Source organism: Symphodus melops (assembly GCF_947650265.1).
Source record: "Symphodus melops genome assembly, chromosome: 15".
Taxonomy (NCBI): domain Eukaryota; kingdom Metazoa; phylum Chordata; class Actinopteri; order Labriformes; family Labridae; genus Symphodus; species Symphodus melops.
In genome coordinates, this window is record NC_136705.1 from 8,246,873 (window position 1) to 8,306,220 (window position 59,348).

The 59,348-nt window shown below is 39.6% G+C and overlaps 1 protein-coding gene across 1 annotated transcript; it reads right to left on the bottom strand.

The window, feature by feature from the left end:
* Positions 1–1,571: 1,571 nt before the first annotated feature.
* On the bottom strand, positions 1,572–52,518 carry LOC306836082 (uncharacterized protein). The gene is made up of 5 exons (XM_079362986.1): positions 51,404–52,518; positions 15,255–15,359; positions 9,849–9,985; positions 8,075–8,199; positions 1,572–6,168 (listed from the first exon to the last, which is right to left on the bottom strand). The coding sequence occupies exons 1-5, from the start codon at positions 51,512–51,514 to the stop codon at positions 1,745–1,747; spliced, it is 4,902 nt and encodes a 1,633-aa protein (XP_079219112.1). The 5' UTR covers positions 51,515–52,518; the 3' UTR covers positions 1,572–1,744.
* Between the last annotated feature and the right edge of the window lie 6,830 nt (positions 52,519–59,348).

A 59,348-nucleotide genomic window follows, 5' to 3' on the forward strand; every position in this document is an offset into this window, starting at 1 on the left:
AAGAGGGACAGACCTCCGGAGAGATCCAGTTCATACACTAATGACAGCATCAGAAGTCGTGAATGCTGAGATGCTGAGAGACTATTTTTTTTCCCATTTCAACTTACTTGTAGGGAGGTTACATAATAGAAAGATCAAAAGGGTCGTGGTAGCATGGCGATGGTCTATGGATGCATCAAGTGGGCTTTAGCCTCGAAGGCTAAAAGGCAAGCTAATGAGTAGAAGTGCCTTAATTGTACATTAATTTTAGAGTTAAGCAGGGCAGACTCCACTGGTTGATGAAATGATGGTAGTTCTTGATTCTTCTGAAGCCAATGCAGAAGTGCAAAAAAGCTACAGTTCAAGTGTCCACTTGAGGTTGGCTGCAAAAGACTCAGAAGTCCCAAACACATCTCATATTAAAATGACAGCAGAAATAGTTTAGTTTAGAGCCCTGTACCAGAAAAAAAATATTTTTGGTCTGAATAGCCAATGTCTTTATTAACACCAATGTAAGAACTATTCATAATACGTGGCGGGGCAGACTGACTGATGGGCTTGTCTTAGCTGTTTGTCAGGAGGCTTCAGAAATCAATAGAAGAACTTCACTGAGAATAGGTCCATGTTTGATACAGTCTTTGGAGGTAAAGTAAGATACTTGTGAATAAGACTGAATTTACAGTTTTTATCACACTAGATATGTTTTCAATCATTAAAGTATAGTCAGTCAATGTTTGTGTGTGGGAGGCATGAGCTTTATAGTTATGTACTTCTGGAGCACAGAAAAAATGTTTTTTTTCCAATGCACTCTCACTCACAACTTTTCAAACTTGTTATTCTTCAGGACGATAATGCACATAGCTCTATAGAGCGACTTTGTCACAGGTAGTGCTTCACTATGAAGTTTGCAGTACAACAATGAATGGAGTTGATTGATACAGGCTAACTTTTGTTGACCTTCATAATGCGAGTCAGGTTTACCCCGTCATAGAAAACATCATAATATGATATGATGTTAACTTTGTGAAATGGTTTTTATTTATTGATGGACATTTTTATTCTAATTTATTCTTGATGGTCTTACTGATCTTACACTTCTTAAAAACTGCTCTTGTTTGTTGTCTACTGTGTGTTGTATGTCTGTCCAGCAAATATAATGGATGAAAATGTTTTTTTGGAAAGCAAAACAGAAGCTAGTTTAAATGCAGGTCGTCAGCTCTTGGTAACTTTCTGAAGAGAGCAACACGTCTCTGTTGAAAGTCATTCACAGGAAAAGGAGGAAATCACCAACTGAAGTAGGAGCTCTTAGATAGAAAAACTGAATATCTTATCATAGATAGAAGATATCTGAGCATGTATGATGATTGATTTGTCCTTTAAAGTCACAGACCACGGATTAGATTTCCAAAAAGGTTTAAATCGAGCATGGCGCTTGTTGAAAATGCAAAGCAGAAGCAGTGACTGATTTGTTCCGAATGAAACGAGCCCAGCTGTGTGTCCCCACCCTGATTCCTCTGGCTGCACACCTGAGGCTCATTTGAGCAGGATTGCAACTGATGAAGATAATTAGCCATCGTTTTTCCTGATGACAGGTGATGAAGTTACTCTGGGTTAGGCCTTTCGAAAAATATGGTGTTATTTAACTCAGCTCTAAGGAAATTATTTGCCTTGCCTTTCAGACGAGCAGATGTGCAGATAAAAACTGCTTTCACCAGATGACAGTGAACTCCTTTCATTTCTACATTTCTTTGCTGATCTTATTTGTTTAGAACAACATCTGTAAGGGCATGACTGCAGGATGGGGCGGGGGGTATAAAGATGGGTGGTGACTTTGCAATGGGTGAAACGCTGTTGCTAATGGATACGGATGAGGGGCATCCAAGAGAGGGATAGGGGATGAAGTGTAGAAAGAAGGAAGAGGTGGCGGAGGTGGTGGTGCAGGAGCAGGGGTTGGATTAAGAGCGAGAGGCGAGAGATGCGGGGAGAAAGAAGGAAGAAAATGGGGGTAGGATGGGACAGTTGGATGCGAAGAAGGAGGAAGGAGGGAGAGGTGATGCTGGATGATCGTTTGATGGAGGGAGTAAGAGGAGGAGGAGGAGGAGAGGGCAGGCTGGAGGAGGAGAGGACTATAGAATGGTATGCAGTGTGGAGGGAGGCTGTGAGGAAAACGTGGCCTCTTTTCTGCATAAAGATGCTCAAACTCCATCTCCTTTCTTCTCTCCCTATCTTCTCTTTCTTTCTCCTTTCTCCTCACCCACTCTTTCTCCCACTCTTCCTGCTTCTCCTTCACCTTTTTTATCTCCATCTGTTTCATGTCCTTCTCCTTTTTCACCTTTTCAAGATCTATTACTTCCTGTTTCTGCTCCTGAAGTGTGCTCATAAGTGCTGGAGTGTTACTCGCATTTCTTGTAAAACTCACACCAACACCGTTATTCCCACAATGATTACTGTCAACAACATGATTATTATTGAAATGATTACACTGACCATTGTCAATATCATCACAGTGATTTACAATGCCATGATCAATACTCCTTTTGTGATCAGTTTTTGAATCAGAGAGGTTGTGACTCAGATTGGTTGTATCCACTTCAATGGAGCCATTTTTGGAATCTGTTTTGTCGGAATGATTACTGGCATTAGAGTCAATGGACATGTTTCTGTTTTGACGATCGTCAGTATGTGTGTCATCAGTGCTACAGGTTAACAGGTCTTTTGGTAGTAAATCCATAGGTGCTTTCATGATGAGTTTGTCTCTTTTTTGGGCTGATTGAAGTTGGTTCAGAGGAGGGCTTGAATGATCCTTGTAATTCTTCTCCGTACCTTTACAGGGGGAGTCTTGTGCGCCATTTTTGTGGCAAAGATTGTCATAAGTAGCTCTAAACATGTCAGAATCTCCTACGTTTTTATCCCTGTTGTTGTTTTCCTCACACTGCTCGTGGTCATTCGGCATGTCACAAGGGGTAAAATCACTGATCGGTTCCTTATCCCAGCCCTTCCTCTTTGCCTCGGCTCCGGAGGAGACAAGGCTTAATTGTCTGTGGTTATCATCATTGCAGTTGCCATCTTTACTGTCATCACAGTGGCAGGAAGTACTCCGTATGTCAGTGGGGTCACAACTAAACGTCCCCTCTCCATTATTTGTTTTATGACAACCAAAGTGTTTTGTCCCATACAGTAAGTGGGAGTCAGTTTTTTTCTCAGTACTGTTGCCCTCTTGACTGCACACAATTGTGCAACTACTGACGCAGTTGTCCAAAAGTATTCCTGCCTGCCTACAATAGGCCTGATCGACACCGGACTCAGAAGTCAAAGAATTACAAGCTCTTCCCTGTCTCTCGGCACATGTCCTCAACGTACATGTGAGTGTCCTTGGTTGTCTCCTCGCCCTTTTTCGTTTCTTCATCGGTGCTTCCCCAGCCTCCGGTTCGTCTATCTTCCTCTTGCCAGCTGTTACCGTGCTCTGCGACATCACTTCCTTTAAATTGGGATCACTTGGGAGCATTGTGTCTGCATTGGCTGGTCCAATTCTCAATTGTGTTTCTTTCTGCTGTGTAGAGCAGCTTTGGGCTGGGTCTAACACAGGATTGCTGTGTCCTGCAGGTATTGTTTGCCTTGGACTACATGCTGTTTCTCTAAAGGCAGCAGGAACAAGGCTAATCGCTGTATCGCATGCTGGTTCCTTGTGAGGTGTATGAACAAGACAAATTTCAGGCTTGCATGCTGCTTCATGACAGGGAAAAGAAACACGGCTAATCACTAGGTTACACACATTTTCTTTTGCATCCACAACAGTTCTTATCTCATCCTTCACTGGATTCCTTTGCTCCTCATCTCTCTGCCATCCCTCCTTCCCCAATTCTGTATTTCTGTTCATCTCCCCCGTCTCTCTGTCATTCTGAACAGGGTTGGGTGTAATTGCATGACTGCGTGGCATCTCTATAACAGATCCAGGGATGGGGTTAATCACTGAGTTACATGCTGCACCCCTGCTGAGGAGCTTTCTGAGCCCCTGGTCCCACCCCAAGGTTGATTGCTGGGATTGATGCTGGCTGGCCTCCCTTTTCACCTGTAGACACAGCTGGTTACACCGATTACACCGATTCGCAGGAAGATTACTTAATAGCTCTCCTCTCTCTTCGTCATTTCTACCTGCCCTCTCCTGCTCTGTCTGATCTCCTCTTATCCTACTCTCATCTGCCCTCATCTTCTTTTCTCTCCCTCCTACCAGCCGATGCGCTGCAAGATTACTTAATAGCCCTTTTTCTCTTCTCTCATCTTTGTCTACACCATCTCTTTTCAACCTCTCTTCTGCTCTCCCCTCTAACATTTGATTCTCAGAAAGACTAGTTATTGTCCTTTTCACTCTTTCTGAGTCCTTTCTATCTTTCCCATCTCCTCTTTTCCTTCTCCCCCTTTTTCTTATACCTCTCCTCGTCCCTCCTCTTCTTCTCCTCCTCCTCCTTCTCAATGTTTTTTGAAGGCCTAGTGCGAGGTGGCATTCTGAGGACATGGGAACAAGTTTTAAAGCATTTTCATCACGGTAGTGGATGTTGTCAGGAACTGCGCCGACACTGTTATAACCAGCACCAAGTTTCACAGGATTTCCTGCCTGCCCTCCTTCATCCTCGTCTTCTCTTTCATCTATCTTCCCTTCTCTTTCTCCCTCCATTACTTCCTGACTTTGTTGGCAGTTGTCTGGTTTGATCCCAGGTGACTTTCTTCTCTCCCTTCTTTCCTCCAGTACTGCTCTCTTTTCCTCGCTTCCTTCCTTGGTTCTGTTAAGTGTCCTAAAGTCATACAATAGAGGGTTGATGCTGTAGGAGATGGAGGGTGAAGTCTTGGTGTAACTGACCATCTCTGACGGCCAGAGAAGAACCCTGGTACCATCTCGGCTTAGCACAGGACAAAATGGCTCTTTGGGGCGACTTGGAGTCAAAGAAGCTGATTCTTTGTCGCAGTTTGACGTAGATTCATTTGATTCTTTGGGCTGTGTTTGGATTGAAGACTCTTTGGTCTCGTTCAAAAGAGAAATTTGTTTTTGAGACTGAGTAGTTGAAGGACAAAGCAAATCCTGTAGTCCATGTGTGGGGTTCATCTCAGTCCTATTCTTCACATTGTGATCCGTTTTTTTCTTAATGCCTCTGGATACTGAATTTTCATTCACAACTGTGCTCACAATATCAGAAACCTGTCCTGATATCCCACTGTTTAAATAAAGATGAGCTCCTGTCCTACTTTCAAGGCCGACTTGGACTCCAGTCCCATTGTCATTACATAAGGAAAACTGGGCTCTGTTTCCACTCCTAACAGAGTCTTCAACTCTTATCACACTGGAATTACATAAAGAAACCTGGGCTCTAGTCCGAGAGACTGCTTCAGTTCCACTCTCTGTAGATATACTGGCTCCAGTTTCAGAGTGTTGGACTGCCATTTCACTGTCCACACTGCAATGGTTTCCAGTGTCCCAGTGATTCACACCTAAATTGGCAACATTTGCAGGTACAGGAGATTTGAGCCGCTGATGATCAACTTTCTTCTCCAAATCTTTGGCTTGTTCTTGTGCCTTAAACCCCCCCTGCTTCCCTGACAAGTCAGAGCCTCGTCCAGCTTGGATGAAGACGGCAGCTGATTGATGGAGCAGGACACAGCTCCTTTTGGGGAGTGAGAAGGATACAGGGCGAACTCTGCTAAGGACAGACTTGATGCCTCCTTCTGGTCCACACACTGCTTTGCTACTGGTAAAATGAATATCGGTAGAGTTTGTAATGTCAGCGGTGGTGGATTGGACTTTGTTGCTGAAGCTGGTAACATTGGCTGTGTTTAAAATGGAGCCATTAATGGCTGCCTTAGTGGCAGTTGAACAGATGTTATTGGGAGTAATGGGGTTTCTTAAATAAGTATGAGCCCAAGGGATCTTGTTAAACTGGTGGCTTTTGTTAGAAGTATAGAAGTTTGTTGTCTTATCAGTGTTCATGATGTTGTCACTGTTGGTATTGGAAGTAATAGATGCTGCTGTCAGTTCATTGTAGTCCATTTTGGTCTTTTTGAGGATGCAAGATTCTGCAGCAGCAGTAGCAGTGTTGTTGGCATCCATTTGGCCATACCCCCATTGTGTGTTGCTCAGAAGTCTGGTTTCCAGTGAAGGGTCCAAAGGAAGGAAAGGCTGGATCCGTGGAGTTTGAGAGTCTAAAGGAGAAGAGAGCAACGAAAGGATTACACCAGATGACACTGGTTACATTTATATGCAAAACTTAACAGGATTATGTGCCTAACCTGACTCTAAAGCAAGGAGTATGAAAGGATACATGTTAAAGAATAGCTCTCATCTTCCAGACTCTCCATATACTAAGCTTCTTATATATTTGTTCAACTTCCTTGCTCTTTACCATTAATCTTTTGTCCTTTAAATGCATCCAAATATGATTTATGGGTGTAGGATGTACTTAAGTAACACATAAGCACTGAGATGATTGTGTGGTACACTTACAAAGAATGACGCTTAGATTAAGAAAATGTACTTTTTTAACAGTATTTCTAGATCCATCTTAAGCAAGAATATGCTGCCAGACATAAATCTGTCTGTACATCAGCGAGGCCGATGATTCAGACAATTATTCCTTGAGTGGAGTATTTAGGATGACTCATAACTTAAAACATGTTCATTATGTGTCTTCTGTCACACCAGAAACTCCCTTTTGTTTAATATGTGAGTTCGAGAGGGACACTTGGAAATGAATTCTCACTCTTCCAGCACTAAATGTGAAAATATAGTTAGCACTTGGGGATTGTTGATTTTAAATTCAGCTGACATACTTTTTCTTTCTTTTCAACTTTGAAATGAGAAGAGAAACCCTCAGTGAATAGTGAACGATATATTTTCAGAAAGCCGGTTGATGGTTTCTTTAAAACCCACATAATTGCTGCTGCCAAATTTCTTGTTAAAAATAAATGCATTGTGCAACCTAAAATTCTCTTGAGATGAACTGGATGGAGCTGTTTTCACCTCCTAGATTTAAACGAATCCAAACTGAAAGAGAAATGTAACTGTGGAAGTAAACTCTGAACTAAACTAAACTTGCATGAAGTATCCTGTGGCCGAGCACATCTCTCCTGTGTGTGCCAAAGCCAAGGTCGCACTGGTCAAAAGAGCTGGACTTTAAGTTTGAAGCGTGCTTAGGCACGTTACGGATTGCCAGTGTGACCGTGCCCTAAAAGAGTAACATTGAGAGGGAACCTGAGAGATCTTTGTTGTTTTAATGATAAAATGGTAATCATGTGTGGTAAAGGAGGTTGCATGAATCTCATATTGCCACTCCACCAGCTTCCTTTATTTTTGTACAACAGGTGGAAAGACGCGTTTACCATCTTTACATACAGTCAATGGATGCTGTAAAGATTTTTATTTCAATTCAAATCAATTCAAATTCAATTCAAAAAACTTTTTTTGTCAGCTATACAGGCCCAGTATCTCTAAGGCTATTGGCTGGTGCAGTGTCAGGAAAGATTCATGTACGATTAACTCATGCTTCTCTTTTGTGGAGCACTTAACATAGATCTGGGTTATCCACCTCCACTCTCTTTATCCTGGAATCTACAGCCTCAAAGGTCAGTCCTGTCAAGATTGTTTCCTATTTGGCTACAGCAGGAATTTGTGGAAGAAAGTTCACCCAAGTTGAACTATGCACCGATTTATTACAAATCCACTATTGCTGCTCTGCTATTGAAATCATCGGGTTTTGGTCCAAAATTCTGCCTGTAACCGAGGCCCTAGAGCCATTTTTCGTTTAGCGTATAATTGCCTTGTACATGATCGTGTTGTTAAGTTGTGTACCACTTCTTCCCCAAACCATAACCTCTCATCCCCATGGATTTTATCTCATTTAGACAAATCTTATGCAAAGATTTCAGAGCTGTTCATTTCGTCTCTTAAGTCTGCTGTGTGATAAAAATGTTCCAGCATTACTGCAGCAGACCACACTCTGTTTAATCCCTCAACATCAAGAGTGATATCTCCATCAGCAAAACCAAACACACGCTCATTAACTATTTAAGCAGCTCACTGCTTGCCTTTTTAGGCTGAAATCATTCTTACTTGATCCCAGTGTGGAGCTGCTTGTATGGATGTCTGCCCAGTTCTGCATGAAGGCTGGTCTCATCTGGTTTGTAGGTTCGACCGCCACTGTGGTGGACCTGAACATGGGACCAGAACCTGGAGCACTGTGGAGAGGAAAAGGAAGAGGAAAATTAAAGCGAGGAACGTAGGAAGTAAAAAGGGAAAAGACAGAAAGGGTTAAAGAAAGGAGTAAAGGATAGGTTTAAATAAGGCAAAAGTGGAAGTAAGAATCAATGGATATGAAGTGGGCATAGGAAGAGGAATAAAAGGTCAGAAAAGTGGGGATAAGGCTCATTGGTTGAAGCAAAGGAGGAGGTAAAGGATAATTAGGAGAGGAGGAAACATGTAGACAAGTAATGAGACACAGAAGTAAAGAAAGGTTAGAACATGGAGAGGAGAGAGAAACAACAAAAAAAGGATGAAAAAAACAACAACCAGGAATGGGTGGGGTAAGGAGAGGACAAAGGGAAGGAGGAGAGTTTAAAGCAAATGGATTAAGAGAAAAAGAAAGGGTGAAAGGAAACATATGAGGAAGGGGAGCATAGGAAACAAGGAGACAGGCAGTTAGAGGAGAGCAGAGCAGGGCTGAAATCAATTTGTTCATGCTTTTCTCTCTCTCTTTGTGCCAGGAGCCAAACTGCATTGTTGCAAATCTGAAAATGGCGGTGACTGCCGACACAATACACAAATCTGTGTGTGTGTGTTTAGCGAGTGGGTTCAGACACTCATCGTGATTGGTCAGAAACACGTCATGGCCTCGCTGATTATCCACATTAAACACAGCAGGAAGCTTTTGATTGTTTGCCATGCTAACGCTCATTGTAATCTAGGCGCTTGTCTGTGATTTTCTTCTGGGTTATTTTCTCTCATGTTCAATTCTGTGACACGAACATGTCAGCCAGCACATTAAGTGTTTTTTTTAAACATAGGTTGGACCAAAGTTTGCAGACAGACCTACATTTAGATTCAAAGTTTCATGCACAAATTTTAAAGTCATAGATGTTTGATCACGTCTTCAGGGACTATTTTCTTGGCGGAGACTTGCGTTCTTTTTTCTTTTTGCGTGGGCGTCTGCAGGTTTTGACTCGCAGCTCTGAGCTCAAATCTTGCATTCATGTGGTATTGTATATTTTGGGAAAGCGAATTTTGTTTGGGAGGTCGCCAGATGAACTCTCTAGATAGAAAATGAACTCCATAAAAAGAAGAAACCAAATCCATCAACATCATCTAATTCAAGATCTTTGTTTGTTTATTGTTTGTCTAAAAGGTTTTTTTGATCTTCTTTCTAATTTTTTTTCTTTTCCTTGTTTCCCTATTGTTTAAAGGCAAACAACATGTGAGTGCAGCACAGTTTAGAAGCCCAATATATGAAAACAGAGAGAATTTTTTTTTAGATACGCTTCGTCAAGAAGTAAAGCCTCTGTATGTCGTGTGCATGTTATAACCACTAGGCTGCGAATGCTCCTTCTCTTACTAACTTTAATGTAAGCGGCTCCGCCTTGTAATGTTGTTTTTATGTTTAATGTTAAATCACCATATATTATTTAAAGTACTGCTATTGTTATTGTAATATCAGGGAAGAAACCTTATTTACCCTGATATATGGTATGTCAACATGTTAAGCTGTTAGGCATCTTGAGTAAACAAAAGTATTTGCTCTGGGTTGAGTAAAATATCAACAAAAATGTATGACGTTGTTATGTTCCTTTGTAGTTTCTACGGTACTTTCAGTTGCAATGTGTGGGTAACTCACCACTCTCCTGTTCCCCTCTCCTCATCCTTGTGAAGCCTCCTAAGTGCTCTCTCCTCCCTCTTCTCCTCCCTGCGTCTCCTCTGCCTCCTGCAGGCCAACGCTCTGTAAAACTCCCGTTGTTTCAGCTCCTTGAGGCGCTGAAAAACAGTTCACATGGATTATGATAGTCATTGGTATGGAAATTAAAGGTTTCTGGAAAATAGTAGAAGCAGCAGTAGTGGTATCAGTAGATTTGTTTTATTTTGACAGAGAGAATAAAAAGGTCAAAAGGTTAAGAATGTAAAAAATGAGTGTCTAGATATGCTGATCAGGCAGAATTTAGTCTGTGATAGTGTGAAAGTGTATCTGTCAGCAATTCTTTATCTGCACTCTGAGTAAGTTATCTGGTGTGTGTATGTGTGTTTGCGTGTGTGCATGTGTGTTCTTCTCTCTGTATTTATTTGTGCTTACTAAGTCAGCCCGTGTCAGCTTTAGTACAGTCCAGACCCGCTTAATTCAGTTACTTAGCTCTGTCTGCAAGCTCAAGATACTGATAGTGTGTGGGTGTGGATGTGTGTGTTTGTGTAGGTGTGTGTTTAAAAAAACAAAAACATACCAGTGGGTGCCTATCACACAAGGACACCAATGAATAGACATACTAAAAAAGATGGACGGATAAAAGGCAGACAGATAAACACAGAGGAAGAGGCAAGAAGACGGAGGATAGCATCAGCTTTTTAAACATGTGGTGTGGGTGGAGTTGCAAAGAAAACCATATAAAAAACACAAATAGGGACATTGACAATAACCACACATTTAAATCAAACCTTCGTGAAACTGTCAGAGAAAACAGTGAGCACAGAAGCTTCAAAACATAGTTACTCCTTTAGCAGTAACTACACAATTTGAATTGAACTGCATCAAAATGAAAAATATAAAGGAGCAGAGAAATCATATTCGATTTGTTTTTGTGCAAGTTGTTGTGTACGTTAGGTCAAAGACAAACCAAAACCTTGTTCCAGGAAACAGCTTTTTATACGGCTATAGCTGTGTGACCTTTCCGCAGCATCTTTAAAATGTCATTGCATGTGTTCCTATAATGTTACTCACAGCCAATGAAAAGAAGGGTTTGCTCGTATGACTCGGACATCATAGCGTATCAGAGCACATCACAACTTGAGATTGCATGCTATGTAACCCCCCTTTGCACAGTGCAAACGTCAATCTCTGCATCAGAAAATACAGGCTTTCAATTTACCACAAGTTAACCAATCAGAAGCAATATTTATCGCTCAAAACAACCTCTTTTGCTTACCACGGTGTAGACTAATGATTTAGGAAAAATACTATTTTTTTTTCAGTTTCATACTGTTTTATGCAGCTTTGGCACTTTGTTTACAATGTAAGTATTCATTGAAGTTTTGAAATGAGTGCTTCACGAGTTCACTCTACAAATGCTATCTTTAGAATTTATTGACTAAAGTTTGAACATTTTTCCATTTCTGTTACACACTTTTATTAAATGGATAGTTCTGTTTTTTTTAAATAGGTCTTGCTTTAGGTCCTCGTCAAAAATACGTTCATGAGTCACAGGAGATGCCTGGCAACTCGGATCCCTTCAAGAGAAGCAGGTTCGAAGGCCCCTTATGTTGCAGTGGATTGCCTTATCTCCGTGCTGGCACATTTGTTCGGTGGCGAAATAGTCCAGCAGATAAGTGAAATATATGAAAGAATTGTGCTTTTGATGATAAAAGCACGAAACTTGGCAGACTGTTTGAGCATCCCTTAAGGAAGATTTTTGGCTAAAGGTCAATTTTGTCCTATGGCGCCAATGGCAGCCATTTTCACAATGGCCGCTTCGTTATAATATTTACCAGTATCTTCGGTTCTAGATCATCTAGGATCTTGATTTCAGTGGCTAATCCTACATTTTCAAGGAAGAGAAATGCAGTGGTACTATTTACAACAGGATAGCAGCTACCTAACTACTATATCTTGCAACAGTTAAAGTTATTAATGTTTTTATGTTTTCATTCACATATCTGCAAGACTAAAATCACTTATTGACATGTAACTCATACAAACCCACTTCAAAAATATCAAACAATGTCTTTGATGAGGTTAGATTGAAATCAGGCCAGCAGAAGTAGCATAGTTGACTTGGATACATGTCTGCCTGCGCTGAAACATTTGAATTCCATACTTCATTGATCCCTGAGGGAAATTCTGGTTTTACACTGTTATTTATTCTGAATTACACACATGCACAAACAGTATCTGTGAACATGCATTAATGGAAAGGAAGTGGGGCTGCTACACAGGTAGTGCACCAGAGTGGTTGGGGTTTTGGTGCCTTGCTCATAGGGAGCATCACAGTACCCGGGAAGTGCCTTAGCACCTCTCCAGCTACCAGACCAACGACTAAGCTGCCGCTCATTTCAACTTGAGTGAAAGAGTGCCGAGCAGTATTGAGATTCCTATGATGGTACCAAAATAACTTTCTTGCTTTTCCTCAAGGCAAAGCTCATTTGCTTATTTGATCTAAACTAATCTCCGAAGTGAGGAGGTTTATTTGCACTTTTGTTGCTAATGGGTGCAACTGCTGAAAAACCGTACCATGACAATACCCTACACAATGATAAACCCAACAAGCCTTTTAGTCTTAGGCTGGTCACATTTGGTATTTTTGATGCCAGAGTTTGAAATTAACAATGTTTTTTTCTTTTTTTTAAAGAATAAACAGCAAAGAAAAGAGAACTCTGTATACAAATACTAAAAGCAACTCATTAATTTGGATGTGGATACAAACACTCTAAATGAAGCTGAGAGGCGGCAATTGAACATAATGGTCATTGTTTTCTTTTGGATCAGAAAGAGCCAAATTAAATGAACGGAATATGACACAACAATGAGGTGTCACCATCCCGTTTCGTACAGATCTCAATGTATAAATTATATATTCAATTAGGAACACATTTTGCCTCTTGCAGCAGTAATAAAGGATAAACTGTGCACACATTTTTTTCCCCAGTGTGAATCGTTGCATCCATCATAAGCAGCAGCACATAAACTGCCATTGAGGGAGCCACTCTGCAAACCGCTTATTTTTTTTTTTTTTTAAGATGATGGACCGTGACTGACCATGAACTAAAAGACGGGCAGCTTTGCTTGCTGTGTTTGCAGGCTCAAAAATATTACTGCAAGGAAATCCATTTTCTGCAAGTGTTGCAGTCTCGACACAATATGCCCTAAATGCTCTGCATCCTCAAGTAAACCTAATAACTCTGGCGCACAGCTAACTGTGAAAATATTATGCCTCTCTCGTCGCTCGCAAGTGAACAAATGATAATTGCAGTAAATACATTCCTCCCAGCACCTATAATTTTGTATACAGCTGCAAGTTCTCAGAGTCGCTTTCTCATCCCATTACATATCAACAAACTCTTTTTAATTTAAACTGAAAAGAAAAGTATGATGTGCAAAAACGGAAAGAATATCATAAAGATGTGACAAGTCTTTTTTAATCTTTAAGATGATCAAAGAACATTATTAATAGTCTGTATGTTATTATTTAATATGTACTATTGACTTGAACCTAGAACAATGCCAAGTAACCACTAGATAACCAATGCCCTGGATAACCAGTCTACTTATTTTAGGATTATATTGAGTGAGAAATCATCAAAGAAAAACATACATTCTTTGCAAAGCCATCAAACTAAATAGCTGAAGAATCACATTTCTTCATCATATTGATGCAAAAATCCTTTACAAATCCAATTTAACAATGTTGCAGTTCTGTCATTGATTTGCAGTGTTTCCCACAATAGCAGTTGATAGCACACCCAGAATTGTTAAAAAAAAAAGCTGATATTAATACAAATCTGAGCCTCTCCCCAAAGTGAAACATGGCAAAGGATTATATTAACTGTTTAATGGTTTTAATCTGTTGTCATTTTGCCTCATGTCTCCCCATGCACAGTAAATTACAGAGATTTATGAAAGTGGTGCCTTAGGTAATGTTTTTAGTTTTTGTTAAAACTCAGCTATGATTGTTTTAATTACAAAGTCATTAATTACTTTATTCCTTTTGGGTGTGTTTGTGTGATTCGGGTGTAGGTTCAGATGGGGTTGAGTGTGGGAGCGATTGTTTTAAAGCACTTAATACTAGAGTGCATCAAATCTAGAGTCTTATTGACTGAAAGTATAGGCTTACTCCTTTCCTTATTCTGTTTTACTGTTATTTAGCAGATAATCATAGCTCACATTTTAGCACAGTTTTATTTTTTTTAAATACGTTATTAATCCCCGATTCAATAAATCATACAGTATAAACCAGTCTGTCTGTAGGGATTTAGGTTGGTAATTGGAGGGCCCACTGGTTGCTGAGATACCCTTGAGCAAGGCACCAAACTCATGTCCATATGGGTTTGTGGAGTGTGTTCAAAAACAGAATGAAAAACTACATTTCCCATGGGATCATTTAAGTATATTTAGTAGCATAAATGTTTTTATATTTAGAAGACCAAGCGCGTTAACAACTTAATGAATTTGCTGTTGTTTCCCAAGAACGAGACAGGTTAAAGGCAATAAGAATCTTTGATATGAAAGAAAAATGTAGAACATTTTCACTCTCAGGCAAATTCATAAGTTACAAGTTGTTTTATTTTCTTTGGGTTTTTTTTCAATTCTAAGTTATTGCAAGCACAGTGGACTAGAGAGTTAAGGTGCCCATGGAAATTTGCACTAAATCTAAAAATACGAGTAAGCTCTTCAGTTGTGAGTTCTGATATTAATGATGCAAATTGAAGTAGGCTGTTAAGATTTTTAAGTACAAGATGATCCGGTGTTCCAAGGGTTCTTTGTTCCTGTCGAGGGTTCGATCCCCCAGTTCCTACGAGCAACATGGGCAAGAAACGTAACCCCCAAATGCCCCCCACCAACCCCCACCCCTGCGTATGTGTGGGATTACTTACCTCTGATGGTCAACAAACATAGCAACCACTGCCATCAGTGTGTGAATCGGTGTGACATGCAGTGTAAAATTGCTTTGAGTAGTCAGAAGACTCGAAAAGAGCAACATAAGCTCAAGTCCACTTACCATTAGGATTTTAAGCTGTTTACAAGGGCCATCTTTGCTGGTCCAATCCAAAATGTCTTTGGAATGAATTTGTCAAATGAAGTTTGAAAAATATAAATTGTACTCTGTTGATGAAATATTCAATGAAAGTTTGTCTATCGTGGCCATAAGAGCTGACATTGTTGTGTGTTCCTGTGATTTTGTCTACCACACTCAGAAACCAAAGCAGGGTGCTGGTTGTGGCCCTGGGATGTAATAAATCCATGACCTTGGTGTGGAGGGTTTCATGTGTTGTTTGGCAGGATAAAGCAGACCCCTGGGTGCCTTGTTAGGGTGGTGTGACTCACCTGCTTGTGGTGGTGGTCGTAGGAGTTGATGTGGTTGTCGTACTGTTGGTGTCTCAAGTACTGCTTATCGCACAGTTCACAGTACAAACTGGAGGCTCCCTCCTCCTGTAGATGGAAAGATGGATAGAAAAAAAGGACAAAATAATTGTTAGGGTCGGAAAAGAACAGCTCACTGTTGTGTTGAGTGTCTTTGTAATGATCTTGAAAATGATTATATCATTAACACGATAAATGGCTCTTCATTTTCACCCAGAATGTATTTAACAAGAATCTCAATTTTTATTCTTCCCTTATGTCCTCAAGCACTCAGTTGGTTTGGTTATGAGCTGGAAAAGGGTGCTGCAGAAAAACTGCAGGGTTGAAATGAAATGAAAAGAATCTCTCTGATGACATTTTCATATACAGTATATGCTATTACCAAATTGAAAACCTGTTGTTCCGAGAATCTGCTCAATCTGTATTTGCTAGACTATAATAATAGAGTAAACAAATGTCTCTGTCGAAACCAAAATCTTCTTGTCAATGTCACCACCAGTCTCATTCAGCGGTAAACACACATGAAATTTACTGCTATCATCAGACTAGAATGCTTGTTTCGTGACAATATCTGACGCAAGACAACAATCATATTTTATCAATCAATTCTCTGAGTGAGAAAATGAGAAAAATACTGTTTATGTCACTTTACTTTTTTATACATTGAGTAAACAAAGTAGGACACAGTGCATCCTATGAAGATATATAGCCTTATATACAGTACATAGGCTGCAATTTGAAATGATAATGGTTGCAGATGTATTAATTACTGTAAATGTTGGTAGCAATTATGTCTGGTGTTCCCAACTGTAAACACTGAAAAGTGAGTTTTAAAGTTCCTCGAGTCATGTGTAAGTAGGAGTGGGTGATTACAGTCAGAGTCATGGGTCATAAAATGCACTAAAGAGAATTGGGTTTTTATCACAAGTTCTTAATTTGTTACCTGTCATGTTTGTTTGTGTGTGTAGGCGTGTGTGCGTGTGCTCTTATAGTGGTTGTCATGTGGAGTGATGCTGTCTCTATAGCTTCCAATGGCTAATGGGCCTTTCAATCACAACTATTGATCAGGAATCTGAGTGTCTGAGCCACCACCACACACACACACACACACACACACACACACACACACACACACACACACACACACACACACATAACACTGATACACTCACAAATACACAAATCTTTCTGAGCCCATGGCTTTTAATAGAGCAGTGTGATGGACATTCACAGACGTAAAATGCAGGAATTTGCGCTCAGGCCTCTGCAACACATGCACAAATGGTCTCACACACACACACACACACACACACACACACACACACACACACACACACACACATACACACACACACACACACACAAACACACACACACACTCCATTAATGAAAGATTTATTTATCTTTAAAAGTAGAGAACATTCAATCTCTGACATGACCTTCACTGAAGTTCTGGGCACTGTGTGTGTGTGTGTGTGTGTGTGTGTGTGTGTGTGTGTGTGTGTTTCATAGTTTACATAAGTGTTTTTAAACTTATTGTGTTTCCAAAAATGGGAGTGCTGAAGATTTCCTGAGCTCTGCGGCTGTTAGAAGACAGTCTGAATGAAGGGAGAGCAACAGAGAGACAAGCAGTGAGCAAGTCAGGCGTACAATGTGACATAGAACAGATGGAGACAAACAGACTGACAGTGACATAAGCGGAGGGGAAATGCACACAACCTTGTTTAATCCCTTACGGTCCCAGAGCAGCCGCCATCCTCGACCATTACCGCCAGGATCTCCTGCTTCAGTCAGCATTAGCTCAGCACACAAGTGATTACTGCAGCTACCGTAATTCCATTAAGTAACAAATCTATGTTGCATTATTCTATTACAGAACAAAACATCACATTTGCATTATTTAATCAAAGACGGCATTGGTTTGCATTATGTCATTAAAGACATCGTTGGGCTGCATTAGCTCGCTGAAGATGGCTTTTGGTGTCCATTAAACATGGTGCCTGGATGGCTTGGAAATTGCTGCTCAGTAAACTAAAAAATTAAAACATATTGCACTTTGGGGGTTTTTGGTACACTGCATCACAGCCCCCAAAAAAAGGATCTCTTGTTGCCATGGGGAAAAAGTCATTCATGTTATTTTTGTATTTAAACTGAGGGGGAATTTTTCTTGGAAGAGAAGAAATTTTCTGATCCACAGGGAGAATTCATTTTTCAAAAACCCACTGGACAAGCTCTTAGTTACCTCCCAAAGCTGATCCAGATGTGTGTGGCATACAGATTTTTGGACTTGTAATGTGAGATTTGTGTGAAAGCAGACGCAACCACCTAGTGCTGGTCTAACTAGACTTTTTACATGATAAGCAGAGACGCCAGAATGGAGTACGAGAAATTAGAGGAGTGGCGAGAAAATGTAAGCATGTAATGGACATCCTTTTTTTTTTTTTTTTACTTCAATCAGTCATTAGGCTTTTTGTACACACAGAGAGCAACACAAGTGTTTGTGTTAATGACTGATTCGCTCAAAGGTCAACAGTCACCTCTCTCCACACCGTCTTCACCACTTAACTCTATCTTCACCAGCTCCTGAGAAAATTCCCGTCTCTCCAGCGTTGTGAAACTTTTTGCACCACTTTCGACTTGCCTACTTCACATGTCTCATGTTTGATGCAGTTCAGCGCAAATGTGTCTGATTTGTTAGTGGAAACTACAGCTCTTGTTCAGTTTGAAAAACAAGACAGTGATTTGTAAGGGGCTAAAATGTGCTTAGAGCTGCAGAGCTGGTTGTTAACACCCAATTAGCAAAAGTTGGTGCCTCGTTTTGACTTTGTGTTTTATATTTCTAGAGACGGAGGGAGAAAAACATGATAAAAGCTGAGGGGGAAAGCGTCAAATAATCTACTTTTTTAATACGTCTGGCTCAGCTCAGTATCTTGAAATGTATTACTTTAGCTGAAACAAAGCTGTCGGCTGTAACTAATTTGATTTTGGATGTCTCGCAAATGGCTTGATAAGTCTGAAGTGTGAAGACTTGAGAAGTGAAGCTCCTCCTCGGCTTTTTTTTTTTTTTTTCCCCAGCCTTGCACGCTTGCCGAGCAGCTCCTGTAAATGACTTCTCTTACTGACAGATCTCCTTTCCTCCATCTCCCTCAGGGTTATGTTCTTTCTCCAAGCCTGTACTTTCTTAACACTAATGACTAACTGCATCCAGTGTGTAGAAAGATGTTTTTTTTATCAAGTGCAGAGGTCATGTCTGGCCATTTTTAATCATTCGACAAAAGTTCAAAAACAGACATGGCCTATGTGTTGATCATGTTTGTGATGCTGCAGTTTGGCAGATTGATCACAGGGTTGCTTCAAAAGCTAATGACAAGGTCAAAACCTTTTCTGAAATCTGCTGTGATAAAAGGGGATACAGGGAAATTATTAGATATCTGCAAATATCTGTTGTTGACTGCAAAATGTGTGTTCAGAAAAACACATTTAGAGATAAAATCTGTAGGAAGGCACTGCAGCATTTGTCCCTCCTACGATGCGGGATAAACTCTAAAAATGTTTTTTTAATCTAAAATGTCTTGCATATTTTTGAGCAAATACACATTACAGCTTGGCTCAGCAGCCTTCAGCAGTAAAATCAGATGAGTGATGATGGTGAGAAGTAGCCGGAAGAATCACTGGGAGAAACTGACCCACCCTTTGGGAAGCATATGGCGAGAAAAGCTGAGTGCACGGGTTAGCCCCTTCGAGGGTGCTGCAAGCCCTCTGGCTGACATCTCAGAGTGCCAATATCTAAGATTAAAATAATATGGGACTGCTTTATCCCAGCTGCATTGTAACTGCTTCATTTGCAGACAAAACGATGGAGCTTTTTATCTACTTGAGAGCGTCATATTTTCCACTGACAATCAACTTTTATAGGGCTATATGGAGCTATAACCTCTCTAGCTATTACTTGTTTTTGTTTTTTTTATTCCATGCTGTTTAATTTTCTGTGTGTGTTTCATTGTTTTATTTAATTGTTTTTATTATAGGATGTTTTTCATTGTAAATCCTGCCCGGAAACAAACAACAAAAATCCTTCTGGGACAATAAGGGTTTAAATTAAAAGAGGACTGAAGTGAAATGAAATGTGTGTGTGTGTGTGTGCGTGTGTGTGTACATGCACAAATATGTTATGTGCCCAGTTGTGTTTGATGCCAGCCTCCACAAAACAATCAGAATAAGTGCATTTCTCTAACTGAAAGGAAATAAAACAAGTAGCTCACCTTCCTGCCACTGTCACTCAACCCGAATAGAAGGCACTTTGATATGGTATTATTTTATGCTAAATATTAGCTTCATAGACACTATCGGTAGCCTAGGTAGTAGGGCGTGGTGAAAATGTATTGTCATGGCAACCTGTCAACCAGGTCAGAGACTCATAGGGATGTTTCATCCTCTCATGGAAAAAAGAAAACTGTTTCAGAGGAAATTAACTTGTTATTCATGAATTTTCTCTCTGTGGGTGACTAGTTAGTGCTCAGCAGCGTCTGTTAGTCAGGCAAATGTTTGTTTAAAGGCTGTGAACAATGAGACAGTTCATCCTCTCTGATCCACCTGGAAACTTAACAATGTTGCGATAGACGAAAAGAATATTTGTTAGTTTGTTCACAATCCATCTGGATCATGGAAAATTGAATGAGCTTTCGAGAAAGACCAGAGTAAACACTGACTCAGCAGCAGACAAAACATCGTTTGGTTTGTTTCAGAAGGATGCACGCCCGATGTTTAATGTGACAGACGTCTGGATCTTGTTCTTCTGCAGTTTAAAGGCAATTACAGAAGTTTCTTTGAGAATAGCATGACTTATTTTTGAAATGTAACACAAAAACAAGAAAAAGTGAGAGAACACACTACAAAATATCAGTCTATAAAATGGCAGCTGTACAGTATAAATTGGCTCCCAGTTCCTCGTTCCCTTGTCAAAAAGGAAAGGCATTTCTACTAAATGTAATAATCATAGAAACGTTTTAGTATTTATTGAAGATTGTAATGATTAAATGGAAATGTAACTACTCTTCGATGCTGAGGTAAGAATATGGCCTTGAGAAGCAAGAAAACATTTTCAATTTAAAACTACTTTGGGAATTTTTAGTGCTGACTTTGGGGACCCCTTTTGTCAGAGCTATGAGTTTGATGTGTTTGCTGATCTTGTCCTGTCTGCATACACCTTGTTTACTACCTCTTCCTTTTCAGACATTTGCATAATGCTAATCACTTCATTTGACACCAACCTGAAGCAGGGGGAACAAGCATTCACAGTAAAAAAAAATAGATAATGTCAATCTTGTCAGTAATGCTATTGTTTGCTATAAGGTCATATGGAGGCATCACAATTCATTTCAGTCTGTTTCATAACCTGCTGAAAACCCCTGACAGTATTTTATTCACAAGCTTTGTAATTATAGAATATATAGGGCATCAGCAGAAGATTTGAATGTCCAATATGCAAATGTTTTGACGTTTACATTGAAATATCTTAATTAACAAAGAATTGACTATACCCATGTTATTTATTTATTTATTTATTTATTTATTTATTCTGGTACTTACAGTACATGACCTCAAATATTTCCAACATTTAACAAAGTTAGAGGAATCCTTAATTTTATATTTGTAACAGGATGAGGCTGCAGCCATTATTAGCCACCATGACTGACAGAATGTTTAACGTTGCCGTGGAAACACTAGATGTTGCATCAAAGGCCGCTACATAAGGAAGTGGGAATTGCTACTGAAAGCTGCCGTACTGTTGCTGTGTGCTGGTTTGATTAATAACGTAATGTTAATTGCACTTGGATACATGTTTGGGTTAACATATTTTCTTCCTCGGCTCTGTTTCACCCGTTCGTCTTCACTAAGTCAACGCGGAGGATGATAGGTTAGAGAACTCCCGTCGTTCCCCGCTAGCCTCGTCATCATCCTTTGTTAGTGTAGTATTGATTAAGCCTCCTGGCGGCAGAATCTTTATGTTATATCTTTAAAAGATAAGTCATCTTTCTCTCATGATCATCTGTTTATAGCTATAATACAAGAAAGACAGTTTAACTTCACTTGCTCATAGGCTATCGTTGTATTCTCACTAACTTTTATTAAAAGAAAATCTTCACTGGAAACTTTGGCTGCTTTTCAACTCTTTTCCTTCTCTCTCAGCCGTTGCATCATTTCAGCTGGCCCAAACAACTTTCCAGTGTGTACGCACAGGGGACCTCCTGCATCACTTCACATTTAATAAAATGTTGTCAGAGCATGCTGGTAGAGGCAGATCTGTGCGCTGAGGGACTGACACAAAGCCAGGCCGAGGCTCAGGCTACAGCACCTCGAGCCGGGACAATAAAGGCTGAGGAGGCTGGACATGTCTGAGCTCCAGCTGCCCAATGTGCTGCAGTGAGGCTTACTCTGGACTGCTACTTTTTTTCCCCCACTTCTTTTTGGAGGATTTTGTTGCTTACACAAGCACTGGAGGAGTTAGTGGGGCAGCTGATGGTTGGAGTTTTCTCAAACGCAGCTTGAGCAGATAGAAGCGGGATATGTTTTTATCATCAAATGACTGACTTGTACCTGTTTCTATAAGATGACACCGCCCAGTCGTTTTCAGGCCTTGAAAGCATTATGGTGGAAACTGGTTCAAATTCGGTAGCGTAAGCTTTTTGTCAACATGGCTGCATTCATTGTTATCATTATTTATTTAAATTCTAAAATAAAGCCCAGAGGAAGAACTGTCATTTATAAAAGCACCTGGGAATGAAGAGAGTAGAGTGCAGTTTAATCTTTAAGAAAAACTACAGATGCAGCAATGAAGAAAGAATACATGGCTTGATGCCAAGAAAGTGAGTCCTCACCATCTCAATAACTTAATGCTGAATATTATGTAGCTTCTATCTAAACAATGAAAACTATTGTTAACTAATGTAAACATAATTATATTAAAATTGACCATTTTTAACATGAATATAATTTTAGTGCAGTTTTAATTGTGATGCTCAGATTACTTTTGACCATATATTAACAAAAGCGGGAGGGATGGTGCACTAGATTTTAGAGGTTAGGCTGTTTCTTCTATTAGAATATGGATTTATCAATGATGAATTCTTTTAATTCATAACTTTGTTGTGTACTGCATTTCATGTCTTAACTTCAGGGCAGGATGTGTGGGAAACAGACCTACAGTCTGTGAAGGATAAGTATAATGATTACATTCCTACAGTCTTGTGAATTGAAAACTCAAAGATGTTTTCATAAAGCAACTTTGTCACACAGCCCAGCATCATAGGTTGCAAATAGAGAACGCACACTGTCCATGAAAAAAGTCTGTTCCAGGTCAAGAATGGATCTTTGTATCTCTCTCTGTAATAAGAGGGGGGTCTGCTCTTGACTTTCCAGCACACTTTAAAGGAGGACAACTTCTTCAATGCCACTCTGGTTGCAGAGTTTCGAACACAAGGCGAGAAGTCATGTGTGCATGTGGGCTGCAGCGACGTGAGAGATCAAACATGTGGCAGAGTCTTTGGCTTCTTATCAGCAATGCAGGATTTTATGCATATTTGAAGTTGTGTGTTGGGTAAAGAGGGCGAGCAGGAGCAACGTTTGGAACGTGGCTGCGAACACAACAAAATCTCTCTTTCTTTTCTTTTTTTTACAACAGAGAAGAACATCTTGTACAATGAAGATGTTGGATTTTAACTTTTAGTGTAACTTTTTTGCATTAATATCTAAATCTGACTTTAAGAGTGCCTGCTTTTGAAAATCCAGTTTTGTTTATTTTTGGCTCAAACTGTTTAAGACTGGCTTCTGTCAGCTATGTGGCTGCTTTCCTATTTCCGTCCAGTTCTTTGTCCTTTCAGGGCCTGGCTGATTACTATAAGCTAACTGAATTATCCTGATGGGACTTGACTTCATTTAGAGTCTTGATTGAGCTCTAACAGGAACCAGATAACTGCCACAACATCAACAGTTCTGTGGCTCAACCTTTAACCGTATGAATAGAAAGCAATATCCCAATAAAAATCAGGGATTTACAATTGGTTGCAAGTCTAAATAAGAGTTGAAATATAATAGCTATTTAAAAGAAACATGAAGTTTACATACTAGTGTTGAACATTAGCATCTAAAAAATTTGCTAAGAAAGGGGTGGAAAAAGAAAATAAGGTCGACACAAACTGCGAGCCTTGGCATCTGTTCAAATAACTGTTGAATAGTCCAGTAGTGTTGTCAAAAATCTGACTTATTCCATATTTATTATCAAATCCTAACAAACAGTACATTTTTTTGGTGTCATGCATTAATTTTCAAGATTTAGTGAGATTTGGCTCATGAAGCATCCTTTCTCCATACCTGGTAAACTGTGCAGCAGCCAATAAATTTACAACTTCTTGCAGCCAGTTTAATTTTTTTTTAGTGCCAAATAATATTTTGGATCACAAACATCAAACTCAGGTGGACTACGTCCTGCAGCATCAGTAGACCCGACAGACTTTAAAGTCAGAATTAGCACACACTCTAAACATGTATGCATGTTCACACCCGTCGCCCACCCTCACAGAAACTCACTCTCACTGAAAGTCTCTCTGAGTCTTGATGGCGAATATTTCATGCCTCATTTGTCTGAGTGTCTGAACAACAGAAAGCGAGAGAGACAGAGTGATAAAAACTAATGACAGGGACAGGACGAGAGAGGATGAATAATAGAAAGAAAAGATGAGAGGGAGCCGAATAATAAAAAAGAGAAGATGAGACTGCGGAAGGAGAATGGGTGTTGAAGTAATGATGCAGGGATAACATCCTCCTTATTGTCTCCACAGCTCCCTCTGTGTCCCCTGTCTATGTCTTCTTCTCCTTCGGTCTCTTCTCTAAGTCTCTCCATATCTCTGTCTTTCTTTGTCGGTCTCATCTTTCAAGTTGTTTCATCATCGTCACAGCAGAGTCAAAAATCTCTCCAAGACTGTGTTTCTGCGTGAACCACAAAGGGTGTCGTGTGGCTAAAGCCCAATGTTGGATTACTAAATTGGCCATACCTTATGTGTCAGTGAAAGAGATGCAAAACAAACAAAGGGGAGACAAAAGAGCAACAAAGAGTCAAAGCAACAAAAAACGAAAGCGATATATTTTCCACAGATACACAAAAATAGCTTTGAGTGACACTAAGCCTTTACAAGATAGAGATGCAACAAAACTACACAGTGGTGCAAAATTGATTCAGTAAGATTCAAAATGACAACAAATGCATGCAATTCAACATCAAAGTGTTCCAAATGGCCACTAAGGCATGTAAAATGACTACAAAAAGTTGTGAAACAACTTCTTAGTCAGGAGAAAAGCTCCAAAGATTTGAAGCCAAAGAGGTGCAGTTTAATAAAAAGAAAAAGGGGACGACAAACAACCTACTGCTAACACAAAAATATGAGCAAAGGTTTGCAAAATCCATATAAATAGAACCACAGACATACAACAACAACAACCACACAGTGAAGCAAAGGGACCACAAAAACAAACCAAGTCCCCACAAAGACTTTAAATATACCAGAAAAGATCTAAAATGCACTGAAAGAGAAATTAAACTGATGACAAAAAGACTGTAATTACCTCAAAGTGAAACATTATAACACAAAAGATGCAGAAAACACACAAAAAAACACACACAACAACTTGTGAGGCAAAGTGACCAAAAAGTGGTTTCAAAGAGATTCAATACATTAAACCTGAGGCCACAAAAGTAATGCTCATGACAGACTGAGATACACAAAACCACCACAAAGTAAAGCAAAGTGACCACAAAATAATAGAAAAGTTCCTCAATGAGACACAAAACAACAACTCATGAGGCAACTTGAATACAAATGCTTAAAGACCACAGAGACAAAAAAAAAAAAAAGAGAGACAAAACAACTTTGTTGTGGAAAAAAGTGAACACAAAAAGATGTATTTAAGGAAGAAAAATTAAAAACAAGGCAAAATAAAATATTAAAGATAAACGTTCACCACAAAAAGCTTGAAATTGGCTGAACAGTGAAGAAATGAAGCCAAGAGACAAGGATTGATAAAGTGATACAAAATGTATTTGAAGATACAACATGACCACAGTGCAGCAAAATGACCTCAGAGAAGCACAAAGTGGCCGTAAGGTTTCCATGGCTTTAAAAAGTGATCAAAATTGGCCAAAAGGTAATTTATTCTTACAAAAAGACACCAAGTACCTGCACATGAAAGCAAAGTGGGCAAAGGTGGATGCCGAAAGATTACAAAGACAAAGAGGAGTTTAATGGCAACGTAAAGATGCAGCATAATCAGGTGCTTTCTGCGTCAGTTTCAGCTCGTGCATCTTTTTCTGAATGAGGGGAAGGGGCTTTTAGTATGTCTGTGTCCAGGGGGCGTTTACGTTCACATCTGATTTTCTCACCTGTCTACAGAACCAGGGTGGGACTCTCAGCAGCAGGAGGTCCTCTTGCATCTTAATTTAAAATGCAGCTCATGTCCAGGTAGATCCCAGACAGGAATCACCTCCACATTTCTGTTACATCAACCATTTTATAATGAATCACAAATATAACGCAGCAAAAAAAAAAAAAAGAGAGAACATAGGTGTCTCCCTCCACACACACACCCTCCCTGCCTGGCACCTTTTTTCTCTCAGCTAATTTACAGCGTGCTGAATCGTGTGTTTGAAACATCGACTCTCCCCATCTCAAGGGAGGTCCTTAGGCTTCATGTTACATTTCTTTAACTTTTGAAACTGGCCTTAATTAACACCCCACAGGCATCAGCTGCTCCTCTTCATCAGGACTCTGCATTTTATGATTCTGTTAGTTTAAATAATTTAATCGCAAATAAGATGAAGAATGAGGAAACACGTCAAAGGTTCGGCGGAGGAGGAAATGAGTTGCGTGTCTGAAGAACAAGTTCCTTTGATAGGAGTGTGACATCCCCGAATCCTGACTCCTTTCTTCTTTGACCCTCCCCTTTCCTCCTCCCCATCCTCCTCCTCCTCGGCTCTCATTATGTGCCGCTTTAATTAGCTCGTCTGATTCGGCGACTGGACTTCAGAGAGACGGCGAGAGAGGAAGATAGAGAGATGGAGACAGGGAAGGAGGAGGGGAAAAGGAGGGAGATAAAGGAAGGAGTAAAGAGGGTTTTTGAAGTCGACAGTGTACTTTGTGGGTTAATTACGCAGGCTTTTCCTCCCACTTCTCTTCCGCCTTGACTTTTTTCTTTTGTGAAAGATAAATACGAGGATGGAGGGGTGCTCCACTGAAATATTCATGTTATGGATAAGATGGGTACATATCATACAATATGATGTCTCGTAAAATAACCAATCAATGTTGACCCTTGTACTTATTCTGCTTTTATTCATCTTTCAGCTCATATTAATCACATTCTTCCTGTTCTTGAATTGACCATGAAGCTGTATGAACTATGGATAAAAACAAACAAGTCTTTCCTAAGTTACAAATATGAAAGTGTTAGGAACAACTCAAAAATGAAAACCCTCTAAAATAAAAGTATAAATTTAATATCAAGTCCATACTGATCAACTCACATAATTAAAAATGTGTACATATAAACACAGGTTGGCACTCCAAGATGACAGTGGTGATGATGAAAGTGCAAAACTGACCTATGTAGCCGCCTTTGATGAAACAGACATCATTTCCACAGCAACAATAAATCTGTCGAGTCTGTTATGACAGCTCTGTAATGGTGACACGACAAGACACGTCCCATCACAACTTTAGAATTACAGATTCCTCTGACTTTGATAACTGATGGAAGTAATTGAGGAAATGTCGGTACTCAACACAAATATATGCTGTCTAAATAACATTGGTTTAATCAAAATTAAAATCACTCTATTTTTAAGTCTTGCATTCATTGAAGTCATATCGATTCACCGTCACACCTTTTACCTTTCTTGCACTTCATTTAACTGAAGCTGAACTGTCTGTATCTGTGCACACCTGTGGGTAAATAGTGGCATTAACATATTATTTTGTGTGTCCTTTTTGTTTAGAGATATGTTTTTGGACAAACAAGGAAATCACGCTTTGGAAAATGTTGACCACAAAAATGAGTCCCTCGCAGATAAAATACTAACACAGTTTTAAAGATAGTGTGTATCTGCTCCGAGTGACTTAGGTCTGAAAATATTTGTATCAGCCTTCTGAAACCATATGGGTTTGTCTCCTTTGTGTACGTGTTGTTGTTATTGTGCCTCAGCTTGCTCCTACACAAGCCGGATAGCGGCCAGATTTCAAAGTTGTGTTTGATGCCAACTTCTTTTAAGGGTGATTATACTATTCAGTGTGAGCTATTATTGTAAGACAATATGGGCAGTCGTATATTTAAATGATGATGTACATTTCTATGGCATGCTGTCAGCCACACTTTTATCCAACATTGACTGAGATTTTAAACTTATTCCAAAATTATGTAAATCTTCCCCTCTCTGATCGGATTTGTTAGTTATTTTCAGATATCTAACCTTCTTTGTCTGCTGTATTATTATCATTATCTTCTCACTACCTGCATGCACACAACACTAACAGAATATGATCCCTTACTGGCTTCCCACAAACAAACACTATTTCGGTTTCTTGACACATTAGTATTTGAGTTGCAGGCAGTTTAAAATGACACTCATCGTATTTTTTCCCCCCCTCACAATGAACTGAAAAGATGATAAAAATGTACTTTCCTGTCTTTTTTCAGTGTAATTAGTTGATTTACGTATATGATGACACATCGGTTGGTCGCCACAGCTTCTACACTTTGCTGACTCAGATATTTAGACTTTTAACAGCAGGGAACAATAGGTGTTACTGACAATATTAATGATGTCTGTATGTAGAAAAGCATCCTAGTCAGCTATAAATGTGCAGCAGCATGCACCTCAGTCCTGCGCTAAAACAACTTATAAAATGCATCCATAATATCTTGATTTGTTATTCACAAATTAAAAGATAATATAATGTAAATAATGTAAAATGTTGTTGAAATTGGCTAAATATGACCTTTTCCATCAGCTAATCTGCTGTTAAAATAATCTTCATTAAATTATTTCATTAAATATTGCACAATAAGTGAGACAAACAAGTCTGCAAGCTGAGGTTTTATGTGCCTTTGCAGGTACAACTGGTCTTCTTCTTTGTCAGTTTTGACCTGTTAAAACATTTGCCTCTTTTAAATCCAACCCGTTTAGACATGTTTCTGTCTTTCCTAATTACCACTTATAACTCTTTAAGTTGAATGTGTAAAACAACAAGTTGGAGTTGTGCCAGTAGAGTTGGGGAAAATTCATAAACACAATATACGGCTGTTACCAAAGGGTAAGGGTAGGTCCGCTGTTTCTTCCACATCAAAAGAACTGGACTGTAGTTATAATACAGACATTGAACAGTGTCAGCTAAAAATGAATCATGTCATAGAAATGTCTGGGTTTATGTGGAGAAAAAGTCAAATGAATTGGATGTTGGATTTAGACACAAAGCCCAGAACTCCTGTTTACCTTCTTTAAATGGTCGCAGTTGTGTGCTATGCATACAGAGACGATAAGGTTTACTCAGGGTGATAACAACCCTTCTAAAAAGGCAACTGAACTGAGCGGCTCCAGGTTGCTTTTGAGAATTGATCTTGGCTTGCTATAGAAATGACATGAAACCAAGTTGCCTAAACTGACGAGCTTTGTACTTCTGTGTTCAGCTGGAAGAGATCCCACACTGCACTCGCACTGCAGCAAAGTCCAAGACATCCAAGAAGCTGTTTCTGTGAGCAAAGGTTTCTCTTTGTTAGCTCTCTGTATATTAGCATTAGGGAAGCCATGTCACAATCACAATGAAAAGCCTTCCATGGTTCCAGCTTCTTATTCTGTGACTGTGAAGAGTCCTTTAGTCTGGGTCAAGCTGCCGGATGATCTTCTGAATTCAACATTTCTCATGATGCAACTTGATAGCATCTTTTGTAAGACCCTCCCTGCAGAGAACTGCCCACTTTCTGTCTTTCATTCTCCCCTCTCCTCTGTGTTAACAATGTGTTCTTTCCGAATCCCACGCTGACATAATCCTGACGACATTACCAACATTCCTTTCTAGGACTACAGCCTCAATGCAGAAACTGAGATTCACTACCTCAGACACGTTAAAACGATCTTTAGACATTCAGTTTTGAGATTCATTTTGAGAGGCACTCTTGCATGTTGGTGCGCCTCGACTGTGTGGTGATGTTTCCATGAATCTGGCACTTTAAGAAGTCTCACTAAGTCTACAGTGTGATGAAAATGAGACGGGCATATTGACATTAATATTGCATCAATTTCAGGAGTGTTTGCCATGTTGTTTCGTGAAGACGACCAACATCCTGGCCAAACAGTCTGATCCTATGAATAAACATTTTCTTACTCACACACACACACACTTCACACACACACACGCACGCGCGCGCGCGCGCGCACACACACACACACACACACACACACACACACACACACACACACACACACACACACACACACACACACACACACACACACACACACACACACACACACACACACACACACACACACACACACACACACACACACACACACACACACACACTCTGTCTGTCTGTCTGTCTGTCTGCAGTGCAGCCTTCATCACTACGGCCTCAATGCAGGGCTCATCCTTCACTGTTATCGAAGTTATTTCATGTTAGACTGAGACTTTATTACTCACGCTGGATGAAGATTTGGATGGATTCTAATGGAGGGAGAGGCTAAGCATCACCTTCACCAACACTTTTTCTAATTATATGAGAGGCAGGCTGCACTGAAACGATCCAGTGGGTCTGCAGTACACCCCCCCACCTCTGCTGTACAGTCGATATGAAAGGTTTTTATCCCGCAGTCTGCACAACCTGGAAATCATAGAGGACCACTCTGATTCAAGATGCAGATTAAAAAGCATTTGAGCAGCGACTTTGATTAAATGTTGTTAGCATTATTGACTTCAAAAATGTTTCAAATGTGGTGGGTGAAGACCTTGGCAAACCGGGGGAACACCGGTGCCGAGTGGATGCAGCATTGATGTGCATGCTAGTATATTGGAGAGAAAATGTGTGTGTGTGTGTGTGTGTGTGTGTGTGTGTGTGAAGGGAAGTATCTGCAGCCAGAGGGCCAGATGGAGACAAATGGATGATCTTTCAAGACAACAGCCCTCCAATTAACACACAGACACTCTCACAAATCACACTCACACACCCCACATCCACACACTCATGCAAAAGCAAACACTCTCACACAACTACATCAGCCATGCACACTCGCGCTGATTTTATGTAGGGACACACGCTTAAAGCACCACGCATGTATGGGGACACATAAACACACAGAGAGCCGAGTGTGACAGCAACAGATCCTGTCTGAACTCGTTGGCCTCATTTCCTTAAAAAAGACACGGCAAATTAAGCCGGAGTCCCACACACGCTGGTTCTGAAATGACCTGAAGGTGATTTAAGAACATTTTGAGGTTTATCACATGATCTTTAATTAAAGTCATTTAAAGGTTGCCTGTGTGGTTAGACCTTCAGGCCATAGTGGCCTAAAACAAAACACAGGTCATCAGGTGCAAATATCACTGAAAAATACATATGCCTATTTTTATGCTTCGTCTTTTCCCCATCAATCAAAGGCAATGCAACTAAAATGAATAATATATATCATGAAATATACATTTTTCTTGACATTAGTTCATTTACCTCCTGCTTGAAATGCTTCAAGTCATCCTACTTTCTTCCATATCACATGCTGCTGAAATGAGTTTTACTTTACCTCTTTCATGTCCCTTAGTATGTCTAAGGATTCTAATGATATGTGTTTTTTTGTTTTTTTGCTTACTGAACTGAAACCCTGGGACTCTGAGTTGTTAAGTGTACTGTGCAGCTCCATGTGGCCATAGGTACTGACTGAGTTTGGGTGACTGCAGGTCTATATTTGGGCGGCAGCAGGGCATGATGTTTGTTATGGAAACTAAATAAAGAGAGAACGTTTCAAGGTAGATGCTGCATTTTTGTAATATGTGTCCACGATAATCACAGTAACAATCACTTTGTGTTTCGTTTAGCTTTCTCGATAGCGTCCATGTTTCATCACGTGCCTCATTTCAACTCAAACGGTATCAGAACAGAAGTTATTTCCTGGCTCACTTAAGCGCCGTGTGTATACATCTCAGTCTAGATAATCAAATTATCACTGTGTGTCGGTATTGTTAAAATGACTATAGAGAAAACTTGTTGGCAGGGGATCTCAGATACAACATTTTTTATAGTCTCCTGTATCTCTGAAGAGAAACTTAATCCAATAAAAACGTGACTTTTCCATCTTATGTCTGTCTGAAAACTTAATTGTACCACCTTATATCTTCTTAGCGTGAGGAGGAAGCTTCTGATATTTGGCTGAGGCTTTATGGATTTCTTTGGACCCTGCAGCGTGACCAAGAATAACGATTTTGGATCGCAGCTTCAAGTGCCGGATCTAGACGGGTTAGTGCTGCTTGTAGTTACACGGCCCTGTCTTTAACCTCCAGCTCCTTCCTCCCCGTCCTCCTCTTCCCCATGCTTTCCTCCTCCTCCAAGCAGAGCGAGCCGGCGTCCGCCTGGACAGCACGGAGCAAAGATAGTGTGACCAGGAAGAGGCTTAGTTTCACTTACTACCCCCAACCTTTCCTGCACATTTAATAAAGTGACTTTTTGTTGAACCTGAACTCTTCCTCATTGCATTCAGGGGGCTGAGGTTGCCTCCACAAATACACACTTTTATAGATGAGTGCACAATCGGCACACACATGGACACTCTCATTCTCGAGGCAGATACACCAATCAGCCCATGACACTATATCAGCGTCAGACATACATCTACAGGCTTAGTTAGGATTAGACCAAACACACACACACTCTGCAGATATCCACTAGCATCCAAACATACACACACACACACACACACACACACACATGGTATTATACACACATCCTCTGTCCAACTGCCTCTCACACACACACACACACACACACACACAGCTCTGTGTTTCTCATTATCATGCATAGTGGTAGTGGTTGCATTGATTTCCACTCTGTCTTAAACTTAGCCCACACAACGTGCATTTCTGTGTGTGTGTGTGTGTGTGTGTGTATGTGTGTGTGTGTGTGCGTGAGAGTGTGTGTGTGTGTGTGTGTGTGTGTGTGTGTGTGTGTGTGTGTGTGTGTGTGTGTGTGTGTGTGTGTGTGTGTGTGTGTGTGTGTGTGTGTGTGTGTGTGTGTGTGTGTGTGTGTGTGTGTGTGTGTGTGTGTGTGTGTGGTCAGCTTGGCAGAGCTTCTCCAGGCTGAGTGAAGATTATGGCTCAGAGATTTTTCACTTCTCCTCCCTTTTCTCCTCCTTGCTCTTTCACCCCCCCCCCCCCCTCCCCACACACACACACACACACACACACACACACACAGACACACACACACACACACACACTCACATACTCGTACTCCCTCTTCTGCTGTCTCTTTATTGCTGTTCACTCCATCAATCTCTGCCTTTCCTCCCGAAAAAAAAAGAAAAGTGCCGTTAAGGAATTTCTAAGAGGTTACTAAAGGGAGCGGGAGGAGAAAAAGACATAAAGAGACAGAAGGAGATCAAGATGAATAGATTTAGAGTCCATGGAGGAGATGAGAGAAGAAACAGATAGGAGCATGTATGTAGGAAGACAAGGGGATGAAAGAAAGAAAGCGCAGGTGGGTAAATAATAAACATACTGAAGGAAGGAGGGACGGAATGAGGGGGTTTCAGCTAAGATGGGATATTATTTTGAAAAATAGTGGCGCAGTGACAGAAATCCACTGGAAAGGATTGATGAAGGAAGCTGTGAAAAGCGCATCGTTGCACTCGCCTCACTACAGCGCTTTCAATATCTAACGCCCAGCTTTTCGGACGTATGAAAATACTGCCGAAAGACCGAGCTGCAGTCAGGGGGGCTCACTCAGCCGAGATCTCTCAGGCATTACAGCTATATTATGGGATGTCTTAACTGCTGGCATTGCTCCATTCTAATTAACTAACTCGCAGCGTATATCTGGCTCCTCAGACATTTAGTTAATGGTTTGCAGTAAGGTATGAGCACTCCAATACTGCAATTAGAAAGGTTTACTAACTTGTAGCAGGAGGTACCTGTAACATAATTAGTTCAAGCTTAAACCTATTTTTATCACACATTTGAGCAATCTTTTTCACAGTATGCAGTTGAACCAATACGTCATGTGTCAGCTGAGGCGGTGAGCGTTGTGAAAACAGGATATATATTCAAGCGTCTGCATTATGAATAATTAATGAAACAGAGGAAATCGTAGAGTTTTGTGTTACACTTGGTCTTCTTAATCAAGGACAAACTGGAACTAATTACTACTTTTTGATAATATCTTCCATTATCTTCTCAGGAGCCGCATCGAGATGAACAAAACAAGAGCTAATAGAAACGTGCGATAACTTGATGTGAATTAATCATATGGACAAATGTGTAACTTCAAAGAACAAAATGCATGGCTCCTCTCTTATGTTTTTTGCTAAGTAGGCAGTATGTTACGTGTATGAAAAATGTGTTTCTTTTCGTCCTGATTTTGGCAGTGCTTTTTTTGTTTGTTTATTGCTTGTGCTTATATCACAGTGCAAATGAAAAATGTGATTTATTGTGTAGTCCAGGTCAAGCTACATAGGCAAAGTCTAAAAGAAGTTGTAGCCTTAATGATGCTGGTAAGTGAAAAAGGCCCATTTCATACCATCGCATGAAAGTCTCTCTCTTCTCCAGACAGAGACAAGAGAAGATTTGAGACAAATGGTGTAATTTTTAACTGTTCAAAGTGTTTTTGGTTTCTATCATTCATTACTTAAATAAAAGTTAAGTTCAATCAAGCTTTTTTTTTGAGTCTAGATTCAAATTGATTAAAGTTTGTGAACCTGAGCTTAAAGCAGTTTCTTAACTTTCAAGACTGTGAAATTTAAAACTTGGTGGAACATGATTGGTTTCCAAACTTGCACGCTTATTGCATGCCTCAAATTGAGATGTAACACCCTTCAACCTTCCTTTATCTACACATACATCATTCTGCAGAGTGAAGGTCACAGGACCAAGAGAGGTTACAATTAGCAAACCACATTTTCTAAGTAGAAGGAGAATTACAGTATAATGGCTGAAATCCTCAGTGTGAGCCAATGGACAGGGAATGAAGTTGGACATATTGATAGACAGACTAGCACAGTTTTGTCTTGGTCTTTTCATGGGATTTAACAGAGTGAGCGTTCGGTTGCTTCTTGAATGGTATAGCTCACTGCCTGTTGTATGAATGGGGGAATGATGGGTGAAAATATAAAGTGTTGGATAAGAGTGTTATTTAAATGCGTATTACCATGTCTTGCTTAAATTGCTTTGTGCTGCAGGTTTCAGAGCTGTTTTTCACCCTCATACATAAAAACCTTTCCCCTGACTGCTGTCTTGTCCTCGAGTATATTGTACTCTGCATGTACAGTAATTGTCCCCTTCATGAGAAAGTTATACATTACACACTCGTAACAGCTGAACTGACAAATGCAAAGTACAACCTTGCTGCGCCCTACCTCGATCCCTCCCGTCTGCACCGGCTATAACTAATTTTTCCCCTCTCACCTAATCTCTATACATCTCTTTTTATTCTCTGGCCTGCGATCACTCACTCTCCCCTGCTACATCTCCCTCTACCACCTTGCCCCCCCTTTCACTCCCCCTTCTTCTCATCCGTCTCCCGTCTCTCTCTACTCCCATTTCTCTGCCATCTTCAGATCTATCTCTTTCTCTGTCAGGGGTAAGAGGAGGCAGAGTATCATTTAGAGAAGATAGCTTTCGCAGAAATGCCGATGCACACACAAACACACACACACACACGGGTGAGCTATCCTATGTCTCCCAGTGTGTCTCTGCTTTGTGGCAGGCAGCTGCTAAACTAGACGTTATTAAGTGCAACTGGTGCCCAGTTTTTGGGGGTGAGCCGGAGAAAAGAGAGAGTAATAGAAAGAGAGGAGTAGGAGGGAAAGAAAAGGGAGGGGGAGGAAAGAAGGAAAACAGTGAATAGAGAGAGAGAGAAAGAGAGAGACGAGGCGGGGGAGATGGAAACAGGAATGAAACAGGAAAAAGCGAGGCGGGGGGAAAAGCAATCCTGTTGGCGCTGATAGATTTCTAAAGGAACAATGTTATCTCTGTCTCTCTTGCTCCACACACAAACACACATACACACTCACTGAAATACACACAAACACATGCAGACACACACACCTTGTAATAGAGAGAGTGAACAAATCTTTGTGGAGAGGTACATGTAACCGCATTCTTTATTTTACAACCAAGATTCACTCAAACGGCAGCGCGGCAGACTTACAAAGAAGTCAAACCGGCCAGAAATAGAAACCCATTCAAACTCATAGCCGCATACAAATTTGTGTTTGTGTGTGCTGGTTTGTGTGTGTGTACTGGCTGTGGCATCTCAGTTGTTGGTTTATTTACATTCCACGCTGCATGGAGGCGTGTAGTGTGGAATAAGGTAAACCCTGGAAAGCCGGAAATAACGGGGACGGAAAATCTGAGACGTGATGTTCAGGCTGCTGCATGAGCGGGGGACAAAGATGGCTGAATAAAATGCTCTAAATGCTTTTGAATGGTTAAGTTGACCACACGATGTGAAAGAAGAGACAGTATAACAGCTCCAGAGTGCCACTCCTGAGTATCCGATCTTGTTTGAATGTAGCGTGCTCACTCAGCTATAGTCCGCCTGGATTCAGTTACAACAGATGAACAAAGGCAACTAATAGCCATGCTAAATAAGACCTCAAAACAACTTATACAACGTGTCTAAGCCTCCTCGGCACAGTTTATTTGTGTCATATTCTTTAAGCAAATGTTGCTCTGCAAGTATTTTGACATAATTAGATTTAGCAGTAACCAAGGGATGTTAATAAGAAACCATAAGTGGAAACAAATGGGAGCATTTATACATGCCGAACAGTTCATTCAGTTTTATAACAAATGTAATTTTTTGATAATATATACTTTATTTGTACAATGAGCAACCAATAACTATACCAGAACTAGAAGCCATATGATAACACTGTTAGAAAGAGATTAGTCAATTGGTAATTATTGTTATCTGTAATTCTATATAGTATCATAATGCTGCACATTTGAGGATTATTTTAAAGATGACAGGGATGCTCTGAAGTGCTGCTAACATGACCTTCATCTGCACTTTTAAAACTCACTATGTAAAGTTATGATATATTCAATATTTCATAACATTTAAGAAAGCTAAATAATTTGTCTCTTCATCTCCTGCTTTAGATTTTGGCTTGTTCCTTTGACAAGTCATAAAGAGATTGTTCAACATATGTTCATAAGTAATCAGGATCTTATTTAAAATTGTTTGCAGGTTTTTGTCTAATTTAACTTTAACCTTGATCTCTAGACATCATTAAACCTCAACAGTGTATATTGGGCTCAAGAACCTGAGAATAACAGTAACAAATCGGTCAACAGGCTGCGGTGTAGGAACGACAGAGGCAGCAGAGACAATTTGAGGATTTAAGAAGGAATCTGATCTGCAGAGTTGACCACGAGGCGATGGACCAGACGGCGAGGAAATGGAGATGCTTTTCCACAATGCAACACAACCAATCATGTGGCATTTTACACTCATCGCAGACGGTCACAAAGTGGCGGCTGGTGTGTGAAAGATTCAACCAGATCAGCCGCTGATTGCCCGTACACACTTGGTGGTGCAAATCCAATGTGTCGTCTCGTCATGTTATGATTATTTTTTTTAATAAATGTGGCCTTTTGTCTGTGCGAACCTGTCAGAATTAGATTAGTTTTCCACAGCAAGTATGTCCTTTACACATAAACAATCAGTACAAGTAACACACAGACAGCTGGGTGCGCACACACTCAGAAGGACAGTCTGACACACACACACACACTCAAGAATAGACTTCCTATGTGTCAGGCCAATTCATTTTGCCACAAGTGGTCCCAGATTGGATCTGGTCAGAGTCCCATTACGCCTCACCTTGTCTGACCTTAAACTGCCCCGCCTAGACCCCCAACACACACAAGTACACACTTAGACATGCACATACGAATACCCAGACAAGTGTGCTCTCCAAACTATATTGGATGCACCCACATGGAGGTAGCCTCACCCAGAAACCGGTCAGGTTATCAGGAATAAGAGGAGACACACAAGAATCACACATGCAGACAGAGAGCTATTGATTGTGTGTAACGTTATCTAGATGGGATCATTTCTATTGATTTAGAAAGAGGGGTCACTCTGATCAATGCTATCTGTTCGTCTGCTGTGTCATTAGAGCAGAGCCTGAGTGCTAAAATATCGGACCATCTTTCTTTCCTCTTTGAAAGGCTACCGAGCAGGAGAGGGAATTACTGGTTTGATCTCAGGTATCAACAGTAGGGCCGACACTGCCGACGTGCCCCAGAGCAAGGGCATCTCTATGTCATCTGTTGTTTACGCTGTTGAGTCAGCTCAGAAGACTTGTACAGACCGTTAGCTAACCGCCAAACAGAGATAACGGAGGTAGCAGATCACAAGGGACACAGTTTGAAAAAAAGGAATACTGTTATCTGGCTGATGCTCGGGAGTTGTATTTGAATAGAATTTTTTTTTTTTTTTTAAATTACAGGTTTAGAATGAAAGAAAAATATGAAAAGTACTTTATGTCTGCAGCGAAAAAACACTGAAAACAATTGTCTGCTGAGAGAACGTGTATGTATAAAAGATGTATACTGTTGTCTGGCTTTTAATTTGGTGTTGTTTTCTTAAACAGAAAGTAAAGCAAGTACAGTATGTGACTGATCTTTATTGCTATCTTACTGAATTGTAATAAAGTTTGTTTACAATTACCCATTAGCAACTAGCTAATGGCTTGAACAGAAACTTTCTACTTAGTTAACATAAAGTAATTAGTGATTAGTGAAAGGACAAAGCGCCTCTGTGACGGTGTACCTCACCTGTTAATCCTGTCAGTATATGAAGATGATGTCATCAATGTGTCAGTGCCAGTTCGTACCCTCACAAGTGCCAAGTGTTTGATTATTATTTAATAAGTGTATGTCAATTACTCACTATCATAATTGTTTGGAGGCTTGTCGGTTGGCCGTTCTGTATATGTTGCTTTGGCATGACAACATTTTGTAAAAGTTGGCACACCATTATTTCTTCAGTGACTTTTTAAATGTACGCAAACTTGAAAAGTATTTCAATGCACTTAAACACTTGAACCACGTTTTTGTGAAACATTTACTATTAATCTGAGGATAATGATACCATTTTGCTAAAGAATAAATATGTTGTACAGGTGCACTGTACTTTTTTTTTAGAGAAAACTATTTTGGTATTTTTGCCATTTTTTCTGTTGAGACCAAAGCTCTACATTTATTATAATTTTTAGTTCAGTCATACACCACTTCCTGGTGTTAGTAGGAGTTAGCTGCACATATGTCTGTGCGTACCCTTGTGTTTGTGTGTTTACGTGTGTCCCTTGTCCCCCTCAGGCTGTTATAACCAGATGTGTCCCTTTTTGCCCATCAGTTTTTGCACCACTGCTCCTTTAACTTTCTCACGCTCAAACTCATTTATACACACACACTCTCAAAAACAGGTTTGAATTAATAAAAAGCCTATTGTTAAAAATTTAATCTTAAAAGTTTCACAGGAGATGACTGCAAGAGAAATGTTATGTCACAAAAATGAACGAGTCAACATGTTGTAAAGTGTCTCAGTTAAATTTATGTTCTGGGGTCTAATAGGGAATTGCTGCTGTCATTGTGGTTTGATTACTGGGTTTTTCTTATTTTAACTGTGACAGAAGCTACCTGACCTCCAGGCGTCTTTATTCAGAAACGTTCCCTCGAGTATCGACAAAAATGTTTAAGGATTTATCCCACTTCTTTTTAGCTGTGAGGACACGAGGTTGATGCAATGGCAGGAGTGAATAGTCTCCCTCTTCACGCACACACAGTTTCTGATTATCTATTTCTATCTACCTCATACACACACACTCACACACACACACACACACACACACACACACACACACACACACACACACACACACACACACACACACGTTCACACAAACATAGTCGCCTCCAGTCAAGCGTGTCTTATTGGCCTTCTGTTTGACTTCCTATTCGGCTCAGCATGCGTCTGTGGGTCCGCGTGCGTGTCTCAATATTAGGGTGTAAGAGATCCAGATGGAGATGGGTTTATAATCACGGGACAGTTGTTGTTTTTATTATTATTTTATCGTTGTTTTTACTGCTCACTAAAATGAGAATGAAGAGTAGAGAGAAGGTAAGAAAACAAAAGAGAAACAAGGTGAGAAAAGCAACAAAGGCAGGGGGAAGAGGAGAAAGAGGGGTAATGTGGACATGGGAGGACAGAATTACAAACTGCCGATAAACAAGAAGAAAGGTTGTTAAGGCCTTGTTGACTAAGATAGAAGAGAAACTTGACTAAACAAGAAAGAAAAGCCTGACAACATCAAGGAGTAGGATAAGATTAGAGAGAGTGTATTCAAAGTAGCGAAGAAGAAAAATTAAATAATAAGAAAAAGAAAATAAGACAGCAAGGTTTTCTGTTTTTTCAAAACACAAACAAAAAGACTAATAAAAAAACTGGAAGGAGAAAAAACAAATGTAAGAAAATAGTGAAGAAGGTATGAAAGACAAGTCAGAGGGTTTCCAAAAGTTGTTTTTCTATCTGCCAAACACATTTGCAAAAAATCTGGGCAAATCTCGACAGGTTTCCATCCATTATATTTCCAATCACTGGGGAGTTTGGCCAATTTATGTGGATTTTCAAATCGTGTTTTTAAAGGGAGTCTCATGATGCCTCTTCACAGTTTGTTCTGCACTTTCATTTAAAACCAGGGAAGTTGGAGACTTGAAATCTAAGCAGACAATGACATGACAAAAAACGAACACTGTTTTCACTTGAAACTACCTGTAATAAATTAAATTGAAGTTGATGACATGAGCAGTCCCTTTAATGGTTGGTGGCACAAATTAACCATTCATTTTGGTGCCATTAAACCATTTCAGAAGAAGGGTGAGTTGGATATTTTAGAACTATTTAGATGTAGTTCTATTTGTTTATGACCTTCTTTGCACTTGCAAACACACATTTTAAATGTATTATAGAGAGGAGAATAGGACTGGAGAAGACTGAAGTACAAAACAAGGAGAAGAGAGCTCATTGAAACAAGGAGAGACTGAAGAGGGGTCAAAGGAAACAAAGAAGGGAGAGGGTCGATAGAGAAAAAGCTAAAGGAAGAGAACTATAGACTAAAAGGGAGAGGAGAGGAGTGATAAAAAGAAGAGACAAGTGGAAAGCAAGGGAGGAGAAAGGTGCCAAGTTAAGTACAAATGAAGGCAAGACGTGTAAAAGTTAGAGAACAACACAGTGCTGGAAAGACTGCTGAAAGAAGGGAAACAAAAGAGGCATGGAATTAACTAAAACAAATGGGGGGGAGAAGATGTCACAGAAGTGATGGAATAAAAGTTGAAAATGTTGCGTGGAGGAGAGAAGCGAAGCAAATGATAAGTCTGAACGCAGAAAGGTTCAAACAGAGAAGAAAGAGAGTGAAGGGAAAGTACTGAAGAAGAGAAAAGGGAAGAGTAGGGAAGGAGGAGTGGAGCTGAGTGGAACAGTCATGTGAATACCTCCCTACCTTCCTTTTGACTTGATCTGATTGCAACTGCAACTAAAAATCGAGAGCTAAAAGGCTGAAAATGTTGTAACTTTAATTCATGTCCAAAAAGTGCAAGAAAAATGAGAAGCGCGGCAGCAGAGAAGAGAGCCCATTAAAGCGTGTTGTAACAAAGGAAAACAAGAGTTGTGGCGTCTTTCGAGCAACGCATCTATGTGTGATCTGGCATTTACTTTTACGTCTTTGTCAGACTCCACTCAATGGCAACTTTTCATACAAACAAAACGTGTTAAGTCTGTGCTTCAGCTTTTCTATTTTGTTCCCGATAAAAGAAATTCTGCATCTCCAATTGCTAAAACACTGAAGTATTGGTGGAGTGGGTTGCTGTACAACCAGAGATGAACATGAACATTGTCTCTCAGAGAATCAAATCGGAAACATTCCAAGTATAAACCACGTAAATTTGTTAATGTTACCATGACAATGAATGTACTCTAACTGCAGAAGAGAATTGTCAAGTGATGGCTCAGTCAATCAGAAAACAACTCATCCTGTCAATGAATGGATTGTCTGATCACAAAAACACTTCCTTAACACCTAAATTAGAGCCTATTCAAGGCATGATCGTCCTTGGACCTTTGCTGGAATTTATTCCCCCGCTCTCTCCTCCCAACATTTCCTGTCTCTAGCTGTCTTCTTTATTAAAAAAAAAGCCACAAGGCAACGAAAAATAATTTAAAAAGATGTGTTGTGTGTGATTTCGATTCATTTTGAAATGTAGTCTTTAACTTAAGCTCACCACAAATTTATGGTGAGATATCCATCAATGTAAGCCATAGACTGTATAAAAATACAGAGAATATACTGCATAGTTCCCCAACAGGAAAGCCATAAGATTTTGAGATCCCCCCCTTCTAAATTGTAATAATAAACTTTTTCTCCTCCATATTAACAGAAGGGACACAGGTCAAACTAAAAGGTCAAAATACACCTCTCAGATTTTTTTTCCAAACATGGTTTCTGTCATATAGTTAAGCCTTGTCATGTCGAGTGTTTACTTTTCTGAGAAGTTAAGTTGTAATCAAATGTTTCAGGTATAACATCACGATTGACAGTTCTGGTGAGAGATGTGATTCCTGCTGTGTGGTGTGCAATGGTTTTAGCAGAGGAGGAACGGTGAGAACAAACATAAACACTCACAAAAGAAACATTGAACTTCTGTGACCTTGAGTGTCTGCTTCAAACATCCAGAAAAAATCTGCTTGACTGTTACGACCCGAGAACCTTTGCAATTTCATTGCTAAGTAATACACAGTGTGTGTTTTAGTTAGTAAAGGCCGGGACTTGACTCAGACGTCAAATAAGGCCTCTAGCACCATTTATCAGCACCCAATGCGGAAAGGATGGATTCCCTTCTATAGAACGGGAGCAGGTGAAGAAACATTGTGTTTCGTTATATACAGTAAATGACCCAACCTTCACACCTTTTTGCTTTGGAGGACCAACGTGTTATATCAATGCTGTACCCTCACTGTGGGCATTAATACTGACAAAGAATCGGGATTAAAAATAAACTTCTGCATTCAGCTATAACTGCTCTAATACTGTAAAAGCTTTGTGCTGTTGAATTCTTCATGTCGGTTTATACCTTGTTTTGACAGTTTCATTGTGTGTACCCTCAAAAGAAATGTCTTCTATAGAGGACAATAAAGACTGAAACTGAGTGACAATAACGAACAAGAGAACTTGGTGACATGACTGCAAATTTTGAGAAAAGTAGGAAGGGAGAAGAGAAACATGTTTGTGTAGGAAAGGTAAGAAGGACAGGAAGGAGGAGCTACTGGATTTAAGAGGAGAATAAGACAAGAGGAGAAGACAGGATGAGAGGAAAGCAGATACAGAGATAGACGTAAAGGTAGAGAAACAAAACATCCACAGATTTTATCGACAACAAACTTTCTCTATGAAGATTAAAGTTTTTTTTACTTTTCTCCATCTGCTTCCATTTCCTCTGTCACTTTCTCTCTTTCAGCCTCTCTCTCTCTCTCTCTGTAGCTCCCACCACATTCGCAGGGTTCATCTAAGTCGCATTGACGCCCACTCACCTCCAACATGCTACCTCAGTTTCCATGGTAATCGAGTAGCGACCGTTCTACATAAATATATTAGTTAACGTTCGGCACTCCATAACTCATTAAGAATGTCTTTGGATGAGAAATTCATCTCTCAGGGTGTTGTTCTTCTTAAAGGGGCCACCGCACTAGTGTTACGAGAAATTAAGTTCCTGCGTGTTTGCAAAAGCGCTCAACCTGGGAGGTTGTAGTGATGTTACAAAAAAAAAAGAAAAGAGAGGGAGCTGCTCTGCAGAGCGTAACATGATGGTAAATTTGTCCCTGGGGGATTTCATGAGCATGAGAGCACATTTTCTATTCAGAACTCATGAGAGAGTCAGAACAAAGCTTATTTGGATTTCAATGCTTCAACAGAATCAGTTGTTCATTCAGCATATCTAACACATGTTAATATTAACCCTTTGATAACCAGCAACTTCTGTTTTTGGAGAGTTGTTTATGTGCATGAAAGCAGTAGAAAGTCTCTCTGACAGCAGAAAGTTACAAACATATTGTGCCCGACATCACGGCTGACCAACATCACCACACACACAGACAACAATCCGCCTCCTATCGCCCTCTGCATCTGTTCACAAGCGTCTGTTTCTCAATGAGTTTTCAAAATGTGTTTTTTTTTTTATTGATTTTATTTGGAAAAGCCTTTCCTCCTAAACACATTTTAAACAGATAATCTGTTCACCTATCCATGGTTGTCCATCAGACCAGCCTAAGCTAAAGATCATAATTAATTGTGTACACCACCAACAGGCAGCAATGTTCTTTCCTGGCCATAGACTGTCAGAGGAGAGTCAGCAACTTCCCTGACCCTTTCAACTGCCAGCAAATGTTTCAATGTACGATAAATACTGCATTGTTTCCCATAATGTATGGCGATCGCAACATACACACCATTTAATGCTACATTTTCAATACAATAATACTATTAGGCTACTGGGGCCACTCTTGGAACTGAAATTATTTTGTACTTCAGCCTTTGCTTTATTGTTTATCAATTAAGGTTGCTGTTTGGACTTTACTCACTGATTTGTGGACTACAAATGCAGGAAAATGCTTGTTTTAAGCACTTTTTATTTAAAGTTTGTTGTTTAGTTTAACAGACACTGATGACACTTCACTATACCTCTTGTTGCACTTGTACTTCAAACCTCAACTCTGGTTTGTTTGTATTTCTTGAAACGAATGTCAATCATCTGAGGCATCACTTAACCCAGTCCTTGCAGAAAAAGTGTCAGGAGGGAACTTGCTTTTGTGGATAATTGAAAGGAGATATGACACCCATGTTCAAGTGACGTGATAATGGTGTGAAGGTTGTTGTGTTATGTAGCGACAGGGATTATTTGGAAAAAAAAAAAAAGAGGGAAAAACACAGGTAGTGAAAGGTGTTGTGAAAAAAGTAAACTAAATGGTAAGCTCATACACACAGTTTGGCTATATTAATGCTGTACTGTAATGTTTTCTGGTTTTGTCTATCAGTTCATTGAAATAATGTTAATGTTCCCTGGCGTGTGTTTTTCCGAGTGTAAGTAGAGGTTATATATTTATGTCTATATTTACAGTTTATTATTCTATGAGCACTGAACAACAGCATATGCTGAGTCTGAGCAGTTGGCTTCTTGTCAAAGTCTAATGGGAGGGATGTTACATGTTCAGAGAGTGTCTTCTCTCAGACGAAGCGTGAGGATATTATGGAGACAAAATTAAATTCATGAAGATTTTAAGGAGCAGGAGTTTGTTGGATTTTTTCTATCAAAACATGTTTTTCCAAAAGTTGAAACACCATCCAGCAGCTCATTAAGCCTAGTTTTTGGTGATTTGCAAGCTGCAAGCGTCTATAAATACTTTCAGAGGATTAGAAGTTTGCCTCAGCTACAAGTTTTTTTTTAGACCGAACGTATAGAGGCTTTTTAAAAAAAAAAAAAATTAAACTTTGAATATGGATGTTCTTTTTCAAGTTTTATAATTTATTTTGTACAGCACATGTAGCTCCTTATTGTGAAGTTTATTTAAAGAAGAGTATATCTAAATGTAGGTTAATGGATGTTGCTGCTCCAACTAATTTCTGTTTGTGTACTGTTTTTCTTTATGTGATTTATTTTTAATGGGGCTGCAGTTTAGTACAGGGTGAGCTGTATTTAAACCGAGAATCAATATTGATAATATAAATGTGTTTTTATTGTTGAATATACATATATTTATAAATTGATTTATAGTGATAATGATGTAAACATATTGAATGTGTCTTTGTCTGAATTTTATAATTAAAGTAATAAATGAAACGTTAAGACAAAGAGGAAGACAAAGGGAGTGCTTTAAAAGTTGTTCTGAAATATTTTAACTTTGAAACTTCATGATGTCTCATATGTGCCAAGAAAACAACTTGTTGCTTCAGCCAAGTAGTCAGACTGTGTCAGGAATGGACACACATGCACGTACTGCTGTGTCACACAAACTCCCTCATGCAAATACATGTAGACACACACACACATACACACACACACACACACACACACACACACACACACACACTTGTACTCTATCTCCCCCTTTGGAGCAGATGGCTCCACAGTCATAGTTGATGTTTCACACATCAATGGAGCACACCATGTACTCACAACTACTGAAATAAAACACACATAGATGCACACACACACACACACACACACACACACACACACACACACACACACACACACACACATACAAGTTCAGGGCCTGCAAGTCAAATCTACCAAACACACTAAGAGGAACATGCTTGCACATATACGTAATCGCTTAAACCCAGGCTAGTCGAATGTTTCCTTCACAAAAAATACACACACACGGTACTTAGTCACATGCACAAATGCACATGTGTGCGCTCCTCATCAGTGCTAATTTATGGAGTGAGGAGCCACATTATTGCCATCTTTGCCCAAACCCAATAACAGACACCTCTCTCTCTCTCTCTCTCTCTCTCTCTCTCTCCCCCCCCCCCTCTCTCTCCATCTATCTAGCTCTCCCTCGCACACACAACACTCACACTTCAGACTCTTTCGACTGAGAGGCACTAGGTTATAGAGCAGTATTGTCATGGGTGTTGTTAGGCCTGATGTCAAATAGTCGATAGCGAGTGAGAATATTGCACCATAACCTGGCAGCTCAAGGACATTATTACTTTTACAAGACAGTCAGCAGCACCTCTGCTTTTAATTGAAAACACACAACATTAAAGTACAAAGCTCTAATAAAGAAAAACAAACCAGCAAACAGTTAAATAGTCCATTTTTTTACTACTTTTTTCAGACATGAGCTCTTTGACACAAAAAGGCTTCCTCGAGAGCGCCATGGTGTTTCACACGTGGCTCAGGAAGCCTCCCAAACAAAATAAATTGCTTGAAAAAAGATCACTGCAGAGAATAAATTATATGCTCAGAAGGAATTTGATTTCAAATTTTGTGCCAAGTAGGGTGTAGAAAATAAGCGTTATTTAACTTACTGGAATCAATGTTTCTATAGCAACACAACTGTGGCCTCACTGATATTGGGAAAGGTGTGAAAAATTCCCTGACAGCTGGTGGGCTATCATGAATTAATGTTACAGCAGGTAACCTACATGACTTATATAGAAAACATACACAAACATGTATGCAATGCATGCACACACACTTCTTCCTGAATAGTTTTAAGTGTTGTTTTAATAAATGAAAGCTCCCGACCGCTCAATGTATCTTTTGAGATGAGCAGTGTTGACAGCATGAATAGTAACACAGAAAGACACAGGCAACATGCCCAAATATCTTTGGCACAGTCAGGCAATTAAGGTTGGGAAAAAAAAAACATTTGATTCAGGGTGTTAGGATGATTTATTTTCCCTTTAAAGAGGAGAGAAGAGGGTGATATCAGCATGCAGTGTGAGATCTGTTTACTGTGTGCAGCCACTAAACGCTCACCTGTCGAACAACAACGCGTCATAAATTTCAGGGAAACGAGGATAAAGCCTGAGAGAGCAGTTACGAAACAGAAAAGATTGTGCACCAGTGACTTGAAATTTACATTAAATTTGGAGACATAAAAGCAAGATGAAGGCAATTAGAAGTGTTTTCTTAAAGGGTCAGTTTACTCAAACCACATAAAATGAGAATACAGATCAGTGGAGAATAAGCGGTACAGGGACAAAAATAAGATGCATGAAAATGTATAATGTAGAATATGAGAAAATAGACGGCTCAGTGGGTTATCTATACTGTAATACTTCTTTAATCTCATGGGGCACTGATAGCCGAGCAGTGCACGGCCCAAGTACAGAGGCTATGGTCCTCGTCACAGCGTCTGTGGGTTGGAGTTCAACCTCGGCTCTTTGCTGCATGTCTCCTTTCCCTCTCTCCCTCCAACATTTCCTGCCTCTCTTCAGCTGTCAAATTAAATACAGACAACCAGGATCCAATAAGATAACTTAAAAAGAATAATCTCATCGTGTTTCTACCATCAAAACACATCTTTAGAATTTTATAATGATTAGATAAAATGTTCCTTTACCACAATGTCACATCTGATTGAAACTCAAGAATACATACATGTACTAAAACAGATAGTTTTTTCCCCATAACATCTCATTATTGGCTCTACTAGACTCTCATCTGAAATTTGTTCCACTATAAGAGAATCTCCTGATTTTCGCTGAAGAAGATTTAGAATTGAAGATAATGGCTGCCTAAAACTTTAAATGATTAAATGGTTATATTCCTAAATATTAAAGTTTTGTAAACTTTGAATGCAAAATGCAAATGCACGAATGTATAGGGCTTAAAGTGTAGAGTACAATTTTGCTCATAATTTAGCGCAAAAAAAGTTCAAATGGAAACAACTTTGTATAAACATGGAATTGAAGTTGAGTTCAAAGCAAACTGCAGTCACTCCTCCATCCCACTGATCTCTCACTTTACACTCTTTTGGCTGCAGACTTCTTCCTCTTTCTGCTCTCATGCCCCTCTCACGCAATACCTTTGTGCTGGCACCGACATACGTCTCTCATTTCCTATGCACACAGCATGTTATGTGAATTTAAAATACATGATCGTTTCATGCAATTTCATCAGGCGTGCCTGTGCTGGAGAAGTTGGAGATAAAATTAGCTCTGGTACACGAGAACCCAAGGTGACTGGTGATCGTCATGTGTGGTTGTTCGCCAATTAAGTCTCTTGATATAGCGTTCTATTCCTGGACGAGGTGACAAACACAGTTGAATACGTGCCTTTGAAATTCCTCCATTTTCTTGTAATTAGAGAACATATATTTATGGTACTGTGAGCAGTGAAGACAGTGCCTCATGTTTTTGAGTTGTTTGTAGTTTAATAAGTTTCAATGCTGGATTGTGTTAATGTGTTAAAGCAGCTTCATTAGTTTGTCATGTATTCAATGTGTGGGGGGACATATAACTGAAGCTGTTTTTAACTTTGTCCTCACATATTGAAAGAAGAAATGTGGGTAGGGTTACAACGTTTGTTCAATTAAAGTTGGAAAGTTGTTTAATTTGGAACATTTATTTACAAAAGAAATTATTTGAGACTATCCTTGTACAAAAATAGAGGAAGCTTGATTAGGAGGGCAAAAATAATATTTGTTCCTTCTGTCTCACAAACTAATTATTAGGTTTATTATCCCAGTACCAGATGATTTCTGATCTGATCGATTTTTAAGAATAATATTGCAGTTGTAGGGTTTTACTGCCTTCTCCATCCATAAACTGCTTGGACCAGTCTGTAAACTCAAGACCAAAATGGCATCAACCCATCGACATGCAGACTATGACCGACGTTAGTTACCATTAAGTGATTACAGTATTCAAATAATGTTTCTGTACACTTCCACAAATTAGTAACTGTCACTTCATATTACCAAACTGTCCAAAAACAAAAAGTCAGTGTTTTAACGAAATGAAATCATTCAATGATAAATCAGAGCAGTGGGGTTTTTTTTGGGGGGGGGGGGGGGGGTTTAACTATGGCAACAATGGTCGTGCAACAATTTAATGATAAAGCTTGGCCTTCTTTACCTGTCTGCATGTTGTTTTTGAACCTGAGCTTCACAGTGCTTCACAGCGAGGCTGACTCAAAAAGCAGATATATTTATGTCGCTGTGATTGTTGAACGCTGCGGTTGAGAATTCATCCAAAAGGATCCACAAATGAGGTGATTCATTTGATTTCGGTCTCCTTTGCCTTTAGTCCTGGTTTTATATCAGGGGAAATAAAGACAACACTGTGGTCCTGATGGGAGCATTAGAGCAAAAAACCCTTATATAATGTTTAATGTTGTATTATTATTCCATTCAGAATATAAATAGTAGAAAAATATTGCCCAAGTGTTTGGAGAAGTCACCCTCTCAGTCTATAAAAATTTGATCAAGGATCTTTTATTAACTGTGATCGGAGCCTTAAGTTTCACGCAGCTCTTCATCAGACTCAACAAAAGCTGCACTGTGCCGGAGGCATAAAAACACTCACTGCAACCACATGTTCATCTCGTGTCTCAGGCTAAACACACTACTAAATTACAGTGTCGGATTTGATAACACATCCCCAGCTCTGCTGTGATTCAAATTTGGGACTTATTATTCATTAGAAACCATAAATATGTGTGTTATGCAAGTGTTGCATTAAACATTAATGTAATAATGAAAAGTCCAACATCTGCATGTCGTGTTGTTGCAGCCAAACACTGTTTTAATAAGACGCCCAATAAAAGAGCACAAACACGCGGCTGCAGCTGCAGGACTCTTGAGCGCTGCCGCAGCCTCTATTGTGTTCCTTCCAGTTAATTACAGTCTGACTCAGGTGCATTGTTGATTTAATGCAAGGCCAGTCAGTCACACAGACTGATGGCACCATCATTTCTCCATGGTATGTCATCATAATTTATGATTTATAATGGTTATTAAAAGTATTGACACAAGTTAAAGTGAAATATGGTCCGGCACATAACACGAGGCACAGAGAACAAAGACAGGGCAGCGGGGATAAAACCAATGTTCAAATAATCACAATTTTACTCCAAATCTAATCAATCCAGGACTTAAATGAATGATAATAGTCTAAAAATGAAACAGACGTGTTTTAAAGAGCTTACAGTTTGTAATTTTTGGTTGCTCATAAATACATTATAAATAATGAGCTAGGCATGCTTAAAGGAGCATCTTGTGTTGTTTTAATGCACTGTTCTCCCATGAAACTGCATCTCGACATCGTTTTCTGATGTTTCTCTTCAAAGACTGTGAGAATATTTGGAATGACTCCACAAGGACTTACTGTTGTCATGTTTGCCTGTGATGTTCAGCGTGAGTGGCGGAGAGTGAAGGTGCAAGGTTTAACCGGAGTTTAGATTAAGAGAAATAATAAAGAAAGCGTGTGACTCATCTAGTCATCTTGATTCATCCCACACAGCGTCAGGACTGCACACCACAGCAAGTTTCTCTCAACTAATGTTCATTCAGATTTTATCAACGTGCACCTACATTTTTTAAACATATATATCTGTTGCCTGATTGTATTTTTGACACTTCTTTTTGCCTTTTTTTAGTCCTTTAAATAAGTTGCGTCAATGTAAGCTTAAAATGTATCAGCGGAATTGTGTATCAAATGGTCAACTCTTTTCTTTTGTGTTTTTAGAAAGAGCTAAAAAACTGAAGCTAAATGTAAAGAAGAAGAAAAACTCCTGACTCTTTACTGACCTCAAACATCAAACATTTAAAATGTAGGACACAAGATGCCAACCATGTTTAAATGCAGACTTGGAGCCAGAGGAGCTCTTAATGTAAAAGAGAGGGAGGAAAGCCCTCTCCAGCTTCCCCACCCCCATCTTTCTGCCTCAGAGTCAATTAACCTAATGGAAGTGGCAATTAATTAACCCGGCAAACACGATGATTAAGGACCTGACAATCAAAGGAGTGGGAGGGGTTTAAGTGATGCTGATTTAAAGGTAATGGCTTTTCTTAGATGCAGCAAATAAAAGAAACAGAGGCACATGCACTCTGGATTACGCCAGATTTAAGTCAATTAAAGGTGCTCAAAGCTGAAGAAGTCAGAGAAAAAGTTCAAGTATTGACTTTCTTATAGCAATAAACCAACAGTGAAGGCTTCGAACAAACGCTTGTAAGTAAATACACCTTTTGGGGGGCTTTTTTTCTGTCTCACAGCAAAATAAAGGGCTTACCGTGTTTCTTTGTCCAGTGGTTCCTATTGGTCCTCTGAACACCCCCTTGATGCTCCTCAGCTGTCCATCACGCAGGTGGGTGGAACTGATCACAATGTAGTAGCACGCCATTGGATTTAACTTTTTCAAACTGAAAGAACAATCTAGGCTACTTGAAGAAAAAAAAAGTCTTCTCCTCCTCAATATTCTGCTCCTGCTCTCCTCATGTCGTCCTCTGTGTTATAAAGAAGAGGAGGGACGGAAGAAATAACCAAGAAAAAAAAAAAGAAAAAGAAAAAAGGAGACAACTAGGAGCGAAGTCCCCCCCTCCTCCTCCTTTCCTACTGCTACTTTGATTTATTCTCTCTCTTCTCAAAGTTTTGTGCCGGTGACTCTCTGACTCTCCGCTTGTCTTCCCTCAGCTTCTGTCTCTTTTTAAATATTTCACCCTCTGCTCCTCCTTCTGCTCCCCTCTTATCTCGCTTTTCTCCCTCTAAATGTTTTTATTCTCTTTTTAAATTCTCTCCCGGTCTCCTTTTAATTATTTCTCAGTCTTTTTCCTCTCCAGATGTTTTGCTCCCATCTTTCATTCATCAATCTTTCCTTGTCATTGGCTCCCCTCAGTTTCCTCCTCCCTCCTTTTCTTGCTGAGTCGAAATTTCTTGCCGAAATCTCTGCTTGCTCATTGATCAGCCTTGCAGTTCCTCTAACTATCTCCCGCCGGCTGCCTTCCTCGCTCTCTCCACTTCAACCCCCCTCTTTTGTTTCCCCTCCCTATAAAGCAGGGATACTTTTTCCTCCTCCTCTGCCTCTCTCTTGTCTTTGTTTCTCTCTTTGCCTCCTTGTTAGTGAGGAGAAGAAGAACTCAGTCTTTTTCTGTCAGAGGCGGCGTGCAGCTTCCTCTCAGATGCTCCTCTCCTCTCCTCTGCTGGCTGCGCTGCATGTGTTCGCTCTCCTCCCTCCCTCCTCCTCCTCCCTCTCTCTGCTGATCTCTTGCTCTGTGGCCAGCAGAGTGGTTTGCTCCTCAGTTACCCGCGGTTACCATCTGCCCTTTTAACGCATGGAGTGCTGACGCTTGCTCTCTCCTCCCTCCCTCTCCAGCTCCATTCCTCCCTCTTCATCTCTCTCTGCCTCTCCTCTTGCTGTCTTTCTTCTCGCTTTAATCATCTCCTTCGCTCCCTTCTTCTCTCTTTCTCTCGAGCCAAAGGAGACAAGCTCCACCTACTGGCAAGCAGGAAGCACAGAGGGGAAAGGAAGAAGCAGCAGGAGGTATTCTCTGATTTCATGCAGGTTATCTTTGAAAACTCATGTCTATGATATGTTGTCAAACTGAAAATACTGAAAGTCAAATGTTTGCCTTTGTATTAAGATTTCAGCCCAATATCACTGAAAAGCATGATATAGACTTTCTGAGCCACTCTACAGTTTAATGAATAAATAAAGTACAGTATCGTAAATAAAGTATAAGCTTGCCTAGCTGTGAAAGTGCATGTGTGTAAAGAAGACGTATCCCAAAGTATCAATTAAACTGGACCCATTCAGGCTGACTTGGCTTTGTTACATTCTTTTTTTTTTCTGGGTCTCTAAGTGACCATACCTTGACTCGTGACTGTGATAGTCACAGGTAAACTTGAGTGACTCAAATTAACAGTTGTGTCCCAGAAGACAGCCTGGGGCACCCACCTGTCACTCAGAGCATCCATCCCATTAATTATGCATGACTTCAGTCATTCATATATAATTAAAACAGGTGGGTTACATAAACATTTACCTGCCATTCAGTTTTCACTGACAGGAAAATCAGCTACATAGGTGGAAACAGTTTTTTATAGTGAGTAATAAAAACGTTTGTTTCTGCTTTATGGTTTTGTATATAAGTGTGGACCTCTATGGAGGCTGACTTGCCTTTAGAGGCCCATTTAAGAAACAGTTTTTTGCTCCTATACATGATGAGGTCTTTTCCCAGCACGAACGGTGCGATGAGGAAGAAATCTGAGGAAGGCTCGTAAATCGTCAGACCGATAAACAAACAGTCAATGTTGATTATTTATTATAATGTCCATCCAACCATCCATCCATCATCTTCTGCTTATTCGAGGTTGGGTCGGGGTGGCACCTAACGCAGTAAGTCAACTCAGACTTATTGAAACAGAACCCTGGTCCCTTATTGCACATTGCACGCATGCACAAGTTTCACTTTTCTTATAATCTTGTTTATTCTTATAATCTTGTTTATACTCCATTTTATTTAACTTTGTACTTTTTGCACATTTAGTTTTTTAGTTTTACATTTAGTTTTATTAATGTAAATAATATTTATCTCTTTTACCTTGTTTTATTTTATTTACCGTACCTTTTTTATCTACATTGCACCGTGGGGAGGGGGGAAACGTAATTTCGATTTCACTGTATGTCTGACATATTTTGGAATTGACAATAAAGAACCTTGAACCTTGAACCTTGAACTCCCTTCTCCCCAGCAACATTTTCCAGGTCCTCCTGGGTGAGTCCACGGTGGATATTTATTCCCTGCAGCGAACTCCAGGTCTCCTCCCAGTCGGGCGTGCCTGGAAAAGCTCCAATTATTATAACTTAACTTAAACATAACCCAAACTATGATCTTTCTCTGAACTTAACCAAGTGTTGGTGCCTTAGCCTAACCAAACTGTGAATGACATCTAAAATGTTTCACAGAAAGCTTCATTTCAAAAGACTTAGTACATGTTGCATATTAATATACTGGGGCCAGCTACAATTTAAGTATTTTTCTTACATGTTAAAATGTGGTATTAGTAGAATTAATATTTGCTATTGCTAACTTGTAGTATAAAGTGGTTTGATCTATTACACCTGGAAATTGATGCTCTGGTCTAACATGCTTCGGTGTGAACGCTGGTTGCATTATGAGTAAGTGATCGCCATCAATAAAATTAAGATATTTTTAAGAGATCTAAAAATGTTATGGTTTGAAACAAAAGCTCTTTCAAATGTGATTGGTCAAAAGTAGTTGGACTATGGGGTAACAACCAACAGGAACTGGATCTCTTCTGACACCAATATCTCCGTCCCCTCATAAGTCACTAAACTGAACAAAATATCTGAATCAGCAGCAAAGTGTCATTTCCCCCTTTACAACCAACACAAATGATCAGGCAGGTTGCAAAGAAAAACTCAGCAGCACAATTACCTGAGCAAAATGGTTTCAAGTAACTGTGAAAAGGAAAAATGAAAAGTCCATTAAATCCATGCATAGCATTAGAGCAGGTCAAATATGAACCTGGAAGTAACTCTGCAAAAGCTAATGGACATTTACAGCCGACAGTTTGGGTGATAATTAAAAAATATATAATATTTTCTCCTCTTAAGTGCTTTGAGTAATGTGAAAATGAAGGGTTTCTGCTTAATATTAGGCTAAGGTCTTTGTATGTTTCCATACGGGCACAAGCTAAGCTGAAGCATTTTGTTTTTTTGGTTGTTTTTCTTGTGAAAACAACATTTCAAAATGCCATGTGCTTCATAATCACAAACATCTCGACTAAAGGATGTTGGTAACTGGTTGGTTGTCAAAGGTTAATCTGACCTTCATACACATAAAAATGATACTCTACTCATGATCTTCTTTCAAACATTAGCCCTCTCAGACTACTTTTCATGCAAAGGTCACTGAACTTACCGCAGCGTTCATTGCGTCTTATTGAGTCTGAGCTGGTTCAATATTGCTCTCCTAGTCTGTGAGTTGACATTGCGTTTCAATGTTGCGGAACCACAGCCCAGATCCACATATTAAAGCATTTAGACATGTATGCACACACAGCGTTGTGCTTCCCCACTGTCCATTTGCGCCACCAGCCATTAAAGGGACTTCTCGTATCATCAACTTCACTTTAATTTGAAACTGTCTCGCCTCTGTTACCACCTCCGAAGATGGTACAGAGGTGGGATTACTTCGTACCCCATTATGTTTCTGCAACATTCAGATTTAAGACTAAAAATGATCATAGAGAGACACTTTCAATCTACAATCTTTAAGGTTGAGAACAAAACTGATCCTTTTGTTTTTACCTCCCTGATTAAATTAGCTCCAATCTTAGTAGGCCTAAAACATAATAAATCAACAATTATATTTTAAGGTCTTGCAACAAAACGTTCTCTGACTCCGACCGCTCTCTAAACAGTAGATAGTTGATAAATCTGTGAACAGTCTCAAACAGAGACAGGAATCTCAGATTTAATATGATTAAAATGGAGCACTGTTTTGTACAAAAGTCTATCATTTAATTAAATAGATCTGATTTCAAGAACAAACATGCATAAAGGCCAGTGTCTTCTGAAGAAACTTTTGTGCTTTCTGTAATGTCTGACTTAGTTTGTTAAACTTCATCAGTATCCTAAGGATTGGATAAGATCTTGGTATAAAGGTTTTATATTCAAAAACTGAGAGTTTACCATCAGTGCCACATCATAATGTTCTGTAAATTCAATTTTCTGGCTGGTTTTAATTGTTAACTTCGGAACAGACCATGTTGTGACCATATCTTAGATTTAGTTAAGGCTAACCTTGTGACAATAACCTCAGGCGCACACCTTGGAAAACAAAAGCATATGGTACACAACTATGTCTTAGAATTTGCAGTATCTTGGCATCCAAAACCACATGTGAATCATTGTAAACTATGGGTACAAACTTTTTGTTCATTTTAATTAGCTGTATCAGCCCAGCATGTGAAGGCAAACACACGCGTTGAGTAATACAGTAAAACTGGAGCCACAGATGTCTAGATCTCTATCAGTCCTCTGCTCCACTGTCAAAAATTGTCTCTAAGCAAAGACAGCATGTTTCTTCATTGGGATTTATTTACTGAAATTATATAGTAGTAGTTAAGATTCAAAGTCTTGTTTTCAGTCGTCATTGAAAGACAGACATGGAAGTTTTCTTCAACTGTTCAACAAAAACCTCTCAAAAACAAACGGCTCTTCAGTTATATTTGTATCTTCTCGTATAAACAGTACAGAGACTAACAGAGGTGTAAAATCCTTTGTTATACCTTTAACTTGAGAGAGGTTATCAGTCAAGTTCATTTTTATTCCAGTGAAATTAGTTATTATTACACATATTAGCTGTCAGGGCTGATAGTATTAAAGTCCAAAGCTTTACACCAAGACAGAGAAATGCCTACCTGTAGCTCTGGTTCCAGTCTCAAACAGCCTTGACCAGATCTGAGTAAGTCAGTAGAAGAATGAGGTGCTCTAGGTATGATATTGGGCTGGAGGTAGTAAAGCAACTTTTAGCACTTTAAAAACAAACAACAGAACCAAACAAATAGTTCTCCATGGGAGGTCAGAGGAGGGAAGATAGTAGATCTCTGCTGGGTGCTGGTAAGAAACTGGGCAGACGAGCGAGATAGAGAGGACTCACACAGAGAGACACAGAAATCAAGATGGTGAGAAACAAACTGTAAAATAGTCTCCTGATCTCCAAATGAGAAATGTCTTACTTTTGGAAAGTCAAATACCTCTTGTGCTCTGAAGTTTAAAATGGATCACTCTTGTAATCCAAATGAATTCACACTGTATTTGAAACAATCTGCAGTGGTTGTTTGATCCACCAATTGAAATTGGGATATTTATTAGGCTAATTTAATTTGGATTTTGTTCGTTGCCCTGAAAGTTATCTGTCAGTTTCTCCGTACAATGTTAATATGTATGTTTTTTCTGTACTTGAAGAAGTACAGTTAGATCTAGGATCTGAGGCTTCGTCTTAAGTTTTATTATCTATTTAAGCTCTGTCCACAACATGAAATATCCTTCCTTTTCTTGCTGCTCTGATCTCTGTTTTTTCCAAATATGTCTTTTCTGGGGATTCTGAGTGTTTTTATTAACCAGAGCAATAACAAACTTGGTTGATTTAAAAGACTATAGTGTATCTTAATAATGTGTTTTAAAGCTTTGAAAATTGTGTCATGTTGCCCACTCTTTTCCCTTTATCACCTCCCTACAAGTCAGGGCATGCAGTTAATAGCCATATGCACATTTCTGTTTTTTAACTTCATTAGAGCTGATTGGGGGGAAACAAATGTTTGCCCAATAAAAAAAGAACATCACCCACTTTAATCTCTTGTGAAATTACCTTTTTTAAACTGAGTCTTATGAAATAAGCAAACAAACAAAACACGCTGTTTGATCCGTATTTTGACCTTTTCTTTGTAAATGACAACAAAGTGACACTTGACCCCACAGCGCTCCTACTGCTTCGGGGGTGATGTATGAAGAGATTAGTGTTGTACTTACTCTCTGATGTTCATTGCTTTGGATAAGAGTGTCAGCTAAGTGGATTTTAACATTAAAAAAACAACTTACCAACCTGTTAATTGAACGCCTGGTTATTTTAAAGTTTTGATCTTCCTTTAATTATCTGTGATGTCAACATCATGTTTACACTCAGGGTCGAAGTCCTCACTTCCTTAAACACATTTTATTTCACTAAACAACAAAACGTAGCACTCCAGTGAGGAGTTGTTAAAAATTTAATTTGTGTCATTTTACACATGAATACAGCAGAAATGAAGTATGTCCTCTGTAAATGTCTCTCTGAGTCATGACTGTTGATAATGAGAGAGAATCAGGAGTCCTGCTGGCTGTGTTGTCGTTGCAGCTAATTACATCAGGTTTACATGGACTGGACAGCCAATCCCTCTCCGTATAAAAGCTGTTTGAGTTAAGGACTAGAGAAAAAAATGAATAACAGTCTACTCACTGCTTATTTTGATTTCACATCGTGACACGTGTGATCGTTTTTAAATCACGGCTTTTCCGTACTAAGATTTATGCAGTGTGAAGCTACGAGCTAACTAAAGTGTGCTAACATTAGCCTGCTAACGCACCAATTCAGACCAAAGGAAATTGCAGCATGAGCCAAGGACAATATTGTGTGCTGCTTGCATCAAACTCCTCCGTGCAAAACTTGAGTGGAGCATCCAGATGGGTGTTGGAGGTGCGTCACTGTAGGAGATGTATGGCGGAGTACAGGAAAACAGCAGTTTGTTCTGGTTTCATGCTGGAGTTCAACGGCGACATTCGCTGGATTAAATAGTCAAACATTCTTCCTTTAACAGATTATGAAACAGACCTAAAATACTACTGATGCCTCTTAATGAGCATCAATAACAAACAAGATGATCAGCGACAAGATTGAATGTTTCTATTCTGTTATAATGTCACAATGAATATGCTGGATGTTTAAAGGGAGTGGGTTGAGATTTTGTGTAAAAAACATTAGTAAGTCAATGTTAGGAAAGGGATCAAATGCACTCCTTTGTCAATTGACACACTAAGTTCCTCACAGTAGCTTTAAACACATCAAAACCACATTTTTATCACTTGTAAACCAAAATATATTATCAGATTGGTTGAGTATTCAGTCGTATGTGTTGCTTTATCTTGTCCATGTCATGTTGTGCTTTCAATAAATGTTGATATACTGTATATGTGTTGTTTTTTCTGTGATCACACTTCCCCCAACAAGCGATTCAGTGCAATGCTCTATAGATAGTAAAATAGCATTTACAAGAATGGCCTCCGAATATTTTCAAATCCCAACTGGACCTTGTTAAGTTAAAAAAATGCACATAATGACCTTTTACAAGAAGAACAACTTGGGACGCTTCACTGCACAAACACTGCAGCAGCTCCAAATACATTTTATTAAAGTACACAACTGTTATACAAAGTTCAACACTCACTGTACCTCAACTATACAGCAGGATGGTGAAATTTCACATAGAGTATATCATTTGGTTCCCATCCACTGTGAACAGAATACCAGTCCGCTGTCTTAAACCTTTACCTGAAAGATTTACTGCATGTTGTCAAAATCCAAATGCTGTACCTGCCGGTGTTTCTGTGTTCCACTTCATTCATTCATTGAAAAAAATAACAATCCCTGACTTTTCTTTCTCACTGAATGAAT

Excerpts from the sequence above, each read along its gene's own strand:
- LOC306836082 (XM_079362986.1), bottom strand. The coding sequence starts at position 51,514 with ATGGCGTGCTACTACATTGTGATCAGTTCCACCCACCTGCGTGATGGA. Across the intron at positions 15,360-51,403 it reads CCACTGGACAAAGAAACACG|GAGGAGGGAGCCTCCAGTTT; the intron begins GTAAGCCCTTTA and ends TTCCATCTACAG. Across the intron at positions 8,200-9,848 it reads GAGAGGGGAACAGGAGAGTG|TGCTCCAGGTTCTGGTCCCA; the intron begins GTGAGTTACCCA and ends TCCTCTCCACAG.